General features: G+C 41.1%; 2 protein-coding genes across 3 annotated transcripts; both read right to left on the bottom strand.

Moving 5' to 3' along the window:
• Positions 1 to 2,732: 2,732 nt before the first annotated feature.
• On the bottom strand, positions 2,733 to 21,056 carry C1H3orf52 (chromosome 1 C3orf52 homolog). Of its 2 annotated transcripts, none has more exons than XM_054045830.1 (7): positions 20,967 to 21,056; positions 20,016 to 20,350; positions 12,156 to 12,282; positions 11,012 to 11,142; positions 7,949 to 8,019; positions 5,722 to 5,921; positions 2,733 to 4,360 (listed from the first exon to the last, which is right to left on the bottom strand). In XM_054045830.1, coding segments are annotated over exons 2-7 (657 nt in total). In that variant the 5' UTR covers positions 20,142 to 20,350; positions 20,967 to 21,056; the 3' UTR covers positions 2,733 to 4,358. The 2 variants fall into 2 exon arrangements, with proteins under 2 accessions (XP_053901805.1, XP_053901811.1); XM_054045836.1 differs by lacking the exon at positions 20,967 to 21,056 and adding an exon at positions 20,650 to 20,690.
• A 4,319-nt stretch (positions 21,057 to 25,375) lies between these two features.
• LOC128846600 (suppressor of tumorigenicity 14 protein-like) lies at positions 25,376 to 53,392 on the bottom strand. Its single transcript, XM_054045821.1, has 17 exons — positions 53,312 to 53,392; positions 52,952 to 53,120; positions 52,212 to 52,336; positions 51,115 to 51,182; positions 49,689 to 49,885; positions 49,549 to 49,587; positions 47,104 to 47,320; positions 44,263 to 44,405; positions 41,693 to 41,790; positions 39,283 to 39,395; positions 38,169 to 38,302; positions 36,112 to 36,216; positions 35,641 to 35,748; positions 33,065 to 33,184; positions 30,853 to 31,036; positions 29,165 to 29,345; positions 25,376 to 27,108 (listed from the first exon to the last, which is right to left on the bottom strand). The coding sequence occupies exons 1-17, from the start codon at positions 53,390 to 53,392 to the stop codon at positions 27,073 to 27,075; spliced, it is 2,118 nt and encodes a 705-aa protein (XP_053901796.1). The 3' UTR covers positions 25,376 to 27,072.
• Between the last annotated feature and the right edge of the window lie 923 nt (positions 53,393 to 54,315).

Genomic DNA, 54,315 nt, shown 5'->3' with positions numbered 1-54,315 from the left:
CTCTTCTCATTATCAGGATAATCTTGAAGAAACAGACTTGACTCATCCTAATGAGATATGCTACGCCACCATCAATTATAGCCTTAAGGAAAAACCTGCCATGCTAAACAGCAGCAACCATGAAACTGAATATGCCTTCATCAGCATGCCTGCCAAGAAAATGACTTTTACCAGTCACCAGGACAATGAATATGATTTTGTCCTGATAAGTTAGAAAACCTGCACCTCTCTTTACTGCACTAAAGGACCCTGCGTATTCTAAGCAACTAGGATGCTGTCTTCCAAACCATTTTCTCAGTAACATCAACACTTACAATAAACCCAGGGGCATCCCTTTAACATATACAGCCTATACTTTAGGGTAGTTCTGCCATCCACTGTTCAAGTGACTCATTTTACCATAAAAGATTTAACACAATTAAATTTACACAACATGCACAACATGATGCTGGGACTAGTTGGGTAACAAAGCAACACGAATCAACAGTATCTGCCCATTGCAAGATGGTATAGTAGTTTAGGAGCTTCATTATTAGAAGCTGTTAAGGCTTTCAGTCCTCTTTGCAGAGTTTTAAATAATTGCACAAATTATTTTAGAATAGGACTAGTGAAAATTTCCAGTGACCCAAGTGTGGGTGAAAATTTCAGTGACTCTGGTAAAACCTCACCGGAATGCTTGTTTTCTTAAATCATAAATCAAAGACTTAGAGTGCCCTTGCACTGGCTGATCTTGATGTAGGATGGTGTGGGGACAGAGCCCTGGTGGTTAATCTGACCATTTGTACAGTGGTTTTACAACCTGTGACCCAGATCTCAGAGAAGTCTTAATGAAGTTGCATTTGAATGAAGAAATAAAATTGCATTGCTGATGATTCATGCGCAAATAATGGTATAGCTATTCATACTCACTGCCATCACCTAAAAGTGGATGAAGCCTACCAGGGAACCTAATGCTGCCTTCAAATGCACATGTGCTTTTCCCATTATTTCCAATAGGAGCTCTGCTGGCACACAGCACTTGCAATTCACTGCACTCCTGGCTTGCAGCACCATATTGCAAATTTGGGCTGTTTGTGACAAGGGGACTGACAGCACAGCCTACAGATGGAGTCAGAACTTCTGCCTGCAGTTTTGAAAATGTCACCAGTCCTGGCCAGCAGGAGCCTTACCTCCCTACTATTCCAGTCCTGGGATTTTTCAGAGACAGACAAATATGACATTTTTGAGAGGGATAAAGGTCTACAGTCTACTAGATGAGACAGCTGAACTCATTTTCTCTTGAAACTTCAGCGAGACTGAAACCGAGTATTAAACAGATTAGAAGGGTTAATGCTGTGACACTAAGCCCCCTGTATCCTTGCCTGGACATTTGAATGTCTCCGAATTCTGTCTTTTTTCTGGTTTTGAAATTCCCATGTACATAATTGCTGACAATACCTCCGGCATTTGTGTGCCTAACTCCTCCCTCGCTTGCAGCTCATTCATCTTAATACCATCACATCTCCACGCTACTCCTTTGGAAAGACAGCTAGGACTCATGGAAACTCAGCCAGCCTTGCACAGACATTGCTAAAGCAATGGCAAGACAGTCTTATCTGCATCTGGAGTTTCTGCACACCAGCAGAGAGGAGAGCTGCATTTAGAGCAGTGTATAAAACGTGCTACCATTGGTTGTTGTACAGAGGACAATAGAGAGAGTTATTACTAGCCAAATTACTGCATATTTTCATGTTGATTAACATTAAAACCCATTCATCTGCCATATCATTATCTTGTGTGGTTTAAACTTAAACTCGAAGAAAAAGGTAAAGAGCAATTAAAAAAAATCTTTTACTCATGTAAATGAAGTGCACGGTGTGGGGGATCTATTTTATAATGGAGGCCTGACTGTGTGAAGACTGCTGGCAGCCCCTTTTGTGCACAGCCCTTCAGGTTTAGTGTATATAATCCTTACTCCATGATAGCATCCTGCTACATTTCCCCCACAGCACTCTTACTGACCCAACTCCCCCTCTCTGTACTACAGCAGTTGGGAGCTACTCCTTTCTCCAAGTATGGCAAAGCTGGCTGCGATAAGGGGAGGACTGGAGAGTGGTGAGTCTCCAACACTGCTCTCGCTCCTCTCGCCAAACCCATGTGGAAAACAGGCAAAGAAAGATGATCAATTGTGCTGCTTCCCTGCAGGACTCAAGGGCAGGTACAGTCACCATAGACAATGCGCCACAAGACCAAGCAGCAGTGCAAAGGCAAGGGGACTGTGCATGACTCTCATTGCTTCTGGAAAATCTTCATGGTCTGTTGCTTTGGGGGAAAGACTTCCTATCACTTCCATGAGGGTGGGAGTGAACTTTATCTTCCCCAGGCTAAGAATCAGGAAGACAATACCACCTAGGTGTAGAATATGGCTCTAAAAGCACCTATATCACATTAGTGCATTAAAATCAGTCACATTAAAAATAAGAACTGACACTAAGTAAGGAAACATGAAGTTCTCGCCACATTGTACATACCAATGTGGTGATGGTGGCAATAACTGTGTGACAAACTGGAGAGTCAGGTGATTCACTCATTTATCCTGCACCACTGACCAGGCTCACTCATCTAAATTGACCTAGCCCAAGTTTTGAGTCATTGCAGGTTTGCACAGTTCTACCTTTATGGTCATCTTTCAGCCCAAAGTCACCAGTCAAGGCCTAGAACTGATAAAACAACAATTCAAACAAATGTTAAATAGTATCAGAAAAATAATTTAATGCATCAGATACAGTTTAGTCATTTTCTAAAAATAGATGCCAAATTTTTAAAAAAGTGATTATAAAGATATATCTTCCTTTAAAAATATATTAAAATTCACATTTCAGTATAAACCTTTGAACTTCAAAACTCAGAATAATTCACTGCAGGAAGTTGCACTTCCATAGTATAATGTTGAAGTTCTCTCTTCAGCCCACGAGTCACAAAATTCATAGTTCAGTTTCCCCTTAATTTTTCCACCATGTGCAAATGCAGTATTACTGTCGTTACATGATCACATGTTGACTTTCTGATGTGACATGCTTAGAAACAAAGGATTTGCCTGATGTTACTACTGACCAATTTAGTCAGGTGTTTTGCCTACAACTGTGATTAGTATTTGATCATTCAAAAGGCCAAAAAAAAATCATCTCTGGTCATATATCCTATCTGTATATGGTGTGTTGGTGAGTATTTTCTGAGCCCTGCAGACAATCAGGATATGGACTCAAAGAAGTGCTTTTAAAAAAACAAGTTATAGTTGTGTCAAATATTTGCCATTTGACACACATATTATGGACAAATTCTATTAAGTTAGCAAGTAAACAGCTATATTGAGCCCAGAGCAATTCTTAGAACACTGCATACTGGAACATGTCCCTGAGGAGCACATTTATCCTGCATACCTTTGGGGTACGGCAGTCCTAAATTCACTTTACTCATATCAATAATCCCACTGAATGGAATGGAAATACTTGTGTCTAAGTGTTTGCAGGGCCAGGCCATGGAACAATAGTAGAGCATCATAAATGTACATGGCACTTCACTGTACCGATAAAGATGAAGTCACTGCTCCATAAGAGCTTACAATCAATCTAAATTAAGGCAAGAAACAGGAGCAGACATCTCCACAGGGAGGGAGAGAAAAGGGAAGGATGAGCAAGAGAGCAACATGACAGAGGTCTCTGGAAGAGTTTGAAAGTCATTTAAAAAAAAAATCAGGAAAACAGTGAAGTATTTAAGCATGTACAGTTTGCAAGAAATGAATTTGGAGAGGGATTTCAGGTTGAGGGATGAAGTATGGTGGATGCAGTCAGCATGAGAGAAGCCAGGAGGTGAGTGTGGGAAACAAAGTTCAAGGGGCAACTGCATGGACAACTTGGCATGAGCAAAGAGGAAAATGTGACTGGCAGTAGAGTGAGAAGAGTGGAGTGTTAGAAAGGAGCTAGCTTATGGAGGGGCTTGAAGGAAAGAACAAGTTCTGGATTCTATTAAAAAGGCAATATAAAACCAGTGAAGGTGCTGCAAAAGCAGATTAACGTGCTCAGCATCAGGCAAGTTACATGATTTTTGGCAACAAAGCTTCAAGTGGATTGGACAAGGGTGGAGTGAGTGTCAGGACAGCAGTGAAGGAGATGGTTGTATTCAAAGCGTAAATAGCTGTGATAAATATATTGCATGTGCTACATACATTACTGCATTGTGTAAAGTGTTCACAATACAGCCATATTCTTCAGAAACCTTTCACAATAATGAAATTAATTCTCATTCCTCAGGATGTTAATATATACAGGAAACACATGTCCTCAAGTGGCTGTGGTAATCTAGGAGTCTTTCCGCTGTTACTCTGAAACAGAAACAGTACATTAAAAAATTAAAATTAAATGTTAAAACTATCTCAATACATATGTTTCTTAACTACTTTGTGTTTTTTTCATTCACTCCATTATTACTTGAAAAGTTAAGTACGTAGTGTGAGATCTAAAATGACAGCACATGAGTTGTTGGCTTTCTGTCCCATGCGTAGACAGCTGGATTTTATTTCTTGCAACTAATATGTGAGCTTTTTTTACACACCTTCGTGGCATGATTTAGGCTGGGATTTTTGAAAGCATGCAAGGTTACCCAACTGCCATTGTCTTTCAATGAGATTTGGGCATTGAACTTCCTCCTTTAAGACCCCCAGACCAAAGGAACTAATAATCACTGAAATGAGGCTGTACAGACTGGTTGGGAAAATGTAAGAAGAGGGTCTAGAGCTCTGAATAAACTACATCCTAACTGACCAAAACGTTTTCAGAGTCTGGTTTGAATTTCCTTCCTGAAAAAGTACTTCTACAGTCTTTTTACAACATAGTACTTTTTACAGTGCTTACATTCAGCAGTAAGGAAGAAAAAGCACCCGACCCTGGACCTTCAGTCAAACTTTAAGGCAATAGGCTTTTTAGCTGGTACGTATACATTGACATTTTAAAAACAGGGGATAGTATCTCATGCGTTCCAATAAGCCACAATATAATGAGAGGGGAAGGAAGGAGGAAAGTCAATACTCAAGGTCTTTTATAAAAGCCTGATCATAACAGACAATTTCCTCTACCTCTATCCAGCACCTATGTACATATGAAGCAATACTACTCCTGCACATTACTTGTTTATGGGGTTAGGGAACTTGATTTATTACTTTGTAATGAACTATTCCCTCCTTGACTCTGAAGTGAAAAGCACTGAATGTTACCTAGCAGCTACTCCTGACTTTTCCATTAAGGATTTAACACTTTTTTACGAGCATCCAAAAGAAGGGCCTATATTAGGACATTTAATGAGGTCTTCATTACTGAGACCTCTTGTAACCAGTTTTCAAAACGTATTGTTCTTTGCCTGGGACCATGGCTGGAACTGAAGTAGTGTGAAAAGCTGGAGAGATAGGCAGGCTGGTGGAGCACAGTGATCTTTTCACAACTCTTTCTCATCTACTCCATCTAGTACTAAATAAATATCTCTCAGAATGTATGCATACATTAAAGTAAGAGTAGGACAATGTTATGAACACTGATTGTTGATATTTTAGAACATTACCCATACCTCTATGTGCATGAATATATTAACTGACAAGTCCTATTGACTTTCCATAAATACTTCCTTCATTTTAAAGAACTGTGAGTACTTATTCTCTTTCTATAGATAAATTCTGTTATATATGGCACTTACAAGTTAGTGTGAGAGAAGCTGGATCAAGCCTTATCTTAGTACATTCAGGTGATTCCTGATCATAAGTATCTTCCTGATCATAAATATTTTGTCGCAAGACATTCATCACAAACTCTTCACTCATCGTGTACTTCATGAACTCATCAGCCACTGGTGGCAAGGAGAATACAAGCTGGTAGAATGCAGTGGCATTTTCATAACTGAAAAAGAAATAGACCTTAACAGGAATAAGCACTGAATGCTTTTAGAATTGCCTTTCCTTTTAACGTTAGCATTTATTTTTAAAAACCATGACCTAAGGAGAAAACATTAAAAACAACGGCATACTTAAACTAACATGTTGTCCGCCTTCGCCCTCAAGAGCAACTACTGTTGATGCTAATGGGATTTGTACATGTAATCCAGATATAGCACAGGGAAGACTTTCAAAGGGTCCAGAAAGGCAGTTAGATGTCAAAAATCTCCCCCATATGGCCATTATTGTGAGCAGAGTCCTCGTGCAATCCAAATATGGTGATACCAGGAGATCTGCTGCAACTGGACATCTTCATTTTATAGAAGAGCTCACACAAGTGATTGCTTTCCTGCTAACATTATCCATTCTGCCCTCTAACAATATCTGACAACAAGCCAATGTTTCTAATCCAAATTCTGGAGTAGATTATGTAAACCACTGAATTGGAGTCCAATCCTGGAGTGAATTGTGAATTCATTCAACTGGAATTGCTACATTATAGTCTATATATGCAGGGTTTTTTCTGTTTGTTTGTTTTTTTTGCTGGTATACGGAATCTTTTATCCCAAAGGATCACAAGATACAGCACGTAGAGCAAATTGCCTCAGCACATGCCTATCACTGCGGTATTCCACCATAACCATCCTCATCCAGTCTGACACTAAGAAAGCATCACACCAAGATCATTAATGACCACTCCCTTGGTGAATGAGTGGCTTTGTCTCTGTCCCCTGGCTTTCAGCTGTGTGCTGCCTTTCATGCTGTTCATCATAGTCTTTGCAAATCTATGTTCTCCTAGTTTCCCCCTATTTTTTTGAGCCTTTTATGTCATCTTATGTCCTCCCTGGGCATCCCTTGTACCAGCCTCCTTCACTTCTCCTCTCCTACCCCTCTCAGTAAGTGACTCCATATGTTTCCACAATTTCCACTACCACCTGTACTTGGACAATTCTAGAATCTACCTCTCAATCCCCTCTCTAACCTCCTCTTCTGTGTTAAAACACTGCCATCAAACTCAGTCTAAGCCCTTAACCTCCCTCCAGCGCCATACTGACACCGACAGCTCCATTGTCTTCCCCCATCTCCCATGATTGCAGCTGTCTTCTGCCATTTCCAGAAAGTCCTGTTACTTCTTACTCTGTACCATCACCAAAATCTGTCCCATCCCTTCCTGTCAATCTTCTGTTGCTAAATGTCTCTCCATAGCTTAGCCACCCATTGCCTTCATTACTGTAACCTGAACCTCCAGTGATCCTCCTCTCATTTCAGTCTCTCCAATCTTTACTCATCATCGGCTCTTGCTAGTCTGAGCAAGTCATGTAGAAAATGGAAATCAAGTGTGATTTTCTTGTTACTGATGTGTATCTAGGTTGGCTTTAGGTTCTTTAGAGCACATACCTCTCATTTACGAAAACACCTACCAGGCTTTTGGGCACTGAGACCCAATTTTTAGAAAGGTATTTAGGCAATGCTTCACTCATTGCAATGCGTAACTGATTTAGGAGCCTAAATCTCATTTTCAAAAGGGATTTAGGTGCCCAAATCCCATTGCCTAAAATCCTAAATGCCTAAATTGCTTCAGAAAATGAGATTTAGACTCAGTTAGGTGTTGCAACACTGAGCGCAGCAATACCTAAATACTTTTGAAATATCTGGGCCTAAAATATATATTTAAGCAAAGTTGCTCTGAAGCAATTCCAGTTTTCTCACTTCAACAAGCGTGATAAAGCTAGCAGTTGAGACCATCAAGGACTGAGCATATGGACAATACTTAAAGATTTCCTATAACTTAACAACATGTTCTACTGGGAGGCAACTTATCTTTTACAAATGTAATTGGTTAATTTTGGTGGAAACATAACTTCACTGATTGTACTGGTATTTCTGCTGAGAAAGATTATTTCAGAGTTTTAGAATGTTTTGTATGTCTATGTGACGGATTCAATTCTGCTAAACAAACACTTAAAGAAAATTCTTACATTAATTTCCTACCTGAAGGAATCCACTTGAGCAGTGATAAAATAGCGCCCCAGGGCTTCAGATGAACTGTAGACATCTATTAGCTTGAAAAGAGAATCAAATATTTCTTTCATGGCATACCTTCCAACACAAGTAGAAGAAAAAAGGGTAATTTAAGTTTTCAGAATGGGGGAAGTGTACAGAACCTTCAGGTCAAGTCCTGGCAGATATCTGTACAAGGAATTCATTTTATTTTAAAATCTAATGGTAAAAATCAGTTTCCGCTCTCATTGGGATTTCAATTTCAGTTTATTTTCTCCATGCCAATTTAGGTTTTTTTTAAAAATACATAATACTTTTCTGTTTATCTGGAAAAATCACTAGGGATTGATCTTAAAGTGGGGACCTCAACAATCTCTACTTATCCTTTGCATTGACTGAACTAAAAATCAGGATAGGAAAGTAGGTGATGCTGCTCTCTTGATAGTAATAAGCAATGTCAGACCAGCCAGGGAAAACTGTTTCTAGCTTCTCAAGCCATCTTTTAACGGACTTTGGAATTTGGTGGACTCAGAGCCTTCATTTGTCTTTCTTGTTATCTGAGAGCTGAGAGACATCTGACTACTACCACCTTAATGAGGTGATGGATTGTGATGTCCTTGATATTGACATCCAACCTGAAGACCAGGGCCAGGGTGTGACTGGCTGTATGGGTTGAACTAGAAATTACCAGTGAGAGCCCCAGGCAGAAAAATCATTATTGCCTAGGAAGCCTCGAGAAAAAGTGGTGGAGAGTTAAAGATTGTGCATATCCTACTGAGATACCATTGACAATAAATAGAGTCTCAGTGAGCAAGATAGCCAAGTAAACCTGTGTGTAGGATGATCATTGTGTTGCCTTGACACAGTGGAGATATTCTGCAAAGATTAAGACTATACATATAGACTCATGCTGCCATCTATAATTTAATTATTGATTAGAAACAGTAAGTAGTTAAAATTGTATAAAAATTTTCCTTCTACATAAATCACATCCCCTTCTGCAATAAGTCTGAGTAGCATTCTTACTCCTATTTTTATACAACAGTTTTGTGTGTTTACCAGATAGTTTTGAGTAGTAGATAAGTGGGAACAAACAACAATAAACCCAACTTATGAGGCCTTAGACACTTACAAGAGAATTTAACAAGGATGGTTTAGTGTAAGTGTGATCCACACTCTACAACATAGCTCTAATTTAGGCAACAATCCAGCAAAAGCACTTCAACTTTTAAGTCAATGAGACTTCTCGTGCTTAAAGTTATGCTAGTGCTTTGTTGGATCAGGGCCTTACATCACCTAGAAAGAGTCATATTCCAAATCCACAGGAGACCACTGTGACCATCTAATCTGACCTCCTGCATAACACAGGCCATAGGACTTCCTCAAAATTCCTAGAGCATATCTTTTAGAAAAGCATCCAATTTTGATTTTAAAATTTCACAGTGATGGAGAACCCACCATGAGCCTTGGTAAATGGTGCCAATGGCTAATTACTGTCTGTAGTGGGGTGCTCACCCCGTTCCTGCCCGGAGGGGTTAAAAACAGTCCTGGAGAGGGCTGTGCCTGGGGAAAGGCTGACTGGGGAAGCAGCCTCAGCTGGGGCCACACCCCAATCACGCCGCAGCTGGCCCTATAAAAGGGCTGCTAGCCAGAGCTCAAGAGTCTCTCTCTAGATGCTGAGAGGGATGGGCCTGGCTGCTGGGAGATGAGCAGGGTACCTAAAAAGGGAGCAGAGCTGGGGAAAGGCCAGAGGAGCTGGGGAGCTCTGGCTTGGAAAACCCCCAGGCTGCAGGCCTTGTTGAAGGCCAAGAAAGGTACGGGGGTTGCAGAGGGGCAGCCCAAAGGTAGGCAGAGGCAGCAGGTCCAAACCCTCCTTGCCGATGATGTGTGGCAATTATACTGCACTCTTCCCTAGTGAGCGGGGGCTAGATGGTGACTGGCAGTAGGCAAGACTGAGGTGAGGTGGGTTGGAGGTTCCCCAGGGAGGGGAGACCCAGCGAGACTGCGGGGTACTGCACGGAGCAGAACCCTGAGGTCCGGGAGGGACACTGGGGCCAGCAGCAAGCAGGACACTGGCCTGCAGAGGGCGCTCCGGAGGTTGGAGAGCTAATTCCCTGGACAACCATCAGGCGGCGCCGCAGTGGTGAGTCGTTGTACCGTTATAATGTCCCTGTTAAACATGTATGCCATATTTCCAGTCTGAATTTGTCAGGCTTCACCTTCCAGCCATTGGATCATGTTACACTTTTCTCTGTTTTTCTGTCACTGGCCTTGCTGATTTAAAAGTGTCTAATTTTAGTAGCTGCCATTTACCATTCTCCAAGATACTAGTGGAATGGAAAGAATATCATCATACGGTAAGTACATTCATTTGTTTTCCCTCCAAATACACTTCTATCTTTTCTGCATTATTATTGATAATTCTACCATTTCCATCTAGTAATGGATCAATACCAGTGTTGGGATTCTTTTCTTCCTAATATTCTTTAAAAAACTCTTTCTTGTGCTTAATTATGCGAGCCATAGATATCTTCTTGTGTCCCTTTGCTTCCTTTATGATTTTTCTATAATTCACAGTTTGAGTCATTAATATCAACTTTCTCTTTATTCCATGTTATACATTTTTTACAGCTGCTTTCACTTGCCTGCTAAACCAAGTCAGTTTTTTAACCAGTATCGCTTCTTCCTCAATCGTAGGATTGTGACATTTTGAGCACGTAGTAAAGTGTTCTTAAACAATTCCCAACTATCACTCATACTTTTCTGAATCAACTCTTCCTCCCACAAATAAAATTGAGAACCCTTTGACATAGGGCTGCCCGGGGGAGGGAGGGGCGGGCAATTTGCCCCAGGTCCCGGGCCTCGCAGGGGCCCCCATGAGAATATAGTATTCTATAGTACTGCAACTTTTTTTTATGGAAGGGGCCCCCGAAATTGCTTTGCCCCAGGCCCCCTGAATTCTCTGGGCAGCCCTGCCTTTGACTCATATTCAAAGGAACACCAAATAGGTGTTATGGTCAGAATCAGCTATGGTGAAAGCTCTGTCATAATTACCCTCTTAGTAAGATCTTCAGAATAATTTGATTGAGCAGCACACTTTATTTGTAGTCTTCCAGAAAAATTGCGATAATTTCCACTTGATACTGATTCAGGATCCCAATATTCATCTTCATCTATGTAAACCTCTGTAATACCAAAAAATGAAAGAGCATGTTCCCAATTGGCTGTTACAGATAGAAAAAGTTCAGAATCATCCAACAATGAGCAGCTCTCAAAGCATGGTCAACAGAACATGCCAGGGGGGCTATCAGAATGGAGATGTCTTTGTTAGTGCTCAGATAAAATCCTTCCTGCCATATGTAGCCCAGACCTATTTCCAGGGACATTTTGACTAGCTGAACTCAAAGAAACTTGTGCCTCGAAGCAGCCCCTATGACTGCTTTATCAGGTGTTTCTAAAATGTAAATTTAGCCACAGTGAAAACTGGAGGGTTACAGGCTGACAGGCGCAACACGTAAGTTAGCCAAAGAAATTTGAGCAGTTGTGGGTGCACACACCACTCTGACTATTATTAGGAAGTCTGACCCCCAGGCAAAGCTAATGAATTGCACCAATACAAAATATCAGGATAACACCAGTCTGGCTGCATTCATTGCATTGACACAAGTATGATTTTCTTCTTGTCTCTTTGACCTTGTCCTAGTATTATTTTCTCATGTAACCATGCTCTGTAATTGCCATAGGGAAGATATTGGATTAGGCTGGGGAGCTGGCCATCAGAGGATTTTAGCTTAAGAAAAGGTCCAGAGTATAACAATTTGAGAACCTTTTTTCCAGACTTAGTTATATTAACAACCTTGACATACCCCTATTCAAATCAATGGGCATGTTGCCATTGGATTCAAGGAACAATTATCTTAAAGGCAAGCTACCAAGTAGACATAGTTTAACAGAAAGAAGAGTAATAGATTTAAATGTACAGGCATCAGCCCCTTAAGATCTCTAGGTGCCTTAACTGAAAATCAGTACTAGTTAAAACATGCCCAAGAAGAAAATTCCTCAAATCCACCGAATACTCGACTGCTCAACCCAGCACATATTATAAACCACCTCCATGACAAAACTCAACAGCCAAACTCCAGACAGGCTGCAGCATGCATCTAAAAGAAAAACACACTATCAAAAGTAAAGTACGTACCTGAATAAAGAATTAAGCTGATAATAATCACTAGAAGGAGCACTAGAAAAACTGAAGATATAACCATCCACAGTTTACATTTCCAAAAAATTGTGTCTCCACAAGACCTCCAGTAGTAGGCTCTCTCCTAGTCATACAAAGAATAAAAGAAGTTGTCTGTTAAGAAACTAGGATGGAAAAGGGGAGAAAAAGAGCTTTTCTTTATCTTTAATAATAAAAAAAAATCTATATAAAGACAGGAGATATATTGCATTTTTACTGTGCTTTTAATTCAAGGGTATCAAAATACTTTCAGAAGCATTAGTATCACATCACTTTAATTAAACCAACATTAGTTATAATTAATATCAGTAGGTAAATTGACTTGCCTAAGGTCACAAAGTGGTAGAGTTAGAAGTAAAACCTTGTCTACTTCTGAATCAATCTGCTCTGATAAATGAAGACTGTAGAAATGATGCAATTTTAACTCAGTAATGAAACCAAGTGGTTGTGTATAATTTGGTTGACTATCAAATGAGTTTCTCCTTGGAGATGAGTGTCCATATTTGCAAGGGCTTGATTCCAGGCACAGTTGCACCTCTTCAGTTTAAGATATAATTTTAAACTGATACTTCTAAACTGGTGCAAAAAAATGTGTGAACACACTTATTGAGGTTTCAATCAATCAGATGTACTTTCACTAAACTTAAATCAATTAGGAATAGGTTTAAGATAAACCAAAATAAGCCATGTCTTAAACCAAAGTCTCTACACACAAGGGATTTTCACCAGTTTAACTAACCCAGTTTAATTAACCTGGTACAAATTTAGTATGTAGACAAGAGCCAAGTTTCTTGAACCTGTGCAAAAAAGCTTAAGTATCTAGAGTCTTATGAGTGGTTCTCAGAAGTCAACATGGAGCTTAGGTCTTGCAGACCTTGTAACCTGCTTAATGGAGCTTACAACGTCTGCAGGATGGGTCTCTGTTCTTAGTGAGAAGAATTGGAAAAATATACTATTCATGAATATTATGTGCAATTCCATTTCCCTGTTCAGTTATTTATTGGGGCCTGACTGAATGTACAGAGCTCAGGCAAGTGAGGCTGTCAAGGGGCTGTTACAGAACTCAGTAAGAAAGGTAAAACAATGACATATGTAAGAGTGCAGCAGAATACGGACCCTGGACTTCAGAAAAGCCCTCAGGGAACTGATGGGCAGGATCCCCTGGGAGGCTAATATGAGGGGGAAAGGAATCCAGGAGAGCTGGCTGTATTTTAAAGAAGCCTTATTGAGGGCACAGGAATAAACCATCCAGATCTGCAGAAAGAATAGCAAAGGTGGCAGGTGACCAGCTTGGCTTAACAGGGAAATCTTCGGTGAGCTTAAACACAAAAAGGAAGTTTACAAGAAGCAGAAACTTGGACAGATGACTAGGGAGGAGTATAAAAGTATTGCTCGAGCACGCAGGAGTGTAATCAGGAAGGCCAAAGCACAACTGTAGTTGCAGTTAGCAAGGGATGTGAAGGGTAACAAGAAGGGTTTCTACAGGTATTTTAGCAACAAGAAGGTGGTCAGGGAAAGAGTGGGACCCTTACTGAATGGGGGAGGTAACCTAGTGACAGATGATGTGGAAAAAGCTGAAGTACTCTATGCTTTTATTGCCTTCCTCTTCACAGACAAGGTCAGCTCCCAGACTGCTGCACTGGGCAGCACAATATGGGGAGGAGGTGAATAGCATTCAGTAGTGAAAGAACAGGTTAAGGATTATTTAGAGAAGCTGGAAATGCACGAATCCATGGGCCCGGATCTAATGCACCTGAAGGCGTTGGCTGATGTGATTGCAGAGTCATTGGCCATTATCTTTGAAAATTCGTGTTGATTGGGGGAGGTCCCGGACGATTGGAAAAAGGCAAATATAGTGCCCATCTTTAAAAAAGGGAAGAAGGATCATCCGGGGAACTACAGCCCGGTCAGCCTCACCTCAGTCCCTGGAAAAATCATGGAGCAGGTCCTCAAGAAAACCATTTTGAAGCACTTGGAGAAGAGAAAGTTGATCAGGAACAGTCAACATGGATTCACCAAGGGCAAGTCATGCATGACCAACCTGATTGCCTTCTATGATGAGATAACTAGCTCTCTGGATATGGGGAAAGCAGTGGATGTGATATATTTTGACTTTAGCAAAGCTTTTGATACGCTCTCCCACAGTATTCTTGCCAGCAAGTTAAAAAAGTATGGATTGGATGAATGGACTACAAGGTGGATAGAAAGCTGGTTAAATCGTCAGGCTCAATGAGTAGCAATCAATGGCTCAATGTCTAGTTGGCAGCTGGTAGCAACCAGAGTGCCCCAGGGGTTGGTCCTGGGGCCAGTTTTGTTCAACATCTTCATTAATGATCTGGATGATGGGATGGATTGCACCCTCAGCAAGTTCACGGATGACACTAAGCTGGGGGGAGGGGTAGATATGCTGTAGGGTAGGAATAGGGTTCAGAGTGTCCTAGACAAATTGGAGGACTGGGCCAAAAGAAATCTGATGAGGTTCAACAAGGACAAGTGCAGAGTCCTGAACTTAGGATGGAAGAATCCCATGCTACAGGCTGGGGACCGATTGACTAAGCAGCAGTTCTGCAGAAAAGGACCTAGAGTTACAGTGGATGAGAAGCTGCATATGAGTCAACAGTGTGCCCTTGTTGCCAAGAAGGCTAATGTCATATTGGGCTGCATTAGTAGGAGCATTGCCAGCAGATCGAGGGAAGTGATTATTCCCCTCTATTCGGCACTGGTGAGGCCACATCTGGAGTACTGAATCCAGTTTTGGGGCCCCCACTACAGAAAGGATGTGGACAAATTGGAGAGAGTCCAGCGGAGAGCAACAAAAATGATTAGGGAGCTGGGCACATGACTTACGAGGAGAGGCTGAGGGAACTGGGCTTGTTTAGTCTGCAGAATAGAAGAGTGAGGGGGGATTTGATAGCAGCCTTCCCCCACCTGAAGGGGGGTTCCAAAGAGGATGGAGCTCGGCTGCTCTCAGTGGTATCAGATGACAGAACAAGGAATAATGGTCTCAAGTTGCAGTGAGGGAGGTCTAGGTTGCATATTAGGAAAAACTATTTTGCTAGGAGGGTGGTAAAGCACTGGAATGGGTTACCTAAGGAGGTGGTGGAATCTCCATCCTTAGAAGTTTTTAAGGCCAGTCTTGACAAAGCCCTGGGTGGGATGATTTAGTTGGGGTTGGTCCTTCTTTGAGCAGGGGGTTGGACTAGATGACTTCCTGAGGTCTCTTCCAACCCTAATCTTCTATGATTCTAAGACTGCCCCTCAGATACCCAGCCTTAAACAAGTTAAGATAATAATGGATGGGCCATCAATTGAATGGCAAAGTTACTTAGCTGGCTCGATCCAGGCCAAAATGTTTTACTTCTCCCAAGGCTAAGTCTACAATCAAAGAAGATTCAAAAAGCTCATGGACTATATAGAAGGGGTGAGCCGAGAAAACAGCCAAGATATATGAATTCTTGAATACTGCATGTAGTTCTGGTTGCCCCATCTCAAAAAAGATATATTAGAATTGGAAAAAGTACTGTCAAGGCTGCTTCCCCTCTCTGAACTTTAGGGTACAAATGTGGGGGCCTGCATGAAAACTTCTAAGCTTAACTACCAGCTTAGATCTGGTCTGCTGCCACCACTCCCAAAGTGCTAATTCCCTTCCCTGGGTAGCCTTGAGAGACTCTTCATCAATTCCCTGGTGAATACAGATCCAAACCCCTTGGATCTTAAAAGAAGGAGAAATTAACCATCCTCCTCCTTTCTCCCACCAACTCCTGGTGGATCAAGATCCAACCCCCTTGGATCTAAAAACAAGGAAAAATCAATCAGGTTCTTAAAAAGAAGGCTTTTAATTAAAGAAAAAGGTAAAAATCATCTCTGTAAAATCAGGACGGAAAATAACTTTACAGGGTAATCAAACTTAAAGAGCCCAGAGGAATCCCCTCTAGCCTTAGATTCAAAGTTACAGCAAACAGAGAAACACTCTAGCAAAAAGGTACATTTACAAGTTGAGAAAACAAAGATAAAAACTAACACGCCTTGCCTGGCTGTTTACTTACAAGTTTGAAATACGAGAGACTTGTTCAGAAAGATTGAGAGCCTGGATTGATGTCTGGTCCCTCTCAGTCCCAAGAGCGAACAACCCCCAAAACAAAGAGCACAAACAAAAGCCTTCCCCCCACCAAGATTTGAAAGTATCTTGGTCCTTTGGGTCAGGTGTCAGCCAAGTTATCTGAGCTTCTTAACCCTTTACAGGTAAAAGGATTTTGGAGTCTCTGGCCAGGAGGGATTTTATAGTACTGTACACAGGAGGGCTGTTACCCTTCCCTTTATAGTTATGACAAGTACAGAGAAGGGCAACAAATGTTTATGGATATGGGACAGCTTCCATATGTGCTGAGATGAAAAAAAGACGGACTGTTCAGCTTAGAAAAAAAGATGACTAAAGGGGGATATGATAAAGGTCTATAAAATCATGAATGGTGTGGAGAAAGAAAAGAAGGAAGTTTTATTTACATAAATACATAACACAAGAACTAGAGGTCACCCTATGAAATTAATGCACAGCAGATTTAAAACAAACAGAAGGGAGTACTTCTTTACATAATGCACAATCAACCTGTGGAACTCACTGCTGGGCAATGCTGTGAAGGCAAAAATTATAACAGGGATCAAAAAAGAATTAAAGTTCTGGAGGATAGGTCCATCAATGGGGATGCAACCCCATGCGCTGGATGTCCCTAAGCCTCTGACCGCCAGAAATTAGGCCTGGATGATGGATCACTCACTAATTGCCCTGTTCTGTTCATTCCCTTTCAACCATTGCTCTGACCCAGTATGGCCATTCTTATATGCTTATGCGTGAGTGAAAAACCTGATAGCCTGGACGGACACATACACAGACAAAGGGAGAGGGCTGCAAGCAGTCAGCTGGTTCTCCCAACTCAGAGATGGGGAATGAGAAGTGCCTAAGCTGCAGATAAAGAGGTTAAGTGTAGGTGAGGGAATAGGTGTGCACATCTCTTGTTTTAACTCCACCTCTCTAAGTGCTATGTATCTTCTGAGCAAAATAAATTATGCCTTTTGTGCAAGACGTTTCTGTAGCACTGCCAATGCATGCTGTGTCAGACTCCCAAGGGAAACTGGCAGGTCAGGTTTTCCCCCAGGTCAGATTGGCAGTGACCTTCAGATTTTTTCACCTTCCTCTGCAGTGCGTGGGTGAGGGTTAGTCATCAGGATTATCTAGCTAAATCTCACTTAATCATTTCCCTGCCACTGCAGGGGCATTGGGCTCTTGTGCACATTGGGTCCCTCCTATTCTCTGCCTCTGGAACATAGTAGTTTTCTGTGGGCTGACACACATTGGTCTAGTTTTAATTGTTGCATTTAATGCGGGGGGAGGAGGGGTCCTGGGTGGTGTTCTTGGCCTGGGTGGTGGTGTTGATATACAGGAGGCCAGACTAGATGATCTGGTGGACCCTACCGGCCTTAAACTCTATGACTATGACCTGTTGAATTAGTTAGGGGCTATAACCTAAAGACTCAGTGAGGCATACACAAAGAGAAGTAGAGGGATAGGCCTACTCCTTGAAAGCGGTTCAATCGGGTGACTGGAAAAGGATCGCACCAGGGACAGGCTACCCAGGAATGTGTGACACTTAGTAAGGAGCAGGCTGCCCTCCAGACCTTGCAAGCTACCTGCGGATAACAGGACCTGGGTAACAGGACATCTTCCTAATGGTACCCAGTTCTTCAAGGGGATTACATTTATGTATGGAGTTTCATTCAGTGCAGAATGTGGAACGTTTGAACCCAAACTGGCAGGCTGCACTTACAAACTTCCTATTCTCGAATCAAAACTAAAACATTATACTGTAATACCAAGCGTAGTTTCAAAGTTTCTTGGACCAGACCATTTGGTTTATGAAGTTTATAGATTCCTCAGGATGTTAAAAGTATTCATGGAGAAGTTTACAAAAACATCCACACCTATGAAGTTAATAATATCAGTCCACATAGCCCTTATATGCAAGCACTCATAGCAAATGGCAGAAAGAAGTTTTGAGGGGGTTATTTTTGTTTTTTGGATTGGGGGGTGAAGAAGAATTCACTTACATTGTTAACTAGGGCACTGCTAATGTTAAGGTGTTGATGTTTACGTTTAAAAAAAATGAAGAAAATATGAAGAGACAGACAAGAACCATTTGATTATTGTACATTTAGGTTTTTACTTTTTGGGGTAGATTGCAGGAGGCGGGCAAAGAAGACAGTGAGTAAAGCACATGTGTAGAATGTTTTGTTTTGGATATTTAAACACATGAGGTTTATAGTGAAATTAATAGGAATGTTGTGTGGAAAAAAAAAAACAGGAATTTTCTAGCTTTTAATTTAATGCTTGACACTAGTGCATCACGTTATCTCTCACAACACTCCTGTGTAGTCAGAAGGCACAATACCCATTTCATGGGTAAGGAAACAGAGGCAGACATTTGTCCAAGGCTACGGACATGAAGGCCTGGATTTCAGCTCAGGTTTCCAGCCTTCTGCTCAGACCAATACAGAGTGCTGCCTCTATTAAAGAAGTGTCAACTGACTTGATGTAAAGTACACATTCAAATCTGTGATTCCTCCCTAGAACTGAACCAACACCCTCTTTACTTAGATAAGAAAAATCAATATGTCACAGAGCTCGGGGGAAAGGTAGCTACTGAAAACAATGAATAGTTTTACAGTCAGGTTGGGCAGTGCTGTGGTGTTGATTACTGGGCGATAGGAGTGAGGCAGAAGAAGAAATTGGGAGAAACCGCATTGAAGATACTTTTCAAGCACACTTTAGATCACTTCAATAGCTAAGAGCCTGATTTGCCAGTGCAGACAGACACACATATCTAAACAAAAACTAACCACAAGTGTCTGGTGGGTCCCTAGACTGAGTTTTAGGAAACTGGATTAAATGTTTGGCTTTGCCACAGACTTCCTTTGTGGTCTTGGGCAAACCACTGAATGTTACTGCATCTGAATTCTCCATCAGTAGACTGGTGATATGACTTCTTTTCGTGTATTTGGGGCAGGAGTCATCTTACCATGTGTATGTGTAACATGCTCATCACACAAATTAATAATCGTTCGCACTCACAAGTTACGAGCATTGTTATTAACAAGCCTATTCTCGTTTTAGCAAAGTTAAAGAAGTTTACAATACCAGCAGAGGGATATTGTCGGCTGATGTTAATAATCTAGGATACAAAATTTATATCTACTGTTGCTTCCTTTGATCACACTACACACTTACTTGTACATTAAAGGAGAAGTGCTAAATAGTTTTGGCCCAAAGGTTAGATTGTGGGAAGGGACAAACTTTTTAAAAAGGAAACAAATCCTAATACTAGCAGTAGTGTTTTCCTGGCATTTTAATTCTTTTCCAAATGAAAACCTTTTTAATTTGGATTTTAACATCTCCCTTTAGTGACTGGAATTCACCCATTGCAATACTGATATCATGACAAACTGAAAGCGAAACTCCTAAAATTACAAGTGTGATTTCATTTTGGAATGAATGCTAATGAACAAACAGTATAAAAATGGCAAATGAGTTAGATTTTAAATATTCTGTTTCAGTCAGATGTCATTAACAGCAGAGGAAAAGAAATCTGCATTTAACCTTAGTATTTCTGACATTTAACTATAAGTCAACAAACAACAACAAAGACGTAAAATAAATTTTACAATAAAGCAACTTATTCCACCAGAATGCTCCTCAGTTATTTCAATCACTGTACAATGTTTAGGTAACATGCTTATAAGTAGAAAGTGAATGAATGTGAGTCCTACCTTTTTTGTCATAGATGCTTCAGGATTAAGAGGTTTATTATGGTCTGCCTCATTTTCCTCCTCAAGTTCTCTCCCACCTTGTAATTCAATAGCCTGACATTCACGTTCAGGAACATGGCCATTCATTGCTTCCACTTCTGTGAGAAATTTTTATTTGAAGGCAAATACTGACAAGACTCACTTCCTTCCCGTTTCTGCTGTGTTGGTGTCAGCTCAGGGTCAAGATTTGAGACGTCAGCAGCCAGGGTCCACATAATTTACAAGCAAGTGATCTCAGCAAGTTGGGTAAACAAGGGAAATTCCATGGAGCGGGGAGTGGACTGGGACTGTATCCTCTGAAAAAGAAATGGGATGAGGCGGAAGTATTGATTTGCCTGCACTTTTGAAACACAAAATGTTCATTCTCAAGCTGTGTCATACTAGATTTTCCAGTTTGGTTACCTTACTACACCAGCCCTTAGCCAGCACAAGCAACATGGTGCTTGCTAAAGCAACAAACTCAGCAGATGAAGCAATCTATCTTTGTCTCAGAAGAGAAGATGGTGTTTTCCGACAGGGCAAGCAAGCAATCCCCCTGTCACATGTCTGAATACCACTATACCTGTACAATACAAAGGAACGAAAGCAAGCTTACATTTATCAGCACTTTTCCCAAAGAAAAGAAACCAAAAAGCTCAGTAGACAAAGTACGTCTGAGCTGTCAAGTTCAGTTCTGAACTACCCTAAAACTCAGGCACCTGGGTTCATGGCTTTGTTTCATGTAATGATCGCCTGACCCAGAGGCTCCTGGATAGGTCTCAGAATATTCCTGATGGATATAAACTCCTTTCACTCTTAAGCCATCAGTTCTTAGAAAAATAGGAAAAGTCAACAATACATTTTCAGACGTTAAGATCTGCAATCATTAACCTTGTGTAAGCTTTATGAAAATTGTATTCCTATTTCACTTACCTGTCAAGGCCAATGTTAGTTCATTCACAACTAATAAGTGAGGCCTGCACACTAACTCCTGAAGTGTGCACCCAAATGCGTACTTCGTGGTTTACCTCTCTCTCATATACACACACGTTATATATAATGGGCAGAACTAAAACCCCGGTGTTGAGACCACACACCCCTAGCGTAAGGGAATTTGAGAGCTAGATCTGAACTTTGTGGCCAAGGCTCACATTTAATCTAAAATTCTAGGAATGCAACGTCCTTCTCTGGTGACGATATTCACAGTCTTATCAATACATGGAGTAGAAACAAACTCAAACCTTGGCAGGTTTAAGTGCTTCACAGTTCAACTTTATTTAAAATAAAGAGGAAACGTCAGTTGATTTTAACTCATCTACAGCTTACAAGCTGTGACTGCAATTCTAAGCATACCAAGAGTTCAGAGTGAATTACTTTATTTCAGTAGCGCCGCCAAGCTAGTAAATACTTAGTCACCACTATTCAAGAAACACAAGTACATTAGTAAAATACTTTTAGAATTTTAATATCTTTAGAGTTTAGAATAGACAGTGCTTTTACATTCCATTAAAAACCTGGAGAAAGTACCACACATTTTAATGAGAGAATTATATTTAAAAAATGAGTCTTAAATACATGAATTATGTAACATGAAAACAACAATAAAATTCATTCCTGTATCTACGTGTAATTTACAGAACGCCTTCCCCGATGTACTGTACAATGAGTCAGCCTACGAAAGTGAGCTAAAAATAAGTGAGGGTAGTATTGCCAACCTCGAGAGATTACAAATCATGAGTTAGACTCAAAATATGAGGGTAAAAAAAAAAAAATTACATAGTGGTTTCAGTCTTGATTTTTGAATGCTCCCCCACCCCCAAGAGAGAGCCACAATTACTGGGCCCCACTCTCCCAAATTTATTAGATAAGTAGATTTTGGCCATTGCTGCAGCTCTCCTCCCCACATCAGCCCATCCCCTGCCCTGCAATTCATTCTGCTCCCAGCCTCTGAATCACTCCTGTCCCCTCAATCCCTGTATCAGTTCAGTCACTGGTAGCCCCCGCCCCTAACTCCCACATCAGTGCAACTCTGCCTCCCCTCTGCTACTCCGGGGTTCTTCATCCCCGTCTCCCAGGTGTGTGTGGGGGGGAGGGGGGGGCTGCAAAGGGGTCCCCTTTCCCACCTTCAGGCTGGAGGGACAGCTCCAGGGCTCTTCAGCCTCCCCACCCCTGCTGCTCCTTTCCATGCCCCAAGGCCAGGTGCTGCAGAGGGGAGGAGGGCAGAGCAGTGGAGTTGTCCTGAGCTGCTGGGCTCTTTCTGATACCTCCTCCCCATGCCCCTCTTATGAGGATGGTTTTGGATTGCTACAGAGGGGAGGAGGAGGAGACAGCACTCTTCCTGTGGCAGCTCTGGTTGGCTGCCTGCCCCATTTGCCCATCTCCTGGGGAAAAATAACCAATCAGAGGGCTCAAATACACTAAAGGACTTGGACTACTTGCATCATTATGAGACTGGCCCAGACCAGCCAAAATCCTATCACTCATGACAAAGAAAAAAAAAAATCACAAGATTCTGGCCACACTGTGAGGGGCACGTTCATATAACATAACCAAGCTGTGTGTTTGTGAATGTGGCAGGGAGTGGCATCCAAGTCGCCAACTGTCATCATCATGTTACCTCAGGTCTGAAAACCTAAAACTACAAACTATTGAAGGGGAGACCATTAAAGCTGTCTAGCGGGGTTAGATAGATCTTCCATTAATTTTAATGATACAGGTGCTTTAAATCCCCTAGACAGCTTTGGAAGTCTCAATCTGGATCTATCTACTGATACCAAGCAAGGAGAAAAACTCTTGTGATCAGTCTGCTAAGCAGGAACCCCTTCTCCACTGATCTATGACCCTCTGGGATGGACATTCAGGCTCATCCCCTTCTGCTGGCCAGTAAGGAAAAGGGGCAGAAACTATGAGAAACCCTGACCCACGAAGTAACCTGGCACTTGGGGAAATGGAGCAGCAGAGAAGCTGGTTGCATAGGGAAACTTCCAGGTAACTGTGTTCAGAGCAGGCTGCAGCAGGAGCTGGGCAACCACATATGGAACAGTGACTGATGGACATTGCAGCCAGGTTCAGGTATGTGTGGATGCAGCAGAGACTGGGCAGGGAGCCAACATAAAGGGTTTCTAATGAGCCACACCACTAACTGATCCAGGCCAGGAAATCTGCACAGTCTTATTAGCTTTTAATAGACAACTAGACTGGAGAAAGCACCTTAGGCACTAGGTCTGAAAAGCTGTTTAGTGGGCCCAAATAAGAACCACTATTGTTTCACTTTGAGCTCTAACTGTTTAAGCCACTATACCTAGGGTATTTGCAACCTTTCCCTCTCCTGCCAGACCTAGTAAAATGCCCCTTTCCTTTCTCCGAGTGTCTGTGGGTTTATTGGGACACACCAGGGCTAGCACAAGGCCTAGCAACTGAAGCACCTCATGCCTTACCTCCCAGTTGCAAAAAGAACAGGAGTACTTGTGGCACCTTAGAGACTAACAAATTTATTAGAGCATAAGCTTTCGTGGACTACAGCCCACTTCTTTGGATGCATATAGAGTGGAATAAATATTGAGGAGATATATATACACACACATACAGAGAGCATGAACAGGTGGGAGTTGTCTTACCAACTCTAAGAGGCCAATTGAGTAAGAGAAAAAAAAACTTTTGAAGTGATAATCAAGATAGCCCAGTACAGACAATTTAATAAGAAGTGTGTGTTCTTTTTGCGGATACAGACTAACACGGCTGCTACTCTGAAACTTCCCAGTTGCAGTATCTCTGACACATTACTAGTACCTTAGAGGTTGGGTGTACTACAGCCCTAAGCAGAATAATTACAGCCTAATAACTACTATAGATCCAGGTGAACCTCAAGCTGTTTTGACTACAAGATAATCATCCAAAAAGTATAGATTCCTATTAAAATGTACTCCAATCTTTTTGGTTTGGAATATCATACGATCAAGTTCCTGTCTTTCTTTGTGTAGGAGATAATTCAAGATGACACTCTTATTGCAGTCTGACACCCATGAAAGAGTTAATTTGAATAAGTCTATTACTATAAGTAGCTAGCAACAGGTTTGTTTCCACAAAGTATAATCAGCAATGTGTTGTGATTATATAGTTTAACATTTGATAGCAGCCAGGGAGCTTGGGCATGTGAAGTTTTGTTTGTACCAGACTGAAAAAGAATTCTCTCTCCATCTAATAAGGGCAGTTTCCTTTAGATTAACTGAATTGAGCTCCTCTTAATAAACTCAGCATTTTCTCCTGTTCTAAAATACCATCACTCCGAAGACACCAATAATGGTATTTCAGTCCTTGCAAGTTTAGGGCCAGATCTTCAGGTTTAATGAGACTGATTTGTGCTACACTACTGATGGAATTTGATCACATGTTTGCATAGGTGCTGGCACTAGGGATAGTGGGGTGCTGCCACAATCCCCGGATTGAAGTGGTTTCCATTATATACATGGTCTACAGTTTGGTTCAAGAACTCTCAGCACCCCCACTATAAAAATTGTTCCAGCACCCCTGTATGCTTGTCTTAACCAGCCCAGGGAGGATCATGAGAATCGAACATTGGCACACAGCTTAGTGTTATCTTTTGTCTTGAACGCCAAACACCCTCCCTGCTGCTAACTTAACAAGGAAAGGGATCATGGCTACCAAAGTGGGAGAGAGTTTGGGGTGCCCCTATATCACAACAAACCAGAGCTATGGTTTTGGCCTCTTCCAGCTTAAAAAACATATTAAGGTAGAGCAGCCTGAGGGCTCCTCTAAACACAGCACAGGAGGAGCAGCATAGCAGCACCATGAGCGAAGGAGAGCTTTAACCCACCTTTGCACACCGCCCTGACTTGCAGTTTGTGTATTTTGACCAGATGTGAGAAGTGGGCCCTTGATCCTGTCTGAAACCACAATACATTGCATATGGAGAGTGTATGTATGTATGTATATGTGCTGGGGCTGGAGAGGAGGGGAGAGGAGAGGAAAGGAATTATCCAAACATCCAATAAGGTTCTAATCCATTCTTACTTCATTCAACCCTGTTTGTCCATTTCTGGTGATGAAGACATTGAAGATGGAAAAAGTTACTTTCAGTTCAGACTGTTCCTGAAATGTGCAGAGAAGTTAATAACAATCTTAGGTCTTAAAAAAATATATATGAACTTCAGCACAAACATCTACAGTGTTTCCTTATGTTATCATCATAAAAACATATTTCATGGATTACTCCGGTAAAAATGGTGACTTTTGTTTTCTTCTAAGCGCATCAGTTTGTGTACTGACGAATCCAGTCATAAAGCTCTGTCACCTTTGTATATACACCAGGGCGGTTACGCCGAGCACATCCTTCACCCCAGCTGACAATGCCGGCAAGATACCATCTATTTCCCTTTCCGACGCAGGCCAATGGACCTCCAGAATCACCCTAAAGCAAAGGATACAGTTCAATCATTAGAACAAACACATTGCACTGTAATAAGATGATTAGGTAACATACGGACAGTAGACACTTTCTCCCTCAAATTATTATATTTTCTATTTCTGGACAGTGGCTGTACATTTGTTTATGCATCCAATTCATGTTGTAACATTTCATTACAACTAAGACGATGGAAGAGGGAGGATTAGATTTTTATTAGTGAATGCTGGTAAATGTCAGTTTTACAATATACACCACAAACAGACAAAAAATATTTCCAGCAATAATAATTAAAATTTACAGATCGGCAAAGAAAGAATGTATTAAATCAAACGCTAAGGATGTTTACTTTGTGTGTTTTGATGTGTGATGCTGACAATTTGTTTTTTAACTATTAGAAAGTTTTAACTTTTTGAATCTCAGTGTCTCCTGTCATTACACAATTATTCTCTGACACCCTCCCCCCATAATGTCCCTAAGTGTAAACATTTAAAATTGATAAAAAATAAAAAATGCTTAAAACAAACAAATATAATTCATCAAAATTATTTTAAAAAATGAAAATCTAATTCTGCCAAACCCAAATAGAACACAATGGCAACAACAAGGGGATGCAAAGGAGAAGAGAAGAAGATGAATGGTGACTTACCTCTCTTCTGCCAATCATCCCATTGAACAAGCAGCTGGTCATAGAGCAGTACAGGGACAGTAGAAAGAGATGAAAAGAGGGAATTCCACCGTGACTAGCCCATGAGTTCAAGAATAAGAAATTCATCATTGAGATTCCATAAACAACCCTAACTCAAACTCCTTCATCCCTATATCCCTGTTCACCCAAAACCCTCTTATGGCAGAACAATCTCAACAAACTGGATCTTACCTATTGTTTTGAAAGGCAGCATTTGTTTCGAAGCATGGGAGGTGGGTATCAAAGGCAGGGGAAGGCTGAGCCTCCCCAGACAGCCTTGTGTGGCCCCATCCATGCTCCACCCCCAGACCCGTTCCTGCTTCTCCACGCTGTGCTGCAGGGGGCTCTTCTCCTTGTGGCAGGTGCCCAGACTGGGACTAATGGGGGCAGCCTGCACTCTGGGGCTGGGGGAGGGGGCTGCGCTGCCCACCCACCCGGCACTCTGGGGTGCACTGCCCACTCACCCTCCCAGTGCTCCAGGGCTGGGGGAGGGGGCCATATTGCCCACCCAGCACACTGGGGGGAAGGGGACGTGCTTGGGTGGCCTGGAGCAGGGTGGGGGAGGGGAGGAGGCTCTGGGCTTTGGCAGGAGAGGCAGGGCCTTGGGCAGAAGGGGCAGGCCAGGCCAGGAGCTAGCCTCCCCGAGCCCGCAATTCACCTGCCACCCATGTTTCAAAGGATGCAAGTATTGCCTGTCAAACTTACCTCCCTTGTCACTAATTAACCACATTACCAAAACACTGTGCTCCATCACTGCATTAAAACCAAACATTCCTGATATACAAAGGAATTAAAAAATGGTAGTTTTCCTACAGTTTTCACTTTTACCTGGCATGCATCAATGCCACCATTAAGATTTCCAGCACACAGCATTCGAGATGTAATCAGATCATCATATAGCTTGTTGCAAATACTTTGATTAATTATTTTCACTTTAGCTTCTTGCAGTGTTTTGGCAAGGTAACCTAGAACAATATAAATGTAACATATGCCGGTTTTACAGTTCTGAGGAAAAAGCACATACATCAGAAGGGAGGAATGTGTTTAGAATCTACAGAGCCTAAGGGTTACTATGTACTGTAGCTTAACTTGCCCTTCCCCACAGCTTTTGAATGTCTGTTACTAATGCCACTTTCATATAAGGAAGACAGGAAAGTTTACAGCCCTCTGCCATTGTTACCTTCTTGCATTTCCTTAGTCCTTCCTTTGATAATGATTAGCCAAACCTTGAAGCAGAGGATGGCATGGAGATCTGCAGGAATTGTCAGTACAACACGCGACACCCATGCCAAAATTTAACAAGTTTTTGGTTTTGTTACATGCTTTGCCCTCACTTGAGCTTTTTATTATTATTTGTTCTTTATTATAAATCTTTATTATTTGTATTGAAATTGTACCCAAAGGCCCCTTTCAGGTCCTATTATTTGGCAACCCACTGCTACTCCTAGTAGAGAGGGAATCGGGGAGGAGGTTGTGGATAAAAATAAACCTGCTTTGACTAGTTATAACTCCTTATGATGGTAGCTATTGCTAAATTGCACCATAGACCAAATTTGGCACCCTACAGAATGCCAAACTGACTTGAGCTACAACTGTTTCATCATCAATATCTTTCATCTGTGCCACAATTTGTACCACCAACCTGGTCTTTAGGATCTTTTTAGGGCTTTGGGGGAGGGGGGAAGTGAAATTATGAGAGGGGAAGGTGTTCAAATATTTTAATTTCACAGTTTCAAATTAAGTTGAAATTTTATATATCAATGTTATTGAAAAATTGACACTGTATAATGGATTTTTATTATATTATAACTTCACTTAAAGTATATTTAGGCATAAATAATCATAGTCCTGGGTTCAGATGTTAGATGAAAAGTATGTTAAGAAAGCCAAAGATACCCCACTAGATAAATTTGGGTCAAATGTAAAACCTTAGATTAGTGGTGGGCAACCTGCAGCCCATCAGGGTAAACTGTTGGAGGGCCACGAGACAGTTTGTTTACATTAACCGTCCACAGGCACAGCTGCCTGCAGCTCCCAGTGGCTGCAGTTCACAATTCCCAGCCAATGAGAGCTGTGGGAAGCAGCAACCAGCATGTCCCTGTGGCCCAGCGAACTGCAACCACTGGGAGCTGCGGGTGGCCGTGCCTGCGGACTGTCAATGTAAACAAACTGTCTCGCAGCCCACCAGCAGATTACCCTGATGGGCTGCAGGTTGCCCACCACCGCCTTAGATCATAATGCAATTTAAGGGATTAACTAAAAAACTGCCAGCTGGAAGCGCTTGAGTTCCAATTCTGAATCAGACACAGACTACTTCCTAGTTTGGGCTAGTCTCAACTTCTTTCCTATTTCTCTATCTATAAATTGTTTGTACTGTATAGTATTGTACTGAAGTACTTGTAGAAATTAAATGAGCTGTATATGTGAGAAACAAGTGCTAATCCAGGGTAATTATCTTTCTAATGGCCTATGACAGTCTTCAATGCCTAATGGTAGGACTCCTAATTGACTTAAACTATTTCAATATGCCAGCATTAAGAAACTTCACAGATGTTCAACTGTGCCTGAGCCAAACCACTGAATTTGCTTTGACAAAGAAGGAATATTCTAGCTTTTAAAAGACCTACTAAGTCAGGGATGCTCAGCGGGTCGCAAGGTGGTTCCATGGGGGTCATGAGCTGTCAGCTCCCTGGAGTTGACAGCCCTGACCTTCCCCACCCCCATTAAATTAGACACACCCCCGCTTTTAATTTATAAGGGGCTTCACAGTCAGAGGCTTGCTGTGTGAAAGGGGTCACCAATACAAAAAGTTTGAAAACCACTGTGCTAAGTAAACCGTGATTATATTTGTTTTTAGTTTAATCACCTCACTCTTACAGTTTAAAATTAGAGTCAAACTTGCAAGAAACATATCCAGGAAATGAACATACTATTTTCTTTTAGGGCTCCCCAGCCAGTTACATAGCAGACAGTTCCATAAAAAAATACTCTAGGACTGCTGGGTAAACAAATGGGCTGTACCAGCTCACTGAAGAATACTGGTGTCTCCATTTCCAACAGGGCAATGTCATAGTCTGAGATATATTGGTCATACCGTGGATGGACAATAATCCTTTTGATTGATCTCATAGCTACATGATTGCTGTTTTTGTTAATGATCCTTATGCCCATATATGCTTTCCAGCCAGAAGGCACAGAGTATCTGCAAAACAGACAATATTTATAAAATGATGATGATCATCACGCCAGGTTATTTAAGAGTTATTTACAATATTTTATGAGAAATACCAAAGTCAGGGGAGGAGCACAACATGAAATCAGTAGGACAGATACATCTCATTTTTATTTTGGTTTTGTGTTTTTCTTCATGGTTTCCAAAGGGATGCTTTCTGGGAGTAATATGACTAATACTTTGCACTTTTCATCCAAAGATCTTGAAGGACTTTGAATCAGTCACATGGGGATAACTTGCCTATCCTGTAGAGAACTGAGGCACAGATACGTTAAGTGACTTACCCAGGTCTCACCAAGTTAGTGGCAGGGTTGGGACTCCCAGTCATATTGAGCCAGTAATGATTGCTACAGTTCCAATTATATGGTGACCCCAATCATTTAAGCTTTCTTAAGAAAAAGTTTCTGCTTCTTCTGGTTGAGAACTAACACCACCATTGTCACTGCCGCACCAGCCAGCAAACCAACAGGAACAATAACTCCAACACATAAGCATATCCATTTCATTCAAGTGTTGACTCCAAAACCTAATAATACTTTAAAGGAACATTATTCGTAATCGCAGCTGATAATCTATGCCTATTTGTCTGATTTTTTTGTATGCAAAGTGGGTAATTGTGCTTCCAAGTGGCCAGTTAGATGTATAGCTACCCTTTTTCTGCACGTAATTGCAGTTATTACATTGTACAAATCTGAAAAATCAAGGTTCCTAAATGTCAGCATTGCCAACTTCTTTCACTACTTATTTTGGCAGAACTTGCAGCTGCTCAGATCATGCAGATGTAGTCTGAATGGAATATTGCCATTTTTATCCCTCACTATGACTCTTGTTGTGAAGAGAACCCAGAAGTTCTGAGTCCTGACTCCTAGACTTCAGGTATTTCACCTAGACATCCAATTAAAATCAGGATGGACCACAGCTTGCTCCTAACATTGAGTGGTAGCCCATCAATGCACTCATTAGCTTGATAGGAGGATGGCATTTTAAACATAGAATGGGTACTTGGGATCCATCTACAGTTGAGGAAGTCCAGCTTTCCAAATCCCTCAGTGATGCTGCACATGAGTAATCTTGATATTTGCAGGATATTATGCATCACCATGCCTGTCTTCACTACACCACCAGCCCCTATCCACCAGCCAGTTTCCATACTTTCCCACTGTTAGCGGTGCTCTAATCTTAACGGTTAGGAGTATTATTTTTGGGGGAAAAAATTATGCTGCGTTCACAATTAACTCCATGGTTCAACAGCAGGATTTACTTTCTGGTTACAGTGGTGGTATAATTATTCTGGATACTTTATACTTTTGATTATTGGATGAAATGTACACTGGGTCTACAAAACATACCAATTAGACCATGTGCACAGAACTATGCATTCAAAGCCACTATGCCAGCATCATGGATACATAAACGAATGAAACTAAAACTGTGAAACTAAACTGTGTCTACGCTGGATTGTACAACCTGTACTTACCTTATAGAATCAGAGTCCAGAAAACAATGGGCAGCAGATAACAGCCACCTATTTGAAACAACAGATGCACCACAAATATGGCCATACATTCCCATCTGCAAGCTTGCTTGCCAAGGCCACTTTCCAGATCTTGCATCTTCACCTCCAACAATTCTAGTTTTTTTTAACTGCATTCTTCCACAAGCTAATAAAGAAAGTATTGAACAGGCGGATTAAGATTTTAATACACATAAGGCAGTAGGCCATTTTACTTAGGTTTATTAATACTTGGCTCTTAAACTGTCTTCTTCCAGCTGCAGATCCCAAAGTGCTTCACAAAGGAATGTTAAGTATCATCATTCCCATGTTACAAATGAGATTAAGTGACTGCAAGGCAGGGACAGGACCGCAAAGAATCCATTTTGAAGCACTTGGAAGAGAGGAAGGTGATCAGGAAGAGTCATCATGGATTCGCCAAGGGCAAGCCATGCCTGACCAACCTGATTGCCTTCTATGATGAGATAACTGGTTCTGTGGATATGGGGAAAGCGGTGGACATGATATACCTTTACTTTAGCAAAGTTTTTGATACAGTCTCCCACAGTATTCTTGGCAGCAAGTTAAAAAAGTATGGATTGGATGAATGGACTATAAGGTAGATAGAAAGCTGGTTAAATTGTCAGGCTCAACGGATAGCGATCAATGGCTCAATGTCTAGTTGGCAGCCGGTATCAACCGGAGTGCCCCGGGGGTTGGTCCTGGGGCCAGTTTTGTTCAACATCTTCATTAATGATGGGATGGATTGTACTCTCAGCAAGTTCGTGGATGACACTAAGCTGGGGGAAGAGGTAGATATGTTGTAGGGTAGGAATAGGGTCCAGAGTGACCTAGACAAATCGGAGGATTGGGACAAAAGAAATCTGATGAGGTTCAACAAGGACAAGTGCACTTAGGACGGAAGAATCCCATGCACTGCTACAGGCTGGGGACCGATTGGCTAAGCGGCAGTACTGCAGATAAGGACCCAGGGATTACAGTGGACGAGAAGCTGCATATGAGTCAACAGTGTGCCCTTGTTGCCACAAAGGCTAATGGCATATTGGGCTGCATTAGTAGGAGTATTGCCAGTGGAACAAGGGAAGTGATTATTCCCCTCTATTCGGCACTGGTGAGGTCACATCTGGAGTACTGCGTCCAGTTTTGGGGCCCCCACTACAGAAAGGATGTGGACAAATTGGAGAGAGTCCAGCAGAGGGCAAAGAAAATGATGGGGGGCTGGAGAACATGACTTATGAGGAGAGGCTGAGGAAACTGGGCTTCTTTAGTCTGCAGAAGAGAAGAGTGAGGGGGCATTTGATAGCAGCCTTCAACTATCTGAAAGGGGGTTCCAAAGAGGATGGAATTAGGCTGTTCTCGGTGGTGATAGATGACAGAAGCAGCAGCAACGGTCTCAAGTTGCAGTGTGGGAGGTCTAGGTTGCATATTAGGAACAACTATTTCACTAGGAGGGTGGTGAAGCACTGGAATGGGTTACCTAGGGAGGTGGTGGAATCTCCATCCTTAGAGGTTTTTAAGGCCCTTCTTGACAAAGCCCTGGCTGGGATGATATAGTTGGGGTTGGTCCTGCTTTGAGCAGGAGGTTGGACTAGATGACTTCCTGAGGTCTCTTCCAACCCTAATCTTCTATGATTCTATGACAGAGCCAGGAATTGAACTCACATCTACTGATCCTGCTCCAGTATTCTATCCAAGCTAAGGTACAAAGTGGATGCTCTTGATAATACTAAAAACACTATTTTTACAGGTATTACAGGTAAGATCTTATTTAAAAGGAAGTTTTAATATCAAATTTCACCACATATGTGACTTCTTCACTTTTTTTTAACTTCACTCAGTGTGGACACTGATCCCAGACACGTCAGTTTCACTTAGTGCAGTATTTTAAATAATTGTCACTTTCTGGGCATCCTCAACTGGCCCAAGGTTATTGTATTTGGGTTGATGATAAAGCAGAGAAAGATGTAAAGGAAATGTTTTCATATAAATATTATCAAAGAATTATTTTTATTCATATGGAGTTTTATAAATCCTATCTTTTCTTTTTAAATATATACTAAATTTGACCCAAATTTTGAGCCAAATACATAAATATATATTTACGTTTACTGCAATCATTCACTCATGAATTAACTTTCATTTAAAATGTATTTCAAATGAATTAAACTTCACATACCACAGTTCATTTCATCAGATCCATCTCCACAGTCTGTTATTCCATCACATTCTGGGTTTGGTTTTGTGGGGCATTTTCCATTCAGGCATTTATATGCATATGAGGAACAACTTTTATAGGCTGAAAAAAAACATGACCGAGGTGAAAAAATGGAGTATAGGAGCGGAGGGAGGAAGGTGAGCTACTGGAGAGCTATGCAGTGCAGATGCTGACAAGCATTACGAGAGAAGCCACGCAGGTACAGTGGCGAAGGGTGGGAGAATCCCTGCCCAACAGGGTGGTTGGCCCTTCCAGGCCCCGGAGGTCTGAGGGAAGGCCAGGAGGAACCCTGCTCCAATAGGGTGTGGACAATAAACCCAGGGGCATGGGGGGAAATTCTGAAGAAAAAGAGGAATACCCCAGCCCCGGCTAAACAGAAGTGCAGGACCCACCGAGGTGGAGAGGAAGCTTGGTCACATTATTTATAAATATGATTTAGACAAAGGCATTGAAAGCTACACCTCTAAGGTCATGTCTGTATGAGGACACTCAAGATATTTAAGGCAAGTCAACTAAACATGTGAAGTTAATGGGCTGCTGTCATTCAGGAATGAAGTGGCCTATGTTGCTAAAACAAAGCCACCCTGCTTTACCTCTTTGTGTCCATTAATTCTTTTGCGTAGAGACTGTCTGGTTTGGCCAATGTACATGGCAGAGGGGCATTGCTGGCACATGATGGCATATATCACATCGGTAGATGTGCAGGTGAACGAGCCCCTGATGGTATGGCTGATGTGATTAGGTCCTATGATGATGTCACTTGAATAGATATGTGGACAGAGTTGGCATCGGGCTTTGTTACAGGGATAGGTTCCTGGGTCAGTGTTTTTGTTCAGTGATGTGTGGTTACTGGTGAGAGTAAAGATGGACTACAAGCTATCAGGAACAGTATCCCCGATAATGTCACAGCTAACCTGGTGTTAATGGACACAAATCTGACATCAGGAATCATAATACTCAAAAACCAGTGGGAGAACACTTTAACCTGTCTGGCCATTCAATGACAGACCTGCGGGTGGCTATATTACAACAGAAAAACTTCAAAAACAGACTCCAATGAGAGACTGCTGAGCTGGAATTTATATGCAAACTAGATACAATCAACTCAGGATTGAATAAGGACTGGGAATGGCTGAGCCATTACAAACATTGAATCTATCTCCCCTTGTAAGTATTCTCACACTTCTTATCAAACTGTCTGTACTGGGCTAGCTTGATTATCACTTCAAAAGTTTTTTTTCTCTTACTTAATTGGCCTCTCAGAGTTAGTAAGACAACTCCCACCTGTTCATGCTCTCTGTATGTGTGTATATATATCTCCTCAATATATGTTCCACTCTATATGCATCCGAAGAAGTGGGCAGTAGTCCACGAAAGCTTATGCTCTAATAAATTTGTTAGTTTCTAAAGTGCCACAAGAACTCCTGTTCTTTTGGCGGACACAGACTAACACGGCTGCTACTCTGAAACCTGGTGCTAGATAAAGTCCACATGTTAAACTCGTGCCCCACATGCTGGCTCAGAAGACAGATATGCTGCTTCCTCAGTCTGGAAGGATATTATTACTGGTTCATCTCCACCTTTGCCTTGATTGCGGCTCCCCTGAATGATCTACTAAAAGGCAGAGACACCAAAAAGGTCTGGTGAGACGACTGATGCGATGAACCTTTCAACGGTCTGAAGGCGTGGCTGGGCTAGATGCTTATCCTTGCCAATGCAGACTTCTCCCAATAGTAGTTCATTCACCGGAGGCCAGGCTGGGAGTGGTGCTCTCCCAGGACTTTGACGGCAAAGAGCACCCAATCCAATATTTAAGCAGAAAGTTGTTCCCCAGGATGAGAACATATTCTGTTATTGAGAAGAAAACTCTGACTATCAAGTGAACTGTGGATTCCCTGAGGTATTACCTGACCTGCTGGTAGTTCATTTTCCCTAGTCACAGAGCATGCATCCTTGTGATGGCTACATTCTATGAAGGACTCAACCTCCCAGATTATGCAAATACTATTTTGGGACAGGGGACAACACTCAAGCAAGAAACATTTTGACGTTTTTTGCAGCAAAGACATTGACTTAGTTTCAATATCATTTTCAGAACCTCAAACTCTCCTGCACTTTTGCAAGAAACATTCTGGCACTGACAGAGCCATAGATATGATGGTAAATCACCTTTGATTCTCCAACAGTCTTTATTCCCACATATATAACTATGATCTTTCCTGTTCCTTCAGCAAGTTCATTTTACCCTTATTGGTAGCCAAAAACCATCCAGTTCACCCAGTCAATCTAAGGTTCAGTTGTTATGTAACATAATGGAGAGCATGAAGTGTGATCAACACATGCTAATATTTTGAAAAGCATAACATGATGCATGCGTATGAAAGTTCTAATTATCCTCACACCACACATATACACAATGCAGGCTATTCCATACATTTATCAGATAATTCACAAAAACTGTAGACAGTAAGTAAATGAACATAACCCTATCCCCCGACTCCCCACTGATATCCTAAACTACTTTTCAACACACTTACGGCAATCATTTTCATCACTATCCTCTCCGCAACTGTCGTCCCCTTTGCATGTCTTTGAACGGTGTTTACACTTCCCATCGCCACAGTTAGACTCCTCTGGACTACAGCCTGAAGAAGCGAGATCTATAAATATCATGGCACTTCCCAGTCACAGCGTCATTCATCCAAGGATCTGAAAACACTCAAGAACACAGTACTCTGAAGTAGGCTAAGATTATCCTTTCCATTGTTTTAGTCCTTTTACAGGAAGCTCTGGAATAAATATGTAAAACATTGACTGTTTCTTGGAAGGTCTGGTTCTTATGCAATATGTATTTTATTTTTGGTAGGTGGAGGGTTATATGGTATTATTGAAGGATATTATTTCAAGGATTATTCCCTCTGATTGCACTTTTTAGAAAAAGTGTTTTACAGCCCTCTGAGTGCCTTGCTGAAGGACTGTTTTTAAAAACAGAAATTGAATAAGCTTACCACAGTCTAATTCATCACTGCCATCTGAGCAGTCTTTCCATCCATCACATTGGTTGTTTAAAGGAATGCATGTTCTGTCTGTACATTTAAATTGTTTAGGACATGCTAGAAGAAAAAAAATATAGAAGTAATGAAAATGGTGTCATGGACCAAATATGCACTGAGGGTGGCAGTACCTCATTATTTTTGTTCTATAAAATTCAACTAAGGCAAATGCGATTTTTTTTTTAAAAGGTCAGTGATTTTAACAGGTGCTCTGATTTATGTGAATTTAAATTAATGGGTTGGAGAATTTAAATCGGTATTAACCTTCTTATCATTGTCATTGAAGATGTGGAGGCCATACAGATTTATTTGCTGTGAGTGCTAATTATGCAGATGTTTAATGATTTAAATATACCAAGAATCTCCAACTGGACAACAACATTAAGACAGAAACCTGTAGGTTATCATTACTAGAAAGCTTTGTTAGTAACATTAGTGACCTTGCATAATAACTGGAGCATGCCAGCCTCTAGATTCTTAGGGACAAGGTTTAATACAGTTTGCCTGCAAATTTGCTGTCTGTGCCTGGTCAAGTCAGCAGAGACTCTTTTCCCCTCACCTCTGGACCAGACAGGCAGGATCAATCAGGTTGAAGGACAACTCTCTGTTCATTCCACAATTACTATGAGTTAGAGTGTGAAACTGTAGCCTGATTTAGGGTGTACTAATAATATTATTTTGGATAATATGGAAATTTAATTTATTTATCGTGTTTAATTAATTAGTATTAATACAAATTAATTATTAATATTAATAGTATGGGTTTTAGGCTCGCCAATTTGTCTGATTAGAAGATAAGGTTCTTGTCCTAAATCAGGCTTCACGGAATTTACAAAGGACCCTCGGGGGTATGACAGGAAGCTCACACTGAGACAGATATAGCCTTAAAGACTTTTTATTAAAATCAATAATAGTAAGTAAATGGTAAAATAATCAAAGTTACAAAGTTACAATTGCATTACTGCTATTCAAAAGATACATATGATAATATAGTATTATATGCTACAAAACTTTGGTTAATATACTCACACCCTTCCCTAATAACCTGGTGGTAAGAGACACAGGAATAGCCTGGCGCTTCAGGTTTCTGAATTCTTGAGTGAGGGATGCAGTGCTTAAAGACGCTAATGCTAAGAACTATCAAATCTAACTTAGGGTTTACTTGACTAACTAAAACTTAAAATCAAAACCTAATAAACAAAGAATAAAACTTAGGGAAACCGAGCTTAGCCTAGTTCCCTTGAAAGAAAGTTTAAGAAGAACAAATATAGCCTACTAATAGTAGTAGTCATCATAGATAGATAGATAGAAGAGAGAGAGAGAGAGAGAGAGAGAGAGAGGAAGTAAGTAAGTGAGAATGGAGTACTCTATTGAGGTATGTCACCTCTTTTATAAGGCAAGTGCCAGAAATCCTTCCTCTTATGCCCAAATTTCATTCCTCACCCACAGAAATGTTAGGGTACACTTACTCCATAGGCTAGTATGTATGTATGTACTGATGACAGGTATGTACGCACATCAGTGTCTTGTGGTGTACTTGTTAAGTCTGTGGGTACAACACTGAAAACCCCCCTATGCCATTCTCCATTGTCTATTGATCTAGGTAAAGGTCTTAGACATAGGCGTGGGTACTTCTCTATTTAGGCATAGGATAAACAAGATAAAGGTTAACTTTGCTTTCTGGATAAAAGGGCCCAATATAGATATGCTAACTTTGCTTTAGCTTAACATACAGGTTTTTGACCTGTAGGTCTCTTGCATTACAGTCAAACTTACTTTAATATAAATTTATGAACCTCTTACAATAAACCAGATAGTTTATTTATTATATAAATATTTATATATATATAAAATACACACACACACACACACACACACACACACACACACACGCGCACGCGCGCAAGCAGGTGAGTCCTTTAGGCTACAAAACGTAGGTCTATGAAGCAAGGTTTCCCCCAAAGCTGTAGTTTTTAAGGGGTCCATGTTAAAGTGCACTTGTATCCACTTACGATCTGTGTGACTGAAAGCTTTATATTCAATATAAAACCCTCTGTGCGTGACCAGTTCATCTGAATGGAAATTAATCGCAACTGAATAGCCATATTCCTTGTTTCTGTTGCTTTCAGCAATAGCTTTACAATATCTGTCAAGTATAGAACAGAATAATTACAACTACAATCCACCTTCACCAAGTCTTAACAGTATTTGTATGTTACTTTACTGTATCTTGCCAACTCAGCTACCCTATTATTACATGTACAAAACAACTAACATTTAAAGATGATGATATGGTTTGGATAAATCTTTACATTAAACATGTGCTCCCAAAACTTATCTTTGGAGGTTTAAAATACAATGTAGGTAACTTATTTTTTTCCAAACTATTTTGCATGTAATGAATTTCTTGGTTCTCACAGACTAGAAGCCTAAAGTTCTAAAAATAGCAAGAAGGTCAATACTGCAACCACATCCTCTGCCTTTGGAAACTAAAAGTTTGTTTAAAGGTTTTCAGTTCAGTTTTGCAAACCCAGCATTTTCACTTCCTAGACATGGATCCTCACAATCCAACATTGCAGTTGCAACCTTGAATTTTCTCCTTCTGAAGGACGAGTGACTGATCACGTCTAATTTTGTTTTCAATAACCAAGGCAAAGAGCAATCATTAAAGAGACATTGGAAACAGAAAACAAAGCTTTAAAATGGCAAAGGATCTCACTCCCGAGAAAAGAAGCTAGTTCAAGATGGTAGCCAGGAATTCACACCTCCAGCAAAACAATGCAGGATCCTGCACTAAACATCTCTTGGACCACCAACTTTTGTAATGAATGTATAGATTAAGTATTTTTTTAATTGATGTGAAATAGGCATGAGGCTTTTATTACCATTGGTGACAACTATTTGACCTGTTTGCTGCTTAGCCATAATTAGGAAAAATACGTCCATTGAAAGCCTAAATAAAGATGTCACAATGTCTGCAAAGTTGTATGTTTCTGCACTGGAAGTAGCTGGAGAAATTCAAGATTTTAGTACAGAATGTTTTATAGAATGGCAAGTTGTGTCCTCTCTGAATATCACTAATTAATGTAAATGTCAAATAAAATAGTGAGTGGTGTTTTAACTCACCTAACTCCATCAATTTCTAACCAGTCCTTATCACATTTATTGGACCCTGGAGACTTCTCTTGAATTTGTATGACAAGGATTTTTAGTGATAACTTATATCCAGGCAGAGGTGCCTACAATCAAAGTGTTAAACAAACAAAAACAAAACAAAACCAAGCAGTTGATGCATTCTGTTCTATTACCTCAAAATCAAATGGACAGGCATTAATAAATCACATTCCCATCATCAGATTATAGAAGAAAATACCACCTCCGCCTACTCCCAGCAATAGGTAAGAAAGGTATGTAATAAAAAGGAGATTTCCTAAGGCATAAATTGCAGTTAAGCACCCAACTCCTTTGGGAGCTAGAAGCCCAACCACCATTTGTGTCTTTGAAATTTTCCTCCTAAACCCTTACAGTTAACAGTACTGGTGCATAAATAGGGCCCTACTAAATTAACGTCTATTTTGGTCAATTTCACAGCCATAGGCTTTTTTTTTTTTAAAGTCAATTTCACAGTTTCAGATATTTACATCTGAAATTTCACAGTGTAATAACCATGGGAGTCCCGACACAAGAGAGGGCTGTGGGGTATCACAAGGCTATTGTAGGAGGGTCGTGGTATTGCCACCCTTACTTCTGTGCTGCTGCTGACAGAGGCGCTGCCTTCAGATCTGGGCAGCAGGCAATGCAGAACAAGGGTCACATGGTATTGTGGGGGAGGTCATCACTTTTTTGGGGGGGCAGGGCCAGCCTTATGGGTGGGGCGACAGTCCAGGGCCCTGTTGTCATGGGGGGAGGTGCTGTGGTTCCCCCCTGCAAACACTGCCAGCCCAAGGCCCCTTTAACCACGAAGCCCTGGGTCTGGAGCCAGGGAGGAGCAAGGATGTGGCAAGGGTGCCGGAACCTTTGTAGAAGTGGGGAACCACCAGTGTCGGAACCAGGGGGGGCCAGGAGCCATGCCTCTCCTCCCCCCCCAAACTGCAAGCCTTGCACAGGCTCAGAGAGGCACTGCCAGAGGCTGTGTGCCTGCCCGAGGCTTGCAGTTTGGGGAAACAACATTGCCCCATCGCCCCAAACTATGTCCATGTTAAAAAAGGGGGGGCATGGCCCCCAGTGCCCCCAGTTCTGGCACTGTTGGCTAGGGACGCTCCAGCGGGGGATCCTACCATGTGCTGGGCTCCAGCTGCTAATCCCAGCCGGGTCAGACCCACCTCCGTGAACCTCCCCCGGCTGCAAGAAGCTCTGCGGCTGCCACCTGTAATGACCCCTGGGGAGCGACCTGTACAGTGACCTGGCTGGAGAGCGATGGGGGCAGGAAGTGAGGTGGAGGTGCAGAGCTTCCCACAGCTGGGGGAGGTTTCTGGAGATGGGTCTGACCCTGCCCCAGGAGCAGCCTCTGCAGCACAAAAGGAAGTCCCATCTCTCCCCAGCCCTGCCAGGAGCCTGGAGCATGGTAGGATCCCCAGCTGAGGCACCCCCAGCCCTGCCCCTCCCTGGCACATTTCACAGGGGAGACCAGATTTCACAGTCCATGACGGGTTTTTCACAGCCATGAATTTGGTAGGGCCCTATGCCTAGATTATAGTGTTATACTGTCAAGTGTTAATGGCTGCCAGAAAGCAGAAGTCTGATCTACAGACAGTTGCAAGCCTTTATTTAATGACAGCTGGAAATAATTGTAAGCCACTGTCCAAGGCAATGGGGCTGCATGGCAAACCCTATTAGAAGCTAAGGCCAGTGGACTGCAAAGTTTCCCTGGGACTGACTGCAAACATAGGAGCAAAGGCATTGATTGACATAGATAGCCACACATTGCTGTAACCACAGGCAGAAAGCTACGAGAAAGCCAGCAGGTAGTGGGAGAAGCAGTAGTTTACGTAGCCCTGTGAGGAAGCCGAGAGTCGGAGCTTCTTTTGCAAACATCTTTTGGAAAAGCAGACTTAGATTTCTGAACAAGAAAGCTTCCTCCTGTTTGTTTCTACTGCGTTCAAGCAAACAGGACTGTGTGCATCCTTTGTGAAGGAATAGGACTGCACCAAAGTAATACATGACTTGTATCATCCATTTCTCTTCCTAGTGGAAATGATCCAGCCAGGCCCCAAATAGCCACTAACTGCTTATGCCAAGGGGGTAATAATAGGCTGCTGAGTTAGAACAGAGTAATAGGCCTACTAGTCCAGTATTTTGTAGCTACCACAGGCTAATTTGTCGTCGCCTGCCCCACTTGCAGAGGTACCTAAAGCCTAGTCTGCAGCACAGATGAAAACATGCGATCAGCTGCCATTTTTATGCACAATGGTTGCTAGCAGGGTTCGTGGCATGGATTTCCTTGTTTCATCCACAATGGAAGGCATGTGCTCCCATTTTTACTTCTGATACATAAAATGAAAACCTAATGAAATCACTACTATTTGCACAGACTTACTCTGAGTAGCCAGCTGCAGTCAATGTTTGGTGGATAGTAGCTTGGATAATAAGGGGAACTCACTGTCCCATTCCAAGAGATGTAACGCCCACCACAGACTGGAAGAGAAAAATACCAATACATCTACACAGTTATATAAATGGCACTTAAGAGGAGTATTTAATTCACTCTCTGTTCCTTCTCTAGATACAGACTAGAGATAGGAGAATGGGCCATGACACTTGCCATCTCACTTCATCCTATGTTCCCAGAGAATAACTACCCTACGTTGTCATCATTCTGGGATTTCCTATCACATCTCCTATTTCTAGACATAATTAAAACAATTAACTTTCAAATGAGAGCAGTAGATGAATCCAAGTGCTGTCCTCCAGTATTAGCTAAGTACGGGTATATTAGATATCGATGATAAGAATAACCAAATATACTTTGCTTCCTATTACCAAGTAATTGCTGAACATTCATTTTGTTGTTTCATATTAGACACGATAGTCTTATGTCTTCAACTGTTGTGTATGTGTTTCTATCCCAGCAGCAGAAGCCTTTCAGTGGCAGATTAAATGAACATTTCCTTCCTCTCGTATCTACCACACTCCCGCATCCCCTCCCTTCTCCTGCTATCTATAGTGGTTCAAAGTTTTGCTCTCTCGTCTTCAGCAAAGTCAGAATAGTATACAGACTTACATGCTTTGGGAGCCCCTTAGAACCACAGGTGCAACACAAATGAGAGATTATACTAATGTATTATTGAGACAAGGCAAAATTCCTCACTCAGTACCACAAATGTAAGTCTGCAATAATGCCACTGAATTCAATGACTGACACTGATGTCAAACTGGTGTAAGTAAAAGTAGACTCAGGCCCCTGGCTTCGCTAAGTGCCAATATGGTTGAATACTTGTGCATAGCAAATATTGCTACTTCTTCATCCTTCTTTCCAAGAATAATATTTCTGCAGTTATACCCCAAGACATGCTTTTCTCATTTCAGTAGGGAGGCTACCCATTGATTTACTTTGTGAAGATAATATCGCTTTTTTTGACAAATTAAACAGAAGGTATATTTTAATAGTAATGGGAAATACTCTTACATGAAATGTTTTGCTTCTACTATAGCAGACTACATTCACAGGTTTTATTCCTTTCTGGTTCCATTTGTGGGCTATATGATCTTCCCACCCCCCCCACCCCCCGGTGTATAAAAGGAGTAACAAGGAAAGATCAACCCACCCATCAGCAAAGAACAATTTTATTCAAATAAAAAGAGAAGCTGTTCGACCTCACACTCTCATTTGCAACTACACTGTGGAAGGAAAGAGCAAACATTCTACACAAAGAGGATACAAGAATGGAAAATCCCCTCTTGGTAAATACAGTGGCCTGCAAGGAGGCATTAACATACACACACCACACCTGTGAATGTACCTCAACATTGATCTGTAGAAACGACCTCTCTGAATGGTCGTTGACTTCTCTGAGGAGCTTGCCATAGAATGAAGATGGCATTTTCATGATGTTAACACTGAACCATTAAAAAGTGGACGGAGATCTTCAATTAATTTCATGTAAGCCAGTTTGTGTATCTTTAAGACTGGTGCTACATTTGAATTGGTGACTGAAAAACTCCACTTCCCACTGACAATACTTGTAATCATCCAGTCTCTGCCCCCCAATTCCTATTGACTGTTTTCTTGAAGCAATATAGCAGTGTGTGAATTAAGAAATCAAGAGCAATTGCATTTACCTATTATATTTAAAACTGAATTCATTTCCATGGCGAAATTTGAGCGTCTAGTAATTTTGGGTGCCCAACTTGGGCAATCTTGAAGGGGTCTGATTTTCAAAAGGCAGGTGCTGCTGAGCATTTACTTAAAGTAAGACCACTGAGGGTATTAAGTTGGACAAGCAAAAACCGATGTACTCAAAATTATCTGTCACCTTTGAAAATTTAGCTTTGTAGGGGCTATTCCCTATAATTTATTCCATAGGGACAAAACGCATTGGCCATTAATTCTGTCCATTAATATCTATGATCCCTTATTTATCAGAAGAAGGGGGAAGATTCAGTAATGGCAAGCAACTAAATAATTATTGGTATTAGTTTCACTTCAGAAGTGTCTGCAGCAAACTGCAGGTGACTCAAGCCACGGCAACTCAAAGTATTCCACTGTAACCAGACGGAATTGCAAGCTTAACCCAAACACTCTCTACCAGTGTGCCTCAGACTGGAGCTGGCAGGAGCACCAAGATTGTATAGCAGCCTTGTGCCTCTTTACGGAGATTGCCAACATGCTCTCTTGGGAGTATATGTGAAGAGTAAACACGAAATTTAGTGAGTTAGAGCTGGGGGCAAATGCAACTATTAGGAGAGATGGTCTAATAGTAACCAGAGAGGAAGATTAATCCTACCAAATGGAAGGATCTCAATCCTCATCCTCTGCTCAGCTACCTGAAATCATCTTCAGGGAGATCAGAATGGAAACTTCTTTTTTCCAGAAACAATAACCTCCAAGAAGTAATGTCCTACATTAGTAGTGGCTACATCAAATACATAATTGATTTGAGTACATACCAACTTTAGGAACAGCTTGGAAGTATGCTTTTAGCATGTTACTCTCTTTTCTTCTGTCCAGTGAGAAGGTGACCAGCATAACATTACTTGATGAAGTTAACCGTATGACAGGAGGGCTCCAGGCCCCTGGTACTCCACACCATCTGAAATATAAACAAACATAGATAACATTCTATACTACCCATCCTTCTCTGAAATTAGACTGCAATTCTTCCAATACATTCAGCTGAACTTTGACATAACTCTCCTGGACACTTGCTTTTCTTTTATCCCATCAATGAATTGTTTGCCATTTGAGCGCCCAATATGTTGACCTGTAGTTTCCCAATCTCAGATTTCATTTACTCAAACACAGGGTCTGGGGTAGTTTTAAGATACCTGGTCTCACTGCCAAAAGGATGCTGCTAATAGGTACATAGAGATTTGCAGTTTTACAAAGCCATCAGATATGCAATATCACATCAGGCCAGTTAAGCCTGTACATAGTGATAGTACCTAGAAGCCAACTAGGCCGGGACTCCATTGTGTTAGGTGCTGTACAAACAGAGTAAGTGACAGTCCCTGCCCCGAAAATCTTGGCATCTGAAAAGTACCATTTCGCCTAGTTACATGTTTCAGAATGACCAATTACCAGAGGTTTTTCAGCAAGATGGAAGAAGCCACCCAACGGGCAATAAGGTAAAAACCTGCCAGTGAGGGAAATTTCTTCTTAATTCCAAGCAATAAATAGTTGGCTGATACCCTGAAGCACCAGGGTCTAATATCCCTTATAATTTATGCCACCTTCAATAACTGTGGATAGTCTTATCCATATGAATGTCTGTACTACTTTTAAACCCACAGTACATTTGAAGTTTTCTTTTATCTGCTTACTAGTAGGCAAGTTATCACTGATTCTAGTGGTGTTCCCCATTCTAAGTATGGCAGTTACATGTGCAAACCAGTAAGAGATTACCTAATGGTTATAGAAACTATCCACCGCACTAAGCTCTTTGATTCCATGTTATCTTGTGCCTTTGAGTTCCAAAGGTTACTTATTACGTAAGAGAATATTTTTCCCCATTAAATTTTATTGGCTAGTCCCTGGCCCTGTATACAGGGTAAACAGAAGATCCCAACTGACATTCTGTGTACCTTTCATTATTTTATGTACTTCGGTCTACCCAGTGCCTCTTACTCAACTCTTCTCTGAACTAATAGTCCAAATATTTTCCCTCTCATATGTAAGTTTTTCCATGCATCTAGTGTTTGGTCACCAGTTTCTGAGCCTATTTTATTTGTGCTGTATCTTCCTTGAGATGGGGTCATGAAATTGCATACCGAGGATATACAACAAAGTCTTCAAATATTTATATGCGGTGTGCATTTTTATGGTGTTGCACAGCCTCACTTGTACTTTCATGGCTAGGTATTTGCAACTGTGTACGGTTCACTATTGTACTTTGTGGGAACTACTCAGAATCATTGATGGCCTCCCAGTTGAGTCACCTTCTAGAACAGAGAATAGCATGAATAAACTGAATACTAAGGACAGTTAATGGAGATTGCCCTTTAGCTCATGGGATAGAACCAGTGGGTTTTGGAGTTCAAAGTGGGGAGGTATATTCGCCATCCTGCATGTGTACAGCTGCATTTGTTTCTAATGTGACCTAGGGGATCAAGTACACAGAAAGGGATGATCACCTGAAGCATCTCAAACTTCTCTTCCTCTGGGATTTGGGATCACACATAAATTGAAGTCTTGGAAGACTGCAAGGCATCAAAAGTCAAAGGGAACTCTGGATACAGCACCCACAGTAAATGATTATCTATTCTCAACCATGGACAGTGGACACGTGTCCATAGATTCCACTGGACCTGTCCAGAGCATTGGACAGAGTTAACCACTAGTTGTGTTTGACCACTCTAAAGAATTTTGGGGGATACACAAAAATACACATTCAGTCAGTGAACAAGTGTGACGGGTGATTAGTACCCCACAGCAAAACAAGCACACACACACACACAAAGTATTTCCCGCACTTGAATTGTACATGGCAGATAGACTTTCTCCAATCCCACTATCTTTCCTGTGTATGTACTTAATTCTCCCAGCGTATCAGCTCCTATTTTTGAGACTCCTGTTGGCAAACATGAGTGCACAGGTGAGTTCAAATGTACTTTGTAGGAGATAAATACATGTAACTGAAATAAAAATGTCCTCTCTGACATGAAGCTTTAACTGATAATATCACAAGCCTCTTGATACTAACTTGAATTGAATCCAAGCCAACACATTTCTTCTTTGCTTTCTAAATATCCAAATTACTGCTTGTAAAACACGATGGGCTGACAGTCCTTGAAATTGATCTCTATGGGCAGCAGCAACACTGAGTTCTCCACCGTGCTCACCCTGTGTGTCTCAGTGCTGATTTGAAGGGAATGAGGGACTACAACTAGGCAATGAGTCAACCAGTGTGTGCCCTTTTCAATCCCTGACCTCCTTGCTAAGTGCATAAACAAAGGTGAATACGAGTGCTAAATATTGGCAGATACTTATGAGTCCAGATATCTCTTTGATAGGAACTGCAACAAGACCACCTATTTATTTCAGGTAGGTTACCAAAGAGGCATCACATGGTACTGAGTTCTGGTCACTGCTAAACCAGGCTGGATCTTGAACTAGCCTTTAGAACCTTTAGAAGGTTGTATGTTTCATTACCAATCTCTTGAGCTATGCAAGCCTTCTTTTTTTAAAAATAAAAACTAAAAATGTGTTCATGAGCGCTCTGGGAGGTGACACATATAAGATTTGGTGTGTGTTTTGGCAGAGAAAAAAGTAGCTTTCCTTTATGATCATACCTTGTAATGATCTTGTTTTGAAGAGGAAGAAGAAAATCATATGCAGATAATCTGTGTGATGCACAACTCCCTGGAGTGACACCATGCAGAGTAAGGACTACAAGTCTCACAATATAGTTAGAAGGAACACGCAGCCTCCACTGATAAAAAGATTTCTTGGGATTCATCAAAGTTAAAGTCCTGTTGTTACCTGGCTTTGCATACAGGTCGAAGGATACTGATATACAAAAGACAAACTAGATCAGTGTCTGAAAAAATGTAGACAAAAGGGTAAATAAGAAATTAATTGGGGAAATCTCTGTCCAGATCCTAGTAAGCAGTTGCCCACATCTCTAAAAGACTACCCCAGCTGGCATTCTTGTCAGTCTCAGCAGAGAGGACAAGGACTGAATATACACTGAAGCCATGCTGTGATACATTCTCATACCTAGAAGTGGCCCGCTTTGGGACAAAGCTGAAGCACCGTGGTATGGTAGGGGGAGCTCTGTGTACCTGGCCTGTGAATATAAAGTCTAATTTCTACTTCTGTTAATCCAGCATCTTTCACAAATGCTAATTGCAATGCTAGAATTAATTCAGATCAGAGCAGCACCCATTGCTTTTAGCATTAGCAAGTGCAAATTAGGCCACAATCAGTTCTAACCAACTAAACAATTATAATGGCAACCAAAGTGCACACAAAAGATGAAACCCTCAAAATTAGGGCTTTTTTCATAACTCCATAACTTTGTATATGACCTCCCAAAAACTCACCAGACAAAACCAAACACAGCATACCTGATCTCACTGTAAAGCTGAAAGCACATGCGCCTTAGGTTTAGCTCCAAGTGAATTGTTTTAGTCATTTCCTTCAGTCAATTGGGGCTTATGTTTCAGCATGGGGTTAACTGGTTCAGAAGAGATACTCTGCCATCATCTAATATCTTTCAGGTACAAGTCTCCAGACACAGAAGTGCTTCTCTGAGACAAGAGACCTTTCAGTTACAGATCTGTGTCCCATAGCTCCCTCTTGTCTCACACCTTTTATTTGACTCTGCCTGCTCTCTTCTCTTTCTTTGCAAACCTTCAGATTACTGCTGGTGCATTGTTCATTTATGGCTGTACCTTGACTCCACCAAGGAGGAAACTCTATCCACACCGACATCTGCAGTGTTTGATTATTGCAAGTCTGTGTCCCCCCCATCCCTGCCATCAACCCAACATATACAGAGGCTGCTGCAAACTGTCTTCTCACACATACTGGCTCCCCATTCATTTCACATTCTTCCCAGAACTTCACTGGCTCCCCATTCATCTCACATTCCATTAGCCTGACAAGCCATCTCTTCAACTCTTGCCATATCATTTGAAATCTCAGCTGAAAAAAACATAGCTCCTCCCTTACCTATGCCTCTTCATTTCTCTCCCTCTACTATTCAAGACACTATAAAGCACTTGGGGATATCATTGGTATAGAAAATAACATACAAAAGGATCACTAACTATAATGGCCAAAATTTTCTAAACTGGCTGTCTAGAGCTGAGTTCTTCACTATATATTTCGGCAACTATAGAAGTGGTTTGATTTTTAGGTGCTGAGCAGCTCAAACTCCCAGTACAAGTCATTGGGAGCTGCTGGTTCTCATCTACACCTTTGACGTCTACACCTTTGTATTTGGGTTGCTAAATATGGCTTTAAAAGCTGAACATGCAAGAAAGTTTTGACCAGCAATTATAAAGAATTCTCTCTCACTCAGTCTATTACAGTGTACTCCTGTTTATCCAAAACCCTATTATCTGTACCTCTGCGTAACCCAAATCCCTTCCGTGGCCCGCAGCATGAAATACTTGTCCTCTGCAGCCTGCATCTCATGCTGGGGCACAAGGAAGGGATTTGGATAACACAGAGGTTTGGATAATAGGGCAGAGACACCCCGCCCACTTCCCCTCCCCCGGCCAGGACTGTGAGGAAAATCCACCCCTAGTTGTAGGGGAGGACACCCTGCTGCTGAATGGCTCCTGCAGCAGTGCAGGAAGTCCTCTGCAGCTCTGCTGTCACAGGAGTGAATAAGGCAGGCAGAGCAGAGACCCCAGCCAGGACTTCAATAAGGAGGAGGAAGAGGAAGAACCCCTCACTGTGGGGGAGGCCACCCCACTGCTGAATGGCTCCTGCACTCTCGATTATCTGAACTCTCAACTATCCAAATAAAATCCATGTCTCCCATGCTATTCGGATAATCAGGAATGTACTATATTTAATGTATAAACTCTTCAGGGCAGAGACTGTCTACTTCTCTCTTAGTACAGAGCTTACCGTAATGGGACCCAATTCTCACTTGGCCCTTAGACATTACCAGAATAAATATAATTAATAATAATTATTATTGTGGTGCTGCCACCATTCTATTGTTAAAGAAAACCTAGTTTTGCAAGTAGTAAAGTTGTGTATTTAAGAATAGTAATTACCTGACTTCAGTGTCACATCATAGTCTGAAGAATCTGAAACTTAAATTAAAAAAAGGGACATCTGTAAGCTATGTGAGCAAAACACAACCTGAAGGAGTTTTTAAGACTTTTTTTTTTTTAAATGACAGATAGGTTGTTACCAAAAAGCTCCATTGTTAAGAGATTAAAATCCTCTTCCACAGGAAAGGATTCAGCAGAAGAATTAGTAGTTTGAAGTGTATGTTTACTGATTATTTCCTTATGTTTCAGTGAGGTTAATTTTTTGAAAGAGTGCACTATCTCTTGCGGTGCCCAGAATTTATTCCAGTAGTAAGCTCGGAGACCATCTTCTCCTTCGCTGTGGGGGGAAACAATAGATTATAAATGGATTTCAGTTGTCATTTTCAGTTTCATTTTGATTAGTTCTGTAGTCTCAGCTAGCATACATCAATATTAACTTTCTGCACAACTGTTTTACTACTGCTGTATATAGAGGTACAAAGCCCTCTTCTTGCAAAGTTCCTCTTTTCCCATAGACTAGACAGACAAAAGTTGGATATAGGCAGATCCATCACTAAAACAGTTAAGCATGAATGCTGAAAACAATTCTCCTGAGGAAAAATCCTTTTAAACTTTTCTATAGAATTCGAATCACTTTTTTATTTTATTTACCATCATCTATTAAAGCTCTAGAGCAATTTTTCCTAAGGGCCACCAATGTGGTGGCTTTTTGAAAAACTTTGAGTTGTCTTGTCTGCTCCCATTGAAGTCAATGGTAATACTCCTGTAATACTATGAAGTCAAGTTGCATTTTCCTTTTGAAAAATGCCACCACAAAATTATACCCATGTTCTGCCCAGCCAGAGAACCACACAGTCCCTTGTTCAAATTATTCGTGTGAAGAGGAAAAAATAGTCTGCATGGGTATGTACATGAAGAAGCCGTGGCTGGATCAATTGATTTATGTGCATAAAAAGGCAGATGATCATGCCTCTTGATCCCTAGACTCCATCCCAAAATGGCCAGTAGCTCAGGCTTTCAAAAAATTACAGATGGAAATGACTGTAGGACCATTCTAGTCCATGCGCTGGCTTTCCTGGTAGGTGCTTATGTAGAGTGCTCTACCAGAATGTACACCTGTATATTTTGTTTTAGGATGTCAGAAAAGGTGTTGCATTGGTAGGCATCTTACATAAACAGGTTATTCAAAAGAGTGGAAGAGAAAGAAAAATGCCTATTGAAAACTGGCTTGCAAGATCTGAAGTAGGTGGATAGACTTGAAAGCAATCCCTTCAACCAGCATGAAACCAATCCACAACCAACCAACTTGAATTTTGTCTAATAGTTTTCCTCAGTAACAAACAAAGTATTGAAAGCAAAAACCTTAAGTATTTATCTCATAGCATTTACCCCTTGGTTTTAAGTATGCTACCGTACTTGCCTTTATTTCCCGTATTATAAAATTATACATATCCCTCCAAGGAAAGCCATTAAAAATAACACACACACACACACACACACACACACACACACACACACACACACACACTCACACAATTCATTTAGTACATCTAGAAAAGGACTTACCTAAATGCAGCAACAACAGATTTCAAGTAATATTTCCCTAACGTAGAAGACTCATATAGTTCTGCAAACTGACAGTTAAATAATTAGAAAGATAAATATAAGAGCAAAAGAAATTGTTAAATTTGATTGTCAGCTAATCAAACTTTTTGAAGTATCATGCCATAAACACTTCACCAGTAAATTGCATTTTAAGGTGACTACAGAGTATAAAGAGTTTCTAGTCAGGTAAGAATGGTAAGCAATGTACACATTTCAACTTCCATTTCAGTTTGAACAAAAGTTGAAATGAACTCTTCTTTAGCCAAGAAAAAAAAGTGCGTGTAAGGAAATATAAAAATTTTCAAAACTAGATTATGTGTTTTAATTATTTAAACTCCGTGACATTTCTGGTTTATAATCCAGTCACGGACAACTCATGTCGGCCATGCACAAAGCAGTTTTGAGACACAAGATTAACTCTGTTGGGAAATACAGGCTAACAGAGGGCGGCTTTGTGCTTAAAGAACTCTGTTAGCATGGACCTAGGAAACAGTATTGATCTCACAAATACAAACTTGTATGAGAAGCGCAAGAAAGCAAGCATTGTTGTGATGGTGAGGAGAGGGGAACCAAAAAAGAGTTTGTGCAATAATTTAAAATTGTAATTCAAAAACCCACACCCAAGCAGCAACAAATGAATACAGGGTAACTAGATTGAATAAAAAATAAATTCACTTATAGTTCTTTTACAAAAGCTGAATGTTTTCAGCTTTGAACTACCCTTATTTTAAAAACAACAACAACAAATATTGCTATTTAGTGTAAGATAACAAGGTTGCATTTGGCAAGTTACATTCCTAATGCACTACGGCAGCGTAACAGGTTTAATTGCCTCCCATCCACTTGCCCTGTCTTAAAGAGGGCACTTGTCTTAAGCTTTGTAACTTGACTCTCTCCCAGACTAATCCTAGATTTTATTACTTTGAAAGAAAAGAACAAATACCCATGACTCAAACCTCAGCTTTCTACTATACCTTTGAATTTTGAAGAAAGGATTTCAACTAAACCAGTGATAAAATGTTTTCGAGTTATAGGCTATGATACCTGTGAGTACTTACATAGTTCTGGATTGCTTCTGCTTGCATTATAAATTTCTGTGACTTTGGATCAGTGAGGTCATTTGTATAGGTCAAGTTAGGTATTTCTACACTTCCACCAATATAGATAAAGGAGAATGCTGGAGCTACAGAAACAGGATCATGCATTAGCAAAGTTAATAGCTTAGCCTTGCTCCAAACGTTCAAGAACCAGATGCTTGTGAAAGAACTGATTTAACCTTGATGTTACTCAACAGAATGATGTGAAAATAGGGCATGTTAATGAATCAAACTACTGCTATTCAATGGCTGAGGATAATACTCAATAGAGAATAATACTGTATTTGTAGGGGAGTAGAGCACAAATGTTGGCAATGTTGGATTTCTACCTATACAACCAATTTGCTAAAACATTACTGGCTCACAAGGATAGAAATTTTTATGATTTTAGGCTGGGATTTTAAAAGGGCAAGTTTCTATAGGATCCAAATCCCATTGAAAAGATGACTGAATTGTAATGGCATGCGGGCGCTAACTCCCTTAACTGCAGACCTACTGACTATGGAATCTATCAAGTGTCCAAGCCCAATCCACACCTTCATGATTCTCTAACTACTGTTTATCAACACATAGTTACTGCCTTTGAATTAACATTAACTCATCAGCCTAACTTTTAAGTTGTACCTGTCAAAATACGGAATGGATTCAGCACTTAAATGGGTATTGAAAAATAAATGGTGTTATTGAGGAATGGCACTTACATAATGAATAGTACAGGACCAACACGAGTACAGTGACTGCTAAGGAAATCAGAGGTAACATTCCTAGAAGCCACCTTCTCCAGAAATGCAAATTCATCTGTTTGAAGAAAGAATGCTGCACATATGAGATTTCTTCTTGAGGAGACTGGAGATGGTGAAGATTCGGACTCTGTTAAAGAAAAACAAGTGGAAAATATCAATAACTCAGACAACAAACCAGCTGCTGTTTTCCTTGCCCAATTTATAACTATTGCTTCATTTATGAGCTATTTTCCAAACGTGAACATAGTCAACTACATCCCCAAGAGTAAAACATGTTGATTGTACTTTGTGCAATAAAGCTTAGTTGCAATCTCTTACCTGCCCAGATCCATGTTCAGAATCATTGGGAGCTGGTATGCTGTATACCACAGGGATCCGTTTGGAGGGGAAAGACTGCATCTTTATGCTTCGAGGACTTGCTTCTGGCAATTCTAATCACCAAAATCCTGAAAGGAACTTGAATAAGGTGCACTTTTTCCTATTGCCTCTCTCATTTCACCTTCGGCATACTGCTTAAAGAGAGAGCCAGTCTGCGTTCAAGGTAGGTGGGAAGGAAAAGAGTCAGCACTGCTGTAACTCTTTGTTTTCCACACAGGCTCAAGAGATCCCTCCAAAGGAAGGAAAGATCAGTTATTCGTCTCCCTTAGAAGTACATGAGCTAGAGAAACTTTCAGTTACTTTTCCAAACAGCGCATGTACCATAAATGATCAAAAACAAATTAAATCCAAGCTGATCTAAATGCAGCAGTTTCTATTGAGCACCTGATAGAAAGCCTGGAGATATTCACAGGCATCTGAGGTGCATCATTTCTGAGGAAAACAGACTTCTACAATTCTAAAAAAACAGCAATGTAGTGCCTATGTCACAGAACAGAAGTACTAACAGTACTTTTCTTAATGTTCAAGTTTACCTTCTTGGAGTAAATTGCTTTACTACAACTGACGTGAAATTCTGCATGTCAATAAAGAAAATGTAGGCATAGATGCTGGAACTAGGAGGTGCTGGGGGTGCGGCAGCACCCCCTGGCTTGACGTGGTTTCCATCACATATAGTTGGGTTAGTTTGTTTCAATGGCTCATGGCACCCCCCGCTATACAAACTGTTCCAGCACCCCTGAGCATAGGTGGCTTAAAATATTAAAAGTCCTAGTATTAAAGTAAATTCAGGGAAAAAGTAAACCCAAAAGTGATATAGAATGCTGAAGGAATTTGCTTGAAAGCAATCTAGTCCCTTTCATGACTCAGGAATGCAAAAAAGAACCACACACAAATGTTTCTCTTTCAAGTCTTCCTCTCCTTTCCACCTACTCCCAATTTTACAC

The sequence above is a fragment of the Malaclemys terrapin genome, chromosome 1, assembly GCF_027887155.1.
Source record: "Malaclemys terrapin pileata isolate rMalTer1 chromosome 1, rMalTer1.hap1, whole genome shotgun sequence".
Taxonomy (NCBI): Eukaryota; Metazoa; Chordata; order Testudines; family Emydidae; genus Malaclemys; species Malaclemys terrapin.
This window is presented reverse-complemented; position numbering and strand designations above follow the sequence as displayed.

What these genes read in the sequence shown, in the direction of transcription:
- LOC128846600 (XM_054045821.1), bottom strand. Translation starts at nt 53,392, where the DNA reads ATGCAGTCTTTCCCCTCCAAACGGATCCCTGTGGTATACAGCATACCA. An exon ending in TCTGTTGTTGCTGCATTTAG is followed by an intron (nt 49,886 to 51,114) that starts GTAAGTCCTTTT and finishes TTCCCCCCACAG; the next exon opens with CGAAGGAGAAGATGGTCTCC. An exon ending in TGATGTGACACTGAAGTCAG is followed by an intron (nt 47,321 to 49,548) that starts GTAATTACTATT and finishes TTTGTATATCAG; the next exon opens with TATCCTTCGACCTGTATGCA.
- C1H3orf52 (XM_054045830.1), bottom strand. Translation starts at nt 20,141, where the DNA reads ATGAATGGCCATGTTCCTGAACGTGAATGTCAGGCTATTGAATTACAA. An exon ending in CTGAAGATCTTACTAAGAGG is followed by an intron (nt 8,020 to 11,011) that starts GTAATTATGACA and finishes TCTCTTTTCAAG; the next exon opens with CTAATAGATGTCTACAGTTC. An exon ending in GCTCAAGTGGATTCCTTCAG is followed by an intron (nt 5,922 to 7,948) that starts GTAGGAAATTAA and finishes TTTCTTTTTCAG; the next exon opens with TTATGAAAATGCCACTGCAT.